Source organism: Pseudophryne corroboree, chromosome 7 (genome assembly GCF_028390025.1).
Source record: "Pseudophryne corroboree isolate aPseCor3 chromosome 7, aPseCor3.hap2, whole genome shotgun sequence".
NCBI lineage: Eukaryota > Metazoa > Chordata > Amphibia > Anura > Myobatrachidae > Pseudophryne > Pseudophryne corroboree.
In genome coordinates, this window is record NC_086450.1 from 425,224,746 (window position 1) to 425,296,834 (window position 72,089).

At 44.7% G+C, this 72,089-nt stretch overlaps 1 protein-coding gene across 1 annotated transcript; it reads left to right on the forward strand.

Moving 5' to 3' along the window:
- The first annotated feature begins 12,232 nt into the window (after positions 1-12,232).
- On the forward strand, positions 12,233-41,165 carry LOC134944241 (uncharacterized). The gene is made up of 8 exons (XM_063932825.1): positions 12,233-12,406; positions 12,619-12,723; positions 12,976-13,143; positions 13,239-13,391; positions 13,496-14,514; positions 29,930-30,024; positions 38,490-38,551; positions 40,741-41,165. The coding sequence occupies exons 1-8, from the start codon at positions 12,310-12,312 to the stop codon at positions 41,163-41,165; spliced, it is 2,124 nt and encodes a 707-aa protein (XP_063788895.1). The 5' UTR covers positions 12,233-12,309.
- Positions 41,166-72,089: the final 30,924 nt, after the last annotated feature.

Consider the following 72,089-nt stretch of genomic DNA (forward strand, 5'->3'; position numbering starts at 1 on the left):
TATTAGATTAATTTAGAATTGCATTTTCATCTGTGTATTTTCACATCTCACCTTCCTGTTTGCCATTTATAATTGATAACATGCTGAGAAAGATTTGTTGCTATTGGTAGTTAAAAGTAAAAATAATACGTTAAGGGGTAAAATTGTAAAACACGCACACGGCTTTGCCTACAGATACAAGGAAAGATCTGTGTGGTGCTCGGTAGATGATTACAGTCAAAGATCATTTACATTGATATAAACGTGTTAGTTGTATTTCTGTGGATATATCTGGCTTGCGTACACGTGTCCCTAACAAAGGGCGGGACTAGCGTACGCGACGCAAGGGCCGACGCACGGAGCGTATATTACGCAACGGAGCATCTGGGTACGTCCACGTAATACAAATCACACGATAGTATTGTTTTAGTAGGCGATAATAGCACAAATTGATTTCAGTTTCCAAGATTTAGTTTAAATACCTTACTTTACTGTAATACCTCTGGGGAGAGCTATCAGATTACGGGAAATGATTTTTCTGATCAGAAAATTATAGAATGATAGTGGGTTGAAAACGGTATGAGTGTATTGAACTCCTCTTGGTGAAGTCTTGGTGAAATCTTGGTGAAGTAAATCTTGGTGAAGTCTTGGTGAATCACGGTCTAGATGAATACGTGATGAGCACGGTCTGGGTGAAAACGTGCTTGGTGAAATCTTGGTGAAGTAAATCTTGGTGAAGTATTGGTGAATCACGGTCTAGGTGAATACGTGATGAGCACGGTCTAGGTGAAAACGTGCGTGCACGGTCTTGGTGAACACGTGCAACGAAGTGTGATAATTTTGTGGTATTACACTCCGGCTGTTCTGGAGCACAGTAGGGAGACTCCAATGATCCTACCATTTATAGGCAACAAGTGTCTATAAGTGGTACGATTGGACCGCACGGTTGTATGTGTGACCAATAACGCAACGTGATATGAGGTCGTATATTCATGCATAAATTGCCCTCATGCGTGTTGTAGGGAACACATGCAAGCGTGATTTGTGTAAAAAAATAAAGGTAAGGAATTTTCGCTGGTAGGGCCTGCAACGATTATGTGCGTCTGCTAAAAGGGGCGGATTCGTTGTACTCGGAGCAGAAGAAGCTGGTGGAAGAGCTTGGAAAACTTCCACCGTAGACTTTTGTGTTTGGTGCATTTTAGGAGGTTTTTTTTCTGTGTTAAAAAGGTCCACAATGGAAGCCAAGTGCACAACACAGGGACGTTTAGCAGTCAGTGTTCAGACTGAAGAGGCTTGCAGACCCCGAGGGTCTACTCGGTTAGTAATGTGGGGGAAGTATGGTCCCCACACTGAGACCTTTTGTGATGAATGGACACGAATGACTGTGGGGGATAAAGCACCATTTCCTGGGATAGGTAGTTTTGACTCAGAGGTGTTGCATAATTTAAGGCGATGGATCTGTCTCATAAAATCCGGGAAGCAACGGATTAGACATTATGATTTTACAGTTATGGCAACAGGAAGGTGAGATACAAAGGGAATTAGCTTACACAGCTGACTCTCACTTTGGTAAGAAAAATATGGCAACGGGAGAGAAGGTGGTTACAGAGAGTGGCACACTGGTGTATGATAAACATGCACTTAGCAACTGTATTATAGATGATAAGAATAATTGTAACAAATGTAACAATGATAAAAGTAAAACTGTTAAATGTACAACTCTTAACCCGTGCAAGTTGCACCCCATGTTAAACTTCCCTCAGGATTACAAACAAGAAAGTGAGCCCAGCACGATGTCGGCACCTTTCCCAGCAGCCATCATACAAGACATCCAGGTGGACGCGACCAAATCGGTAAAGGCAGTAATCAAACCCCCTAACGGAGGGTCAGGTGAGGTCGTGTCCACAGGTACGTATGGTGTTATATATCACGCACAAACAAATGTACCTCATATTGTAGAACCAACTCAGAATGACGTTATTGGACTTAATCCTGTCAGGGTAATTGCAGTACCAAATGGGAAGACTGACACTTCAGGAGTCACTCCTGTCAGGAACATCGCCATGCACTGCCCCTTTTCCCGAACAGAATTAAGATCAATGATGTCTGAATTCCCTGATCCTAGGAAAGATCTGGTTGCAAGCCAGAAATACATTAGAGAGCTAGGTAACTCTGCAGAGCCCACTAACAAAGATTGGCGGACATTGCTTAGGGCATGTTTACCCCCCAATGTCGACCCAGTGAAATTTATCGCTGACTAAACTAGATGAAGAGGTACCCCTTACGGATGAGTACAACCAAGATAATGTAAAAAGAATCAATCTGCAGTTAGGAGAATATTTCCCAGCTGTTGTCAAATTGAACAAAATTTTCTCCATCAAACAAAAAGAGGGAGAAACAGCTGCTGATTATTTCCATCGGGCATTGCAGGACATGGCTAGGTATACAGGGAAAGAAGACATTAAAACAAATGTGAATCATAGAGAAGTAGCTGTGTCCGTATTAATGGACGGCTTAAAAGACACACTAAGAATCAGGGTACAAACCTCTCTACCTCACTGGAGAGGTATCTCGGTGGCTGCATTAAGAGAGTCCGCTATCGAGCATGACCGTAATATCGAAAGAACCAGGGAAGCACAGGGAGAGCGGTTGATGGTGATGAGCATCCAAGCACTAGAGGAGGCATCAAATCGACCGAAACCCCAGGCCACTGGCACATGGAGGAAGCCAAGGGTTTGTTATCTTTGTAAAAGAGAAGGGGATTATGCCAGCAACTGTAACAGCCCACATAAAGTCAGACCCCCTAGACAAGAACACGAGCAGAGTTATGCCACACGAAATTGTAATCAGGGATCATATAGGAAGAAATTTGAGCCGCACCTGTAATATGTAGTCAGGAAAGGTGATCATTAGGACTGACAGTAAGCCTGAGGTTACAGTTAATGAAATTAGGAGGTCAGTTCCTTGTAGACACAGGAACGGCCGGGTACACGTTGTAATTTATCTGTAAATATTTATTTTTCCCCATCTCTGACGTTCATCGGCAGAACTCAAACATCGCATGGCTACTTGGTCTTTGCAGAGGTCTACCTAACCCCAGTGTGAGCTACCGACATCGGTGTGTCCTGGCCAGGCACAAAAGGGTGGAGTGTGGAAATACTGGTGGGGGAGACTGTGCAAAGATACCAATGGACGTGTTAGTGTGACAGCCTGATGGTGAACGGAAGATCTGATAATGTTTTTGTTTTTGTTTATGTAACATATATATGAATTGTTCTCTCTCTCTTTTGTTTTTTTCTTCTCTCTCATGTTCTCATGCTTTACAGATGGTATGCCACACATCAGTTAGACAAATGGTAATGCAAGATTTTTGCTCCTTACAGAAAGATCGCCGATTTGGAAGGAATATTGTATCACCGGAATGTTCGTTTGGAAGACTGAGAGACAGCACCTTTGAGATGACAACAGAGCAAGAAGAACAACAAGACTAGAGGACATAAGACATCGTAACATTTTTCTTTCCCCTCAAAGTATTTTTTTTGTACCCCCATTACAAATTTCTCTTTCTCCGCCTGTAAGATGGACTCGCCCCAAGAGACTGCAGTCCGTGTTTTCCTGTTGACTATGATGTTGACCAGAGCAGTCTGTTTCGGTGAGAGTACCAGTGAGGTCGAGAAAGGATCCAAATGGGTTCTGATGACTGAGACGGAGGCGTGAATTTCCAATAGCAACACAATCACCGAGAAAAGGCGAGTACCGGAAAACGATCTAGCAGCCATGTTATTTATAGACATTGTGAAGGATTGTTAGCTGAAGAGAACTGCATCTGTAGGCATTGCGACAACATAGTTGAGGATGGGTGCATCAAGAGATGTCAGTCCAGTTTTAATATCCACGTGGACCGGCATCCATTGAGTGACTATCACTCATTAGTGGGTAAAGTGTTAGATCAGACAGACTGTTGGGTATGCTCCCAAGTACCTCAAGGTCATAGCAAATCAGGACTAGTACCATTCCCTTTAACGATAGGAGAGGTACTTGAGTTAAGTGGTGGGAGGCCGGTGGACAAGAGGTTTAATATCTCTAGTCCTCCTAGTTTGAAGCTCCACCAATATCATGTGGATAGGTCCTTAGTATGCGTTAACATTTCCAATCCCCGAAAGCCGGGAAATTGGGAAGTGTCATGGAGTAATCAAACCATGACATTCTCACATAGAGCCGATAGAATGCCCATAGACACAGAACTTATACGCCAGATAGCCGACCATGGAAAATATTTCCGGTATAGGTACACTCTAGGAAGTAGGACCATGTGAGTTGGAGAAGTATCACCAGGATACTGTGCACATATCATACAACCAGATGTGTACTAGACAGATGGGAGAATTAGGGTTAGGAGATTTCACATGGAAAGTTTGTAACATGGTTATGTCATACTCAGTCCCATATGTTCTCCCCGATGATGCATATTTCATATGCGGGAGGAAGGCGTATAAGTGGCTTGCCCCAAACTCAGAAGGATTATGTTATATTGGAAAAGTACTGCCTGAAGTAATGACTGTATCCCATAGTAAAATGAAAGATATTCACCGTGGTGCCCAAGCTTCTTATACTCACACTCATTACGAGCATATCGTTAAACGGCACCTGATAGAAAGAACAGAGCATCCGGCCTCTGACCTGATCCATGAATCCACCGGGATTCAAGTCCTACTCGCGTTAGATATCACTCGTACCGCCAGAGGAGTGTTAAACTATAGATGTATATCTGCGCTTGCAAATTTATTAGACAATATCACCGAAATGTATGACGACACATTCAGGTATACTGGGAAAGAGTTACAAGCCTACAAAACAGAACTGGTTCAGCATAGGATGATTCTCAATTACCTCACAGCTGTGACAGGCGGGTATTGTGTTTAACCTAGCAACTCAATATGGAATAAAGTGCTGCACGTACATTACAAACAGCACGGAGGACCCAGCCGAGGTCATAGACCAAAAGATGGATGACATTTTACAATTAAAGTGGGAGTTTCGAAGGAAACACAATCTCACACTCGCTGCTGTGGGTAATGAGCTGACCAGTTGGGTGTCATGGTTGAACCCACGAAATTGGTTCTCTGGTTTAGGAGAATGGACCCAAGGTATTATAATGGATATAGGAAAATTTCTCTTGTGTATTCTGGGAGTCGTCATATTGGTTGGCCTGATATTTAGATGCGTTCGGACTTTAACGAATTGTAAAGGTAGTACTAGAGTGATGAGTCTGAGGAGCGAGGACACTGTAATAACAACAACAAATTTGATTTATGACCCAACGATAGGGACAATGTTGTGATGAAAATGTGATTCCACGGTCCGTTTCTTTCACCCGTTTCTCCTTTGTTTTCCTGCAAGGTACAAAGACATCCACTTGGAAGAAGAATTTGACAACCTCTTTTATACAGACCATTGATGGACCATACCACAGACCCCCAATATCCCTAGTGACTTTAAATTTTTACGAAAGCCCAAATACTTTAGTGACTGTAACTTTCTGGACAATGGAAAAGCTTTTGTCGCCATTTATAGCAAAAGCATCGAGAGACATCAGACAACATGTACATCAAGACAAGACACAAGACAAGACCTCAATCGGCGAATGCATACTAAACTCACATAGTTTATGACTGCATTTATAATAATTGCTTCTTATCTTCACCTCTACAACCTTCAGGTAATGACACACATAGTCGATAGGGAATATAGACACAGATATCAGCACTCACATACCCCCCCATTCATGTATCATCAACTAAATGTGCTCCCCATTTGTTGCAACCAAAAGCCGAAAAGAGCTCGGTAAAGTTTGACAGCCCATCCACAGACCCTTAATACGGGATAAGAAGGATTCAAATGTATACTTCGCAATACCTCGAAGCTTGATTTAAAACACGTACGGCACGATTATACATGACCCCTCAAACATGGATTCATACACACATGCTTCTACTATCTCACTAGGTCATACCTTTTTCCCACCTTCTCCTCTCCTCCCTTTACCCAATCATAAAAAGGTATTTACATTATGACATATATTTTTCTTTTTTGAACTGTTTTAGGAAGTGGCAGTTATTGATGACTGCCAAAGGGTGGACTGTCAAAGTCGGAAAAATATCATGCTACACGTTGCCATATATTCACCCCATGCGCTTGCCCGCTGCACGTACACATTCTCTCCCGTGCGTGCGCATATTCGCAGTTGCGTGACAGCGCCTCCACGGCCATGCGCTCGGGCGCGTGGTATGTGCATTTACGGTAGAGTTTGTGTGCGTCTAGCTGGCGACTCAATCGTTACATAGTAAATCCAAATAGTATGTTTTATAAGTAATGTTCCCCTTAATAATAACTGTAAGTCTGTTTAATGTAACTGGTCACTGGACAGAGGAATTCCTCTTTGCATGATACGAAGGGTCAGACAGGGTTTGAGCAGTGGTGTTTGGTACCTAACTAAAGAACATTTTATTAGAAACAATCCGGTGCTGGTTGGGTAGAGATTAATTGCTCCTGCGTATAGTTATGTCTATAAGTAGTTTCTGGACATTTACTATATTTGCGATTCATTGTCCATGTGTTGGGAATCCTGAGATTCCCTCCCACCTGAGCAGTCTGAAATAGTCACAGCCCACCTGTTCAAACAAACCTATGACCTTTTGTTATAATGTAAAGACAGATTCCTGTGTCCAATGAACAATGAGAGTGTAGGGCCCTTTGTAGTGTACTGTCTGCAGTGTATATAGGGAACAGCCAGACTGGACCAGCTCAGTCTTCTCTCCACAACGGTTTTCATCACTGATTAACTGGGAGCTGGATATCCAGATAGCGCAGGCGATTCATTCCCATGTGTGTAAGTTCTCTCTGTAACCAACTTATTCCCTGTTTGTATTTGCCATATTCTCTCTCTCTCTCTCTGTTATTGTATAGGATTAAGACGCTATTGTATATTTATGTGTAGTTATTCTGCTTAGATATTGATGTTAATCTGTAGTGTATGAACTGTTAACTGTTTTCCCCTTTTTACATAGCTAGATATTGTTAGTAAAGGTGTTGGAACCTCAGCAGGGTGTCTGTGTTTCTCTAGCTAGTACAAAGGGTTTCTGAGTATCTCAATTGCTCAAACAGCTTGCATACTCACAAAGGTTCAGTGTTACACCATTATAGGACCACGGTATTAAGGTTTACAGTGTAAGCAATGCATATTCTTTAAAGTTTATAAAGGTTATTATCTGTGTGTACGCTCGCTGTGTGTATTCCGTACACCCAGCACAGCGTGTGTACTCAATTTGCGTACCACGTGCGAGGTCTTCATACGCAAATAGCGTACGGAGTGCGTAGCACGTGCACGTGGTTTTGCAGCCATTACGGCTACACGGTATTAGTATATAGCTAATGTTAAAAGGTAGATAATAGACTATCATCTCGTTATCTCGTTCATTAATGAACGATCTCGTTCACTAATGAACGAGATAACAATATGGACGATCTCGTTCATATTTGCCTGCATTTCTATGGAGCCGTGTGACCGGGGTAGTGAAGTAACTTCACTCCCCCCGTCACTGCCCCCCCCCCCCCCCGCCGCCGGGTCGCCCATTGGCCGTATCCGCCGTCGGGCAGCTCGGCGGCAGAACGGCCAATGTGTAGGGCCCATTACTTTGCAGAATTTTTCTCTCACCTGCCTAAAACTTTGCACAGTACTGTATGTTCTACAGAGACAAGGAGAAAGTAGTGAGGATAGTGTACCGTTACATTGGGGGATCAATCTAAAATGATAAAAATATTTGAATCTATGGATCTGCTGCTATATAGACTGCTCAGTGAGCCTGATTCAGGATTGTAAGCAAAGCAAAAAAGCACACAACTGGGCAAAATCATGTTGCACTAGATTTGGGTGGGGTGTGTTCAAACTGAAATCTAAATTACAGTGTAAAATTAAAGTAGCCAATATTTACCCTGCACAGAAACAATATAACCCACCCAAATTTAACTCTCTCTACACATGTTACATCTGCCCCACCTGCAGTGCAGCATGTTTTTTTTCACATTAGTGTGCTCTTTTGCCTTGCTTACAAACCTGAATCAGGCCCCATGAATCTTCTGTCACTGTGTCAGTAATCAATGAAAAGAATGTGACAATAAGGTTTACAGTGTTGGCGTTCAGTTCTAACCAGAGCACCACCCGCATTGTATCTCGCTCTCTTCAACTTTGCCATGTCTCCTTCCTTTATCTCTAAATAGAAGTTAAGAATAATAAACATATAACCAAATTAGTCTACACTATTTATATATGCAAACACTTTGGGGTGAATTCAAATGTTTGAAAAGTCGGTTGGGTGTCTGTTTTTTTCCGGTCTATTAGATAGGAAGAAACAGTCACCCAACTGACTTTTCAAACATTTGAATCTCCCCCTTTAAGTGTTGTTTTCTGTAATAGTTGCTAACAATGTTAAGGAAATGTATTATTGTTTTGTTTATTTTTCCACATTACATTTTATTGAGTAGAGACAAAAAAACATTGGGGGTAATTCTGAGTTGATCGCAGCAGCAAGTTTGTTAGCAATTGGGCAAAACCATGGGGGTCATTCCGAGTTGTTCGCTCGCAAGCTGCTTTTAGCAGCATTGCACACGCTAAGCCGCCGCCTACTGGGAGTGAATCTTAGCATCTTAAAATTGCGAACGAAAGAGTCGCAATATTGCGATAAGACATCTCTGTGCAGTTTCTGAGTAGCTCGAGACTTACTCTGCCAGTGCGATCAGTTCAGTGCTTGTCGTTCCTGGTTTGACGTCACAAACACACCCAGCGTTCGCCCAGACACTCCTCCGTTTCTTCAGCCACTCCCGCGTTTTTCCCAGAAACGGTAGCGTTTTTCCCCACACGCCCCTAAAACGGCCTGTTTCCGCCCAGAAACACCCACTTCCTGTCAATCACATTACGATCACCAGAACGATGAAAAAACCGTGAGTAATATTCCTAACTACATAGCAAATTTACTTGGCGCAGTCGCAGTGCGAACATTGCGCATGCGCATTAAGCGGAAAATCGCTGCGATGCGAAGAAAATTACCGAGCGAACAACTCGGAATGATCCCCCATGTGCACTGCAGGGGGGGCAGATATAACATTTGCAGAGAGAGTTAGATTTGGGTGGGTTATTTCGTTTCTGTGCAGGGTAGTAGATAAAGTCAACCTTTCTGTCAAACTTGACAGTTGTTAACGCCCCCTTGCCCTAGGACCCGCCCCCTTTTAATATTAAATGATAGTGTTTTATATCGCTTAATATAAAATTAATATAAATTTATAGTGTTCGATATTAAAACGTATTAAAAATTGTCGCGTAACACCAGTCGCAGAGTGTCAAGCAGCACCAGTCGCAGAATGTCACATATGACACACACTTTAAAATACATCTTTTTTTTTTTTTTTTTTTTTGTAACACAAAATGTTCTTACATTCCAGCAGCTGAAACTTCATGAGTCACACATGTTACAGTTTTAAAAAGGATAATCACTAATGACCGTGTCACAAAGGTCATTTTAAATGCTCAGAAACCCCTCAGAAGCCACGATGTACAATTTAACCATGAACATTCTTAGAAGCAAGGGTTCATCACACATGGCACTAATTTAAAAGGTCATTTTAAAATGTCACAAAGGTCATTTTAAATGCTCAGAAACCCTCAGAAGCCACGATGTACAATTTAACCATGAACATTCTTAGAAGCAAGGGTTCATCACACATGGTACTAATTTAAAAGGTCATTTTAAATGTCACAGAAACCCCTCAGAAGCACGATGTGCAAATTTGACCATGACCATTGCTTATAATTTGACCATGACCATTTTCGATTGTTATCTCTGTAGAGGAACATTAGCACCACCTACAGGTTTATGTGTTGACTCAAATCGGATTTTTCCATCTTTTGGATTAATTACATACCATAATGAGATATCATGGTGATGGTTCCTAATCAAAACCATTTTCGATTGTTATCTCTGTAGAGGAACATTAGCACCACCTACAGGTTTATGTGTTGACTCAAATCGGATTTTTCCATCTTTTGGATTAATTACATACCATAATGAGATATCATGGTGATGGGTCCTAATCAAATCAGTAAGCCCGTGTATATTTATGGAATCATAAAATAATTTTGTATTCATGTACAAAGACAATATTTTTTGTAATTTTAGCTACAAATCAGTAAGCCAGTGTATATTTATGGAATCATAAAATAATTTTGTATTCATGTACATTAGTTCATAAGAACTTCTGTATAATGCTTTTTATAAATTCATTTTATTATTAAATAATTTATGCGCTTTTTATGAGCCTCATATTCTACAGTATAAGATATACCCATTTGGAATGACTTCCATTCAATCTATACAAGTAGTTTAGACCACTCAGGATTTTTATTTTTTATTTATTTATTTATTTTTTTTCTTCTGTATATATAATATAAATGTATTTGGTATGCGTTTGATGCGCTGTGTATGACATTTAAGAAACAGCTAAAAGATTATATCTTTATTGTAACTGAAAATAATTATCACATTTACTAATGTATAAACCAAAGATTATATGTTTAAAAGTCCCGCCCCAAGCATCTTGGAAATGTGGGACGGCGTACCACAGGTTGGTGGGGGCCATATGGCTCACAGCCAGTGTTATAAGAACAGACCACATCACTGAAGTGGGACAGAGCACTGAGAAGAAGAAATTTCAACTGAAGCTGCACAGCTATACACACGTGAAGACATTATGGTAAGTGTTATTATTATTATTATTATTATTATTATTATCATAATTATTATTATTATTATTATATTTATACATATTGCATTTTTTATTTTATTTATTTATTTATTTAATTTTACAAATATGGCTCTGAAGGCTGTTTAAATATGTTGTTTCTATGCCGCGATATACACACTGTTACACGGTTCTGTCCTGTCATTGCATCCTTTGTTTTTAGGCATACATGTATAATATGTTAATATTTCAAACCTATTGGACAGTTGCAAATCGCAGTATGCACTCATATGTGAAATGCATCGCTAAACAGCAACATCAATGCGATGCATTGTAACACATAGAACATATAGTTTTAATAATGTGGCTGTCTGAATGTTATTTAAATATGTGGTAATAGCGACATCTAGTGGTTCATTTTGGGAATGCGCCAACACAATATTTCAACTAATTCGTTTGATAGATATTAACCGTCTCTCATTTTCATTATTGGTTCAGAGACAGACAATGCAGAACATCAACAGCAAAAGATTATTATTATTATTATTATTATCATAATTATTATTATTATTATTATTATTATATTTATACATATTGCATTTTTTATTTTATTTATTTATTTATTTATTTTATTTTACAAATATGGCTCTGAAGGCTGTTTAAATATGTTGTTTCTATGCCGCGATATACACACTGTTACACGATTCTGTCCTGCCATTGCATCCTTTGTTTTTAGGCATACATGTATAATATGTTAATATTTCAAACCTATTGGACAGTTGCAAATCGCAGTATGCACTCATATGTGAAATGCATCGCTAAACAGCAACATCAATGCGATGCATTGTAACACATAGAACATATAGGCCCTCATTCCGAGTTGTTCGCTCGCAAGGCGAATGTAGCAGAGTTACACACGCTAAGCCGCCGCCTACTGGGAGTGAATCTTAGCTTCTTAAAATTGCGACCGACGTACGCGCAATATTGCGATTACAAACGAGTTAGCAGTTTCAGAGTAGCTCCAGACTTACTCTGCCTGTGCGATCATTTCAGTGCTTGTCGTTCCTGGTTGACGTCACAAACACACCCAGCGTTCGCCCAGGCACTCCCACCGTTTCCCCGGCCACTCCTGCGTTTTTTCCGGAAACGGTAGCGTTTTCAGCCACACGCCCCTGAAACGCCGTGTATCCGCCCAGTAACACCCATTTCCTGTCAATCACATTACGATCGCCGGAGCGAAGAAAAAGCCGTGAGTAAAAATACTTTCTTCATAGTAAAGTTACTTGGCGCAGTCGCAGTGCGAACATTGCGCATGCGTACTAAGCGGATTTTCACTGCGATGCGATGAAAAATACCGAGCGAACAACTCGGAATGAGGGCCATAGTTTTAATAATGTGGCTGTCTGAATGTTATTTAAATATGTGGTAATAGCGACATCTAGTGGTTCATTTTGGGAATGCGCCAACACAATATTTCAACTAATTCGTTTGATAGATATTAACCGTCTCTCATTTTCATTATTGGTTCAGAGACAGACAATGCAGAACATCAACAACAAAAACACTTTCATGGTTAGAAACAGATCTTCTTCTTCTGATGATGATGATGCTTTGCCAAGTTATCAAACCTCTCAAAGTAAGCTATGTCTATAAAGGACATTGACGCGTTTTTATTTATATTTCAAGTTTAAATAGTATGAAATTATAGTCAAGGTCTACAATTTGTTCATTTTTAAAAGTTTAAATAGTATGAACGTACAACAGTCTGGATACATTGATAAGTAATTATTAAATAGTAATTATTAAATAATTATTATTTTCTCATTTTTATTTCCCCCGATTTGACAGTAATCACAAATACAGAGAATCTCGATTTGTCTGTTGATAGTCCCTTTGGCTTAGACTTCAGCGCTATACCGGATTTTAATAATATTTTGGAATTGGCGCCAGATTGTGAGTAACATGATATCTTTATTTATTTTTTATTTTATTTTTTATTTTTTATTTTTATTTTTTATTTATTTATTTATTTTTCCACGGCTAAAGAATTAAAAATAAACCTTGTACAGTTGTGCTGATTTGTTGTCAACTGTACACACTTTATATTCTCAGTAATGAATCGCTTTTTCATGTTATTCTAATTTTATACCGTATGTAATATTTTTTATTTTTTTATTTTTATTTTTCATTTTTCACCGGTTAAAGATGCCACAAAAATGGATGATGCGACGGCTGATGTTATTCTACGGGATATATTGAACAAACCTGATTATTGTCACAACACATCTATACAGAACAGCAATGTTGTTGATGAGCAACCGTTTTTCCCACACGCGACAGGGGGTCGTGCTAAAACATTCGAATATAAAGCAGGTGTGTAATCAAGCACTGTTATATGGTATATTGTTATGCGTTGATTTAAATGCTGATTTTCAGGCAGCTTTGTTTATATTTATTTTATAATATAGGTATTACAGATGAGGCTGTAGCAATGCGTTATGCGCCGACGATACCATCAGGATGTGATTCAGTAGCGCAAATACACCGTCTTAGTACAAGCGGGAAAATATCAAAACGCACAACCGCCGCTGAAACGGAAAGCCATCAATTCGCAGCAGCAGGTGTGTAATCAAACGCTGTTATATGGTATATTGTTATGCGGTGATTTAAATACTGATTTACATGCAGAGTCGTTTATATTTATTTTATAATATATGTATTACAGATGACGCTGTAGCAAGACGCTATGCTCCTTTGATACCAACAGTCAGTGATACATGCTCGCAGATACACAGGCCTAGTACAAGCGGGAAAATATCAAAACGCACAACCGCCGCTGAAGCGGAGAACCATCAATTCGTAACGCCGGCAATTGTACATAAGAACGTTGCTAGGTCATCAGTTATGGCTGTGCATAACGGCTGTATCGTACCGAACAAACGAAAGCCGGCTCGACCAAGAACGAATGAGAGAAGTCATAATTCAACATTTACAGATCTGAAAAGAAAATTGTCATATTCCGAAAATGATAAGCCACAACGGAGAAGGATCGCGTTACAAACTGTATCATGCGTAAGTAATGATGTTGCTGTAACATCAAAACACACAGCGTTTAACACTGCAGACCGGGGTGTCGCTGGTAATACAAAGACTGTAAAGGTTAAGAGGGCATCGCGTCTCTCAAGAAGTAATGTTAAGCAATTGTCGCAATCCGCTGTAATCACAATTCCAGATACACAGGTTTGTTCTGAAACAGAAACAAGGCACATAGCAGGCATTGGTTTGTTATCAAATATTGACTCAAGAAGTAATGTTAAGCAATTGTCGCAATCCGATGTCATCACTATTACCGATACACAGGATTGCTCTGAAACAGAAACAAGACACATAGCCGGTAATCCTGTGATATCAGATATTGATGACATAAATGGGCAAGAGCTTATTACAAATTGTGTAGAGTCAACGACACAAGATCCGCAGAATAGCTCTGATGAAGTATTATCAGCCGTTGCAGGAATACCTGGTAATACTACAACGGTTGATTGTGTAACATCAATGCCCAATATTTTTACAACGACAGCCCTGGTACACGCATCGGCTGATGCTTGTGTACCGGCGCGAGGGCTAGCGCCCGACATAGTTGATGAATGTCAAAATTCAGAACAATTAGGCCAAGACGCTGAAATACAATTTTACGCGTTGTTGGGTAAGATACGGGAAGATGTTGAGAACATGGGCGTAAAAGCCGGATATTTGTTAAAACACATTAAAGGTGTGTGCCACGGTAGTAAATGTAAACAAGACATTGTTAAAGAAGTTGTTGAGACGTATATGAATGTCATGTCAAAATACATAGATCGGTCGGTTAAGACAACTGAATTTATTAAAGCCAACATACATCATTTTGCAGAAATAAATGAAACTGATCCGTGACTAGGCATGCTAGGCAATGGTTTGAAACGTGTTTTAAATTTAAATGACTGTAAAAAAAAACCACGAATTAAACCTTGTTTAACATACAAGATCTCACAGTTATTCCGACGCGCAAAGGTGAAACAGGCTGTAACAACATTAATCAGATCGAGAAAGCGCAAGCGGCACAGGGAACATGCGGTAGGTGGTCAATTGAGAAAACGCAAGCGTCACAGGGTACATGTGGTAGGAGGTCAGCACAGTGCGAGGCATGTAGATTTAGATCAATCTCCACCCCATGCATTACCGAATGACGAATCACAGGCTGACAATATTGAGCGCGATGCAAGCCCCATATATGATGATGCAGGCCGTGTTGAGTCACCCGGTAATGACGAAGGTCGGCAACATGTATACTTAGAAGCAATTAACCGCTATGAACGACAACGACCGAATTTCAGAGCCGTTGAGTACCACAATCACTATCGGTTTGTTAATTTGGATAGGGTTACATCATTTGTAGAGGGAGTTCGAGCCATTCATACGGCTATACAGGCCATGCTCGATGATGTCCTTGCGGGCGTGGATCCTGCCGACCGCGTTCAGCTTAGATTGGAGGGGGGTGGGTTACACAATGCCATCTATTCGCATCGTAAGCCGCAAGAAACATTAGACGCTGCCAGTTTTTTGAATCAGATTACAAACACGCTTCAAAGTAACGCTGAATTCTTATTATCCACAGGCTTAAGATTTGTGATCAGTATTTTTATGAACAGATCAGGGTCTGGTTTGACTGGGCGTAGTTTACAACGCCTGCCCCAAAGTTTAATAATAGATAAAAGAAAGAGATATCTCTATGACTTCAGACGCGTAGGTAATAACCTGTGTTTGGCCGCTAGCGTCTGTAAACTTCTGGATAAAGGTAACAATGCCAATGATCATGTAATACAGGAGAGAGCGATACAACTACATAAAGCTTTGAATCTGCCGCTTGATAAAGCGGTCAGCTTTAGCGATGTTGCAATTTTTGAAAATTATTTAAAAGTATCCATCAATCTCCTCTATTACAGTCAAGGGTCTTGGAAATACTACAGTGCAGACAGTCGTTACAAAGACACGATCTTTGTGCTATATCACGATTGTCACTTTTATGGGATACTCGATATCAAAGCGTTTCTTGGTGCCCGATATTACTGCGTCCGTTGTCATAGCGCTTACCATCATAGAAATAATCACGATTGTCTTTTCTTTTGTAAGGCTTGTCACAGGCCGGCTTGTATTGACGACGGTGTGACGGCTTTAAGGTGTTCGGTGTGTAGGGTATTTTGTCGATCAAACGAGTGTTTAGAGCTACACAAAGCTTTAGCTCTTGATCACAAAATATCCTGTCTTGAACATGTATATTGTGACAAGTGTTGTCTCTACAGGCGAACAGATCATAACTGCAGAGGCCTAAAGTGCCCCATTTGTAAGGTGTTCGTTGATGGGTTTTCGAACCATTTGTGCTATATACAAACCATCAAGCCGGAAGAGCCCACAAAGAAATACATCTTTTATGATTTTGAGTGTATGCAGGAGACGGGTGTGCACATACCAAACTACTGTTACGCTTTAACATTAACGGGTGAGAAAGACTGGGAGTTTAAGGGTGTTGCGTGTATCGAAGACTTTGTAAAGACGTTCATGAAACCAAAATTTGAGCATTACACATTCATAGCCCATAATGCAGGTCGCTATGATGCATATTTTGTGCTGCGCCAGCTGATTAAGGAGAAATTAAAGATTGAATTATTATCTAGAGGCGGCAACATAATGTGCATCACGGTAAAAGATTTGAAGATAAGATTTATCGACTCTTTAAATTTTTTACCCATGCGGCTTAGCAAGTTACCAAAGGCGATGGGGTTTGACGGTACCAAAGGTTATTTCCCACATTTTTTTAACACAGCTGATAACCAAAATTACATAGGAACTATGCCGTCAATAGAGTATTTTGGTCCACAATACATGATGCCTGATGAATTATCTGAGTTTACAGCTTGGTATAAACAGTGTGTACACAAACCGTTTAACTTTCAAAAAGAGCTCGTGCGATATTGTAAAGACGATGTGAAAATATTACAAAAAGCTTGTGATGCTTTCAGATCTGCTGTTATAGCCATGACAGAACAGGAGTTTCTAATAACAAAGAAAAAAAAAAAGGTTGTGGTTAAACGTCACATCGAGGCTTTTCAATTAGTCACGTTGGCGAGCGTATGCATGGCCATGTACCGGTGTAAATTTTTACAGGAAAAGACACTGGCGCTTGTACCGGGTGATAACTATCACAAGACGCAGAAGCGTTACTCAACGCCCGCCATACAGTGGTTAATGTACATAGAACACAAAGAAGGGGTGAGTATAAGACACGCTTTACAAGGGGGTGAGAAGAAAGTTGGTAAATACAGCCTGGATGGTTATGCCGTGATTAACGGCACACCAACTGCATTTGAATTCCAAGGTTGTTTTTACCACGGCTGTGGTGCTTGTTACAACGCCGATGATAAAAACAAACTGACTAAAACGACCTACGGTCAATTACACCACAAGACGCAGGTAAAGTTGCACTACCTTAAACGTTGTGGATTTCAGATACGTGAAATCTGGGGTTGTGAATGGAAGTCTATGCTAGATTCTGATGCGGATCTACAGGCTTTTCTGAAGGGTAAAGATTTACCCGAACCCTTGGAGCCACGTGATGCTCTTTATGGCGGGCGCACAAACGCCATAAAGCTGTATCACAAAACAGGCTGTGATGAAAAAATACACTATTTTGATTTCACCAGTCTCTATCCGTATGTTAATAAAACCAAAACGTATCCTATACAGCACCCACGCATTATTTATAAGGACTTTGGTGATGTCACAAAGTATTTCGGTTTTGCCAGGGTTAAAGTTTATCCACCTCGTGGCCTATTCTTTCCGGTTCTGCCAGTTAAAATGGGCGGCAAGTTAATGTTTCCATTATGTCGCACATGCGCTGAGTCTGGACAGACTGAGCCGTGCGTTCATGATTCAGAAAAACGTGCGCTCATCGGTACATGGTGTACCGTGGAACTAAACTTGGCTGTAGAAATGGGGTACAAGGTATGTAAAATCTATGAGGTGTGGCATTTTGATGAGAGATCTGACAAATTGTTTTCAGGCTACATTAAAACGCACCTCAGGGATAAACAAGAGGCCTCTGGTTATCCCGAATGGTGTACAGACGCCGAGAAACGCCAAGAGTATATAGACGCCTATCAAAAGAATGAAGGCTTGTCTTTACGACCCGAACACATAGAAATCAACCCCGCTAAAAGACAAATTTCAAAATTGTTTTTAAATTCCTTATGGGGTAAATTTGGTCAACGTAGCAACATGCCCAATACGTGTCTAGTGACCGACCCCGACAAACTTTTTGAATACGCGTTCTTACCGTACTATGACGTGTCCGCTTTGGATTTTATTGACGATGATACAGTTATGGTAAATTGGAAGTATGCCAAAGACCATTACACCAGGGGTGCAATTTCAAATGTAACTATAGCCATCTTTACAACAGCTTATGCCCGTGTTGAACTGTACAAACTACTGTATAGATTACAAGATAGATGTCTTTATCACGACACCGATTCTGTAATTTTTGTCAGTAGACCCGGTGACTGGAGCCCGCCATTGGGTGATTATTTAGGTGAGTTGACCAGCGAACTGCCCACAGGCACCCATATAACAGAATTTGTCTCAGCCGGTCCCAAGTCATACGGCTATCGACTAAACAACGGAAAGACCTGTTTAAAAGTTAAAGGTATAACGCTCAATGTTGATAATGCGCAGCACGTTAACTTTGACAGCCTGAAAGAACTGGTCTTAGATTATCCTTTAAACCCCGAAGGCGATGACCAGAAAAAGGTTGTGATCCGTCAACCCGGTATAGTACGTGTGAAAAAGTGCTGGCAGATAGAGACGCGTACTTTGCAGAAGACGCAAAGGTGTGTTTATACTAAACGGTCTCTTACGGACAACTTCACAACACTGCCGTTCGGCTATTAAGATGGACACCAGATTTCAACACCCTTTCTCATGTATGTTAGCGGGGCCGTCCAATTCGGGTAAAAGTTATTTTGTCAAAACGCTGTTGCAACACGCTGCAACACATATGACTCATGTACCTGATAATGTTGTTTGGTTTTACACCTGTTGGCAACCTATATACGACCAACTTCTGCGTGATTACCCCTGTACGCGCTTTATAGAGGGGTTACCAGAGTCTTTTAGCGATGATCAACTTTTTCCCCCTGATAAGGTTAATTTAACAGTGATTGATGATTTGATGGACGCTGCAAGTAATAATTCTGAGGTTGAGAAGGCTTTCACAAAGTATGTACATCATCGTAATCTCAGTATCCTGTACCTTGTCCAAAACATATTTTGTCAAGGTAAAAAGAGCAGAACTATACATTTAAACACAAAATATATGGTCCTGTTCAAAAACCCCAGGGATAAAATGCAGGTGGGCATTCTGGCTAGACAAATGTACCCATCGAAACATCGTTTTTTTCTCGAATCCTATGAATCCGCGACGGCTGCCCCTTATGGGTATTTGCTGGTTGATTTAAGAAACAACGCTCTTGACGATTATCGTTTACGAAGCGGCTTATTCCCACCAGACAAGCCTGTCGCTTTTGTCATTAAGAAGCGTGGTTCTATAAAGCTATAACAGTACAACCTTTAGTCATTTGTTGCCATTCTAACAACGGTGAACATGTCGGGGCGGATAAGACGTAATTGGGTGCTTTTAAAAACGTTAATTAAAGCCACACCAATCCAAAGAAATGCTATTTTATCCAACGCTTCAAACGATTTAGTCACGGCCATTTGTGAGATAGCGCTCAACACGCTTAAAGGCAAAATACCGCTGTCTCAACGGCAGCTGAACTACCTTAAAAAGAAGCGTGCGCTTATAAAATCACTTTGTAATAAGAAATGTGCCATTGGAAAAAAGAAGATTCTGGTTAAACAGTCGGGTGGTTTTATCGGCTCGCTGCTTGGTTTTGCTATACCGCTAATTACAGGACTATTGTCTAATCGCTGATGGAGTACGCTGAGAAAATGTATCTGGTGCCTCAGAATCAGATAGAACGTTTACATAATAAAACGAACAGCGACGACATACGTAAAACAGCAACGCACGGTCTAGATGTAGAGATCGTGAAAATACTACAGAATAATGATTTATCAGAATATGAAAAAGCAAAGCGATATACAATGTTGTTGCAGAGATACCTGGTGTTGAGTAAGCAGGCTGATAGTGAAATGTCAACTTTAGCTCTTTTATCACCCGTTGCAAAATCTGTTGATGAATCAAATAATACGACACAGCCTATTGCCCCCGATGCTGTTTATCATGAGCTTTTGAGCGGTGTTAATGACCGGTATAAGAAAAACTGTGAAATACTATTGAGTAAAATGACACGCTCTAAACACATCACAGACTGGAACAGTAAAGGGGAGTTTCTGTACAAAGGCGTCACTGTGCCTGGTTCCAACATGTTAGATTTAATAAGAAGCATCACGCAAAGTAACGGTGTGTCGATCCGTAATATACCGAATGGTTGGCCTGAATTTATGCGGGCTATGTCTGAATTGAATATTCCCTCAACCGTCATAGCCAATGCGGGGAATAGAATGTGTTTAGAACGATTAAAAGCTGAGATGCAGGATGACTCTGATGGCGCTGTGACATCGCCCATGTCGTTACAAACCCTTAACAAAGGGCGAATAAATGTTTTAAGTCCCCCAGGTTTAACAACACCGCATGGTTACTTACTGCCTAGGAAAAGATCCGTAAATCTATTTCAGGATTCACAGTGGCTGAAACTATAACATATAACTAATTTATATTATTTTTATACACTGTATTTTGTGTTGGTATTTTGCGCCACAATGTTTAACTTATGTCAATAATATTTTATGTAATGTTTTAAACTCATCTTTACCGTGTTATATATATATATATATATACATATATCAATAAAATATGCTTATGCTTTATAAAACAACGTTTTGTTCTTTGTTTCTATTGCTGTAAACGGAAGAAATTTCAAGCACACGATATAAAGTTTAATAAACAACGTTGTTTATTAGAAAAACATCATAGGTATGATGCGTTGTACATAAAACGTATCAAACAGAATGTTGATTACAAGTTACACAAACAATACAACGTTGTGCGTAACACGCTTCACACACAGCGTTGTGCGTGAAACGTTTTATGTACAACGTGTCATTGACACGTTGTACATAAAACGTTTCACGCACATGACACGTTGTACATAAAACGTTTCACGCACAACGCTGTGTGTGAAGCGTGTTTCACGCACAACGCTGGTTACAAGTTACGCAATTCTGTATATATCTATATGCATAATGATTCAGACAATGGCTTCTTGGTAGTCGTCTTACAAAATTTGAAACAAAACAATCATTACGTTTTGTGTCATCACTAAAACGGGCCAGTACATCCACATATTTGTATTTTTTACACATGTAAAATATAAAGTATATGCAATATTGACCGCAAACGGTACTGTTAAAATTTTGCAACTGCATATTTTGGTGATAAACACTTTTTGAATTCAAGTTTAAAAAATGTATTATTGCCTTTGGGAATAGGGGGCTGTCAGGGGCTAACCCGTAAGAATCAAAAAAGTAACATTCACGTTGTTCGTTAAAATAAGCTGCCAACCAGTGCTCACCCGGCTGCCCGCTGCTATGCGTATTGATTACAAACGCGCAGGGATATTGCAACAGTTTACTGACCGGTAACATATCGCACGGATACGTTCCTTTAAAAACATGCCTTGTGCTTTGCACGGCGTACAGAATACAGTTTATCTGTAATGTGTTCATTTTTTCAGCAGCGTAGTGTTAGTTTATTTCATTTATAGATAATCGTACAGCACATCGCGCCTTTGATTAATCTCGATGATGTTATCAAATAGTGCGTATATTATCACATTGACTGTCCGGTCCAACGCTTCTGCAAAGCGGAATTCGGCACGTAGATTGCCTGTTCTTATCAGGGAAAGGTGTTCTCCACACTCCTGTTCTGGTGAAAGGTCAAAAGCGAATAGCGTGTAGCCCCTGAGGTACTCTTCGCGGTCAATCAGTATACCATTGTCAGATTTCTGCTTATTTGTGATTTGTATGAGTGACATATACTCTCTTACAGCATTACCGCTTTCAAAGTCGGGTTGAAATGGCTTGGCGGGGTGCGGCGTTCCATCCAGATAAAGGGACGCAAAACTTACATTTTTATGTTCAAAGCACAGGGGGTTCCGGTTATGGATTCCTGAAAATGATTCGTTATCCACGAAACCTGCTATAACTGTTTTCGGTACTTGTCCTAAAAATAAATTTTCTAGATTAAATACTCTACTGCCTGTTGGTACGCTGTAGATTTTCATCCCAACGCGGTCAATCGCGTATTTCGCGTTACCGTTTAACAGAGCCTGCGCGTGCCCAATCCGCACGGCCGGTGAGACCTGAACTCTTTTCACGAACAGGGATGCAGCTGTGATCTGTATTTTAAAGGCATCCGCCTCAGACGTCATTAAGCAGAATGCATCTTTGTTTCTGGTTAGTTTAATCTTCAGATCAACGGCGTTTAAAATTAGTTTATGTTGATGGAAGAGGTCGCAGTGAAGCGGGCCTAGCAGTTCAACAGTGCGACTCTGCGCTGTTGCGCCTGCTCGTTTTTTGAATCCCGTATTCGGGCCGTCCAGCGCCGTGTTGTTAAATTCACCATCCACATCTTTGTAAAATAGTCCTGTTGTGTGTTTTGTTGACAATGCGTCCGAGCTGTAATTTAATATAGTCTCAATGTACGCGCGGTATGCGTAAAGATTGTTGGATTGTGATATGAGCCTGTCGCCCAGAGTTACATCCACTTGGTTGAATAAGGTCGCTATTGGGTAATTAATAAGCGCGACCCGCGCACCTTGCGGTATCGGCGTGTTATCGGTTCGTACGATCTTGCATGTCACGTACAACAGCGTATTGTTCAGATCGTAGTAGTGTTCACCGCTGGCTGCTATATAAAATTCAAGCGGAGCTGTGTCGGATAACGCCGCTAAAGGTTGAACTTCGACGTATAGACTTTTCTCTATGCTAGTTTGTGTCGGGGGCACGTCAAAAAGATCCAGCTCTGTTTTTGCACATTCAACGGATTCGTGGTGTATGAAAGACATGTTTAAAAAATATCACCAACGGCACTCTTCGGCTTTCTCTTCTTCTTTGAGTTGCGTCGTCTCTGTTTTTTATTTAAAAAGGGTATGTCCCAAGGCGGAAGCGCTATCATACGCTTCCGTTTTCTTTTAGACACGCCTTTTCTTGTATATATTAGTCCTGAACCGTCTTGCTTTGCTTGGTTCGCCTCGTGTATCTTATTCACAACGGCCGTTGTGGCTTGCCCGATAACATCTTTCGCTATATTACGAACCGCTGTCTTCATATGCGGTTTAGCCAACTCTAAACCTCTCCGGAAAAGAGGAACAGCTTTTCTGAAAAGACTTCGAAAAATACCGCCTAAACCGCAGCCGTACATGTATGCGCTGCCGTGAAAACCTGGTAATCCATTACCGGCTTGAGATTTATAATATTGCGCATAGAGCCCCGGATCGCCATAATTTTTAACAGCGACCATTCTGCTTAGTTAATAAAATTCAGTTTTGCGGCGTCTGAAGTGTAGCTTCACGATCGCTTTCCCAAACTTAAATGCCATGTTCTCGTTTTGGTCGTTCTTTATCTCTATGGCTATCGTGTCAAAATGTGTTTTGCACAATGGTACGTAATCGGGTTTCTCGTATCGTATTGTGACAACCTCATTGTTATAACCCTTCATTTCAACAGTGCGAAGTAGCGGTACATAACTATCCCCGACCCGTTGGTGTTCGATAATGTCTGTGTACACGTACATCGTATATTGGCCGCCTTTGATGTCGGCGCATGGTTTAGAAATATTAGTTTTAGGCTGTAAACCCAGTATCCATGTCAGCTTAGAACCGGCGTGGATTTGATACAACAGTTTGCTGTCACATGTTACAACGCGTGCAAATGGATCATACGTTAGTCTTAATCCAACGTCCAGTTTCAGTTGTACAATTTCAGCGTTGATTACGTTCAGTAACGCCTCGATTGTTTCATAAAAACCGGGTTTAATGCACAAACTCGCGACTCTCGCCACCGGCTGGTCCGCCGTTCCATCCCATGATAATTGCAGTCTACAATCTTGTAAATCCAATGTATTCCACGTATGCGGGTATTGTATCTCAGTAAGTGCCACTTCCCATTCGCCATTTAAGTCTATCGGTTTAGCCAACTTTGTCGTATAGTTAGAAATCTTATTTTGCGGGAAGGTAACAGCCGATGCGTTGCTGGGTAAGGTTATGTAGAACGATTTGTCATCCATCGCTCGTCTTGTTAGATACTGATGATCTTTATATGTCTTTTATCACCGATGCTGCGACCCAACTGTTAAATTTTGCGGGGTAACCGCGCCACTTGACTAACGCGTATTTACGGCCTCTGACCGTCTTATTTTTTAAAATCTTTTCCACTTTGTAAACTCTGTTATAGTTTTTTGGTATGCTTTGAAGCTCTTCGGGGTAAAAACTACCTGTTATAACTTCACCGTACAGATCTGCCAACTTATAAAGCGGTTTAATCCCTTTAGTGTTCACACTATGTACAACAAAAATCTCCTCAGAAAAGCTCTGTTCGTAACCTTTCTGAAATATGTCCTTATATTTAGAAATACGGACGTGGTCACCGATTCCTAAACAAACTGGGGCTTTCTTACTTCTAAAGTAATCACCGTAGGTCGTTTTGAAGACACTCAACGCGTTAGAGTCATTCACATCGTTTGGAGCGCACTTAATCGTTCTATGGTATGTGTTATTATAGCTGCGTATGAAGTCTTGTAAAACGTCTATATATCTGTAGGTATTCTTTGCCGTGAAATAGCGCCACATGCGTGTTTTTAAAGTCCTATTGAAGCGCTCTATAACAGCCGCTTTCACATCGTTATTGGTCGTGAAATGTTTTATACCGTATTTTTCTAACACCTTTTTTAGGCTTCTGTTTAGAAACTCTTTACCATTATCGGTTTGTAGCTTCATCGGCACATCACCGCGCTGGAATATTTTTTCAAAAGCATTAGCGACTGTTGCTGCATTCTTAGCGGTCAGACTTTCACCCCACACCCTCTTACTGAATATATCGATGATTGTTAATATGTATTTAACGCCATCGTTGTATTTTGACAAATCTATCAGCGAGACCAAATCGCATTGCCACTGTTGGTTTATACCCGATACACAAATCATGTTCCTTTTATAGTTTTTTCTTGCTGGCTTGTGCAGCGTGTAGGCGTCTTGTTCTTGTAACCACTTTCTTACGTCGGATCTTTTAAATTTATTTTTAACCGACTCATAATATTTATCAATACCGCTAAAACTACCTGGTTTTAACACTGTGTAATATGCATCTTTCATCCGCCTGATTTGACGCGCCGCGTTGCGTGACATACTGCGACGGGGTGTTGCGCGACACTCTGCGACTGGTGTTACGCGACAATTTTTAATACGTTTTAATATCGAACACTATAAATTTATATTAATTTTATATTAAGCGATATAAAACACTATCATTTAATATTAAAAGGGGGCGGGTCCTAGGGCAAGGGGGCGTTAACAACTGTCAAGTTTGACAGAAAGGTTGACTTTATCTACTCAGGGTAAATACTGGCTGCTTTATTTTTACACTGCAATTTAGATTTCAGTTTGAACACACCCACCCAAATCTAACTCTCTCTGCACATGTTACATCTGCCTCCCCTGCAGTGCACATGGTTTTGCCCAACTGCTAAAAACTTTCCTGCTGCGATCAACTTGGAATTACCCCCATTATTATGGGGGTACAGAAAAAAGAAGGGGACAACAAGGAGGATAAAAAAAAAGTAGGGAAGACACGTCATCAACAGGCATCAAGTCAACATAACAGAGAAGTTATAGTATTAATAATTCAGACATCAGGGTCCACAGTTTGGGTCTCATTCACATCAGAAGGAGAGGGACTCCGCAAAGTGAGATTTGCAGGAGGGGCACCCTTACCTTCTGTGACATACAGTATAAGTGCCACAGGAACCATTTCATGATAGGAGAAGAGGAGGCTGTGGAGTAAGGGAGTCTTTATTTGAAGGGCCTACTGGGGAACGCAGTAATAGGGGCTTATGCAGAGGGGTGTGGTCAGCCTCCAGAGGGGGTGTGGCCAGCCAACACAGAGGCTTGGCTAACCATTAGAGTGTATGGTCTGGGCCCCTTTATAAATATATTTCATGCATGATAATTTACCACAGTCTGGAACTTGATCCCTAGAGGAGGGCGTGAGCCCTCAGTCAGTTGGGGCCTACCAGGGGTTTCTCCTGTTCCCCTGTGAGCCAGTCTGACCTTGCCTATGTCCCCATAGCATGTTGACTGAATAATTAAGCCCTACTGGGTAATTCAGATTGGCCAAAGGTGAAACCAACAATATGTTCAGCCAGAAATATGTCCTGAAAACATGTTGTGGATTTATTGTGGCTCATTAAACACAGACATTTCTTGGTATACAACTCAACTAGTTGTTTTCAGTTCCCAAATTGTCACCTCCGGCAACTCACCTAGTGACCTCTCTACATGGAAATAACATGGTATAATATGTGTACTCCTTCATTTGTTCACATTTATTCCAGATCCTCAACCGAAAACTTTCCTGATTGTCTACCTAGGATGTCATGTTGTCCTAGCAGAGACAAGTGTAATCTTCCTATTAACCTGAAGAATAACACCGAAACATGTAGGTCGGCGAACAGATCATTAGGTAACAAAGCAGAACCTCTTGAAGAAGAAAAGATTCAAAAGGCACTTAACAGGCCAGGTGTAAAATTGGGCATGAATAGGCCTTGACCTGAATAAATACTATTGAGACAATCAGATTCTAGTTGTCGTTTTATAGAGTGTATTAGATAACTGATAGCTAGAAGATGATTACCCACACTCACATTAAATTAGAAATTAGAGAGCCCTCATTTTTTTTCCATTTAGTATTTGTTGGGAATGATGTGTGTGCAGATGTTGATTTTGCAGAGTTATATAGAAACGGGTGTAGTATGGTATGCCGGCGACCGGGACCCCGGCGGCCAGCATACCGGCGCCGGGATCCCAACCGCCGGCATACCGACAGCTGGGCGAGCGCAAATGAGCCCCTTGTGGGCACGGTGGCGCGCTACACTTGCCACGCTATTTATTCTCCCTCCAGGAGGGTCGTGGACCCCCAAGAGGGAGAATAGTTGTCGGTATGCCGGGTGTACTGAGCGCCGGGATCCCAACAGCCGGCATACTGAATATCCCCCTATAGAAACACCATCAGATGATTAAAACTATGAACAGCCCACTTACTTAACTAATGCTGTTGGTTTACTAATAGATAGGTACAGCTGTACTCACTGTTACATGTACAAATAGAGAAAAGTGAGTGAATTGGACAATGGCGCCCTTCTATCTCCACATATACGTAGATGTAATCTCAGTCCAATTCACTCACTTTTCTCTATTTGTACTATTTTTGGGGGTGGAGGGAACACCCCTGTTGTGTTTTGGATATAGGCTGCTCCTTATTGTTTTGCGCACTTACCTGGGAGCCAGGTCTTCTTGCTTTATCACTGTTACATGTACACTGGTGATGGAGCGAAGCTTGGGCAGAGTGGGGTTTCATTCAGCTCACCAGCCAGTGAGTGTATACTAAAAATGGGTAGCTGGAGAAGTTTTAGAGCTCGTATTAACCAGGTCTCTCATTAGAGCTAAACAGGAGACTTCTGTCTATCACCTGTTATTCTACGCAGTAAAGAGAAGATAGCCTCTGCTCATGCTCAGTAGTGATCTCGACAGCACAGTAGTGCAATCCTCTTTCAGCAATATTTACTACTCTAGAGGCGGGTACCTCCATAAACTAGGCAGCTCTAGCAACACTAACAAACCACGACCCCTTGAAGCTGATACATGATCTGGGCAACTTTTCCACTTGCCCTCTTTAGAAGGTTTTTGATACCGATCCTCCCCAGATTTGTCACCATCTGTATTGGGCCATATCACTAAATGCCTTTCTGCAGTTTCATCTTGGATGTCATCTCCCCACCTCAACCTTAATATTTCCAAAACAGAATTAATTATATTTCCACCAGTGAATAGTAGTTACCATCCTTATATCTTTATCACTGTTGATAACCAATCAATCCTACCCCCACAAGCTCGCTGCATAGGTGTCATCCTTGACTCTGAACTGTCCTTTGTTCCCCACATTCAATTTGTCTCTATATCATGTTACATGCATCTAAAAAACATGTCCAAAATACGACCATATCTTACACAAGACACAGCAAAAACTCTAATCCATGCTCTCATTATCTCCCGCATTGATTATTGCAATAGTCTTCTTACTGGTATTCCCAAATACAGACTCTCACCACTACAATCCATTTTGAGGCTGATTTTCCTCACCAGACTTTCATCATCTGCTGATCTGCTCTGTCAGCCCCTCCATTGGATGTCTGGATTTTACCGTATTCAATATAAAATATTTTTCCTTACCTATAAGGCTCTTAACCAAACTGCACTAACATACATCTCCTCACTAATATCAAAATATCTCCCAACTCGACCTCTCTGCTCTGCACAAGATCTACGTCTCTCATCCACACGCATATCTAGCTCCCATTCAGATTGCAGGACTTCCTTCGTGCTGCACCTACTTTGTGGAATACCCTCCCACGCAAAACAAGACTCTCCTCTATTCTCTTCAAGCGATCCCTGAAAACTCACCTCTTCATGGCAAGCTTAACAAATTCCGAAACCGCAAACATAACCTCCATAAACATTCCTATCTAATTGCACCCCCTCTGTATAGTCCACACATAGCCTCACATAGTTTCTCTTTTTTCACTTTCCCATCCTCCTGACCCCAGGCCAACATTGCTGTGTGACCATATCATATAGCCCACCAAGAAACTCAGCAATCTGGTGGACCATTATGCAATATGTAGCACCTATACTAGTGTATCGATGCCTGTTTCCCCATACATTGTAAACTTGCTAGAAGGGCCTTCCCACCTCTAGGTCTGTTATTACACAGTTTTGTTGTATTACCGTAACGCAACAGATTATGCTCCGCTATATAGGAAACTTTAAAAATGTGTGACTTTTTTTTATGGGGGGGGGGGGGGGGGAGGGGCGGGTTTGCTTCAAAGTGCAGAATATTATTAATCCACCACAGTCACCTCTATTGTCTTACTTTATTGGTTTCATCGGCGTAGGCTCTTTCTGTAACCATTGCTGGTGACAACTGTACATGGACTGCAATGTTTAAACACTTGGTTCAAAACACACCCTCCTGTCACGTACGCACCTTACCCCATTATCCACCTGTTACATAACTTGGAAACTAAAGAAACAAATATAGTTTATGTGTGCTGAACTATAACTACCTTGAGGCTCCTTTACAGTTGGGTGTAAATCAACTTTATAACACACCTCTCTGATTGAGCTGTACATTCAGCGCCATACGTGTTATTTTGCAAACTCTCTGAAATGCTTTGCTAAAAGTAGGCAAGTATGAGATAGCCATTACGTTAACACTATGACTATGAATTATATGTAGCTCTGTAGCTCCCTCTAATCTGAAAATGTGAAGTATTTTACGTAGCCAATGAGAAGACCCATTTGGTTAATAAGCCCTGGAGGATAGTAATCTGTAGTGGAGGTACAGAGACGAGACATATGCAGCAGGAAAACAGCAGATGTATTTATCTGATGTCACAGAGGAACGGGGTTAATTGGAAAACAAACATAACTTCCTGACAATAATTAATATATTTTCCGTGTTGACTCCAGAGAAAATGTCAGATTAAGAGCCAAGGTTAAAATTTATTGCTTTATGCCATCCAAAAACCTGGTCCCAAAGTTTGTATAATATAATCAAGCCTACTGCAATGCCGCAATTCAACGATGTTAAAGGCAGACACGCAGGAGGGGTTATTTGGGTTGTAGCTGGTGACTGAGATAAAGAAGCTAAAATAATCAAGTGCAAATCATGTTGAATATATGACATTCATATTTATATTTTTGTATATCAGAATCTTCCAGCAGCATTTTCACTGGAGCCTCATTACTCTATGTTGTTGGGGGACCCTGCTCCTTCCACTATACAGGGACAAACTGGCCCACAGAGGTACAGAGGAAAGCCCCAGTGGGCCCCATTTCCTGAGGGCCCCACTCCTTCCTCTAATGTTAGGTTCCAAACTGTGCACTCAAATCATACATTGTTACCTTGTTAGACAATTGGGTCCAAATGTATTAATGTATTAAGCCTTAAAAAGTGATAAAGTAGAGACGTATAAAGAGTGATAAATGACCAGCCAATCAGCTTCTAACTGCCATGTAACAAGCTGTGTTTAAAAAAATGACAGGAGCTGGTAGGCTGGTACTTAATCTCTCTTTATCCGTGGCTTCCTACTGTCTCAATTCCTCTACTCACATCATGTCACTGCCCCAACATATGCAGACCTGCTCTCATTGAGACATCACTCATCTCCTGATATACTCTGTGCTGCTAGGGACCCTGCTCCTTCCATTACATAACTCTGTCTGAGGCTTCCTGCTGCCTCCATTCCACTCCTCACATCATGACAGAGCCACTGTCACATGCAGCCCTGTCCTCACTGACACATCACTCATCTCCTGATGATGGTTATAAATTCTGCACTTTCTGCAAAAGAGCTGAAAAATGAGTGCACTACTGCGCAGAATCCGGCATTCCTCTCCTGCATGGAGGCTTCATGTCCTGTCCCAAGATGGCCACCAAGATCTCTATGGGGTATGTGCAGAGGCCATCTTGCCTTTACTATGTACAGTGACATAGTGGGACACAGAAGTCTCCTGCTTAGCTAATATGAGGGTCCTGGTTATTGCCTGCTACCCATTTGCAGCATACACTCATCACGTGGTAAGCTGTATAAAACCCCACTCTGCTCTAGATATTCTCCAACACCAGTGTACATGTAACAGTGAGTACAGCTGTACCTGTTAAGGTACATATAAATAAACCAACACCTCTGATTAAGTAACTGGGCCGCAGGTGTGTGCCTATATACAGGGCCGGTGCAAGGGTTCTTGACACCCTAGGCAAATTTTCTGCCCACTGCCCCCCAACACCATCAATTACTCACTTTCCCAGTCACTAAGGTGAAAGTACATAAGCGGCGTCTTATATGTTTCCCAGCCATCTGACTGCATTGAGTACAACAAGGATGTATCTCTCAAAGACATCCTTAATTAATTGATGGGTACACCTAGTGGCACCCCGTTCCCAGATCCTGGCACCCTACCAAGCTGCCCATCTCTTTCTATTTCATTTGTCTCTCATACATACATACATACATATCCACAGGGGCGGATTGGGATACAAAACCAGCCCTGGAAATTTCTGGAAGCAGCCCTAAATAGGGGGCGGGGGTCAGGGCAGCGGAGAGCGAATATGGATCGACGTACTGGTGAGGTGTGGCATGGCCACCCTCTTAAATTTTTTTTTACTATCCATCTGACCCCCTCTGCAACTAACACGGGCCACTACTGTATGTGCAAGGGGACAGTGCCGTAACTAGGCATTTTAGCGCTGTGTGGAAGAAACGGCATTGGCGCCCCCTTCCGTAAAATACGGGCAGTGCGCGCCGTAGGCACGTGCCAAAAAATTAGGGGCGTGGCTTCATGGGGAAGGGGTGTGGCCACAAAATAATACCCATTCATACTACCGTGCACAGTAGTCTCCATTATTCAAATTACGGCGCACAGTAGCGCCACTACACCAGATAGAGCCCCTTTACACATTACGGCAGCCAGTCCCCCTTTTTACACATTACGGCAGACAGTGTCCCCCTTTTTACACATCACGGCAGCCAGCGTCCCCCTTTTTACACATTACGGCAGACAGCGTCACCCTTTTTACACATTACGGCAGCCAGCGTACCCCTTTTTACACATTACGGCAGCCAGCGTCCCCCTTTTTACACATTACGGCAGCCAGCGTACCCCTTTTTACACATTACGGCAGCCAGCGTCCCCCTTTTTACACATTACGGCAGACAGTGTCCCCTTTTTACACATTACGGCAGCCAGCATCCCCCTTTTTACACATTATGGCAGACAGCGTCCCCCTTTTTACACATTACGGCAGACAGTGTGCCCCTTTTTACACATTATGGCAGACAGCTTCCCCTTTTTACACATTACGGCAGACAGAGTCCCCTTTTTACACATTACGGCAGACAGCGTCCCATTTTTACACATTACGGCAGACAGCATAACCCTTTTTACACATTAAGGCAGACAGTGTCTCCCTTTTTACACATTACGGCAGCCAGCGTCCCCTTATTACACATTACGGCAGACAGCGTCCCCCTTTTTACACATTACGGCAGACAGTGTCCCCCTTTTTACACATTACGGCAGACAGAGTCCCCTTTTTACACATTATGGCAGACAGCGTCCCCCTTTTTACACATTACGGCAGCCAGCGTCCCCTTATTACACATTACGGCAGACAGCGTCCCCCTTTTTACACATTACGGCAGACAGTGTCCCCCTTTTTACACATTACGGCAGACAGAGTCCCCTTTTTACACATTATGGCAGTCAGCGTCCCCCTTTTTACACATTATGGCAGCCAGCGTCCCCTTTTTACACATTACGGCAGGCAGCGTCCCCCTTTTTACACATTACGGCAGGCAGCGTCCCCCTTTGTGTGAGGAGGGTAGGGCTTTGTGTGTGGATCTGAGTGAGGAGCTGTGTATTTACCTTTAGTTGAATGGCGATGCTGGGGGTGGTTCCTCCATGGTGGCCGATTCCTTTTGAAAGTGGCTGCAGGAGATGGCAATTTGGTGGCCTGGCCCTTGTTCAGCGTGGTGGGTGGGCTGAGGCAGACACCGGCCGCGCTTCTCTCCCTGGGGCCCTCCTCTATTTTCCTACACGTAGCGCAGGCAGACACTAAGCCTATATTCATCCATACACTACCTCCATACATACATCCATACACTGCCTCCATACATATATACATCTATACATCCATACACTGCCTCCATAAATATATACATCTATACATCCATACACTGCCTCCATACATATATACATCTATACATCCATACACTGCCTCCATACATATATACATCTATACATCCATACACTGCCTCCATACATATATACATCTATGCATCCATACACTGCCTCCATACATATATACATCTGTACATCCATACACTGCCTCCATACATATATACATCTATACATCCATACACTGCCTCCATACATATATACATCTATACATCCAAACACTGCCTCCATACATACACACATATATACATCCATATACTACCTCCGTACATACACATATATACATCCATACACTACCTTCGTTCATACACATATATACATCCATATACTCCCTCTATACATACACACAGATATACATCCCATATACACTGCCTCTATACATACATCCATATATACACACTGTCTCCATACATACACACATATATACATCCATACATACATGTATATACATACTGTCTCCATACATACACACACACATATATACATCCATACAGTACCTCCATTCATACACACATAAATACAGCCATACACTGCCTCCGTACATACATACTGTCTCCATCCATATACACATCTACCGTGCGGGTAATATGCGGCGGGTGTAGAGTCGTGGGGGGGGCAGGGTTACAAGATGCAGGAGCCGAGTGGGAGCGTGTAGCAGGCAGCGGGAGCAGAGTCGCGGGGTGGTGTGTGTGTGTGTGTGTGGAGAGCGGGTTACAAGTTGCAGGGAGCTGAGTGGGAGCGGGTAACAGGCAGCGGGAGCAGAGTCTGGGGGGGGGGGGGGATGGGGAAGAAGAGCGAGTTACAAGTTGCAGGAGCCGAGTGGGAGCGGGTAACATGCAGCGGGAGCAGAGTCGCGGGGGTGGGGGGGTGGGGGATGTGTGTGACAAGAAGCGGCATGCGGGAGTGCAATTACGGAGGGGGGAGCATGTTACCCGCTCCCCCAGTTGCAGGGGGAGCGGGTGACATATTGGAGTCCAAACGCACCAGGGGGAAGAGGGAAAAATTATGTGGGTGCTCCTGCCATGCGGGAGACTGATCGAGGTGGGGAGCTGGTAACAAGATAAAGGAGGGGGGGGGGGGGGGGGGGGCAACATGTGGGAGCCCAATTGCGGGTGGGGGGAGTCTAGTAACAAGATGCAGGGGGGGGTAACCTGTGGGAGCCCAATTGTGGGGGGGCTTTAGTAACAAGATGCAGGGGGGAGGCAACATGTGGGAGCCGAATTGTGGGTAGGGGAGGGGGCGATCTAGTAACAAGATGCAGGGGGGGTAACCTGTGGGAGCCCAATTGTGGGGGGGCTTTAGTAACAAGATGCAGGGGGGGAGGCAACATGTGGGAGCCGAATTGCGGGAAGTGGGGGGCGATCTAGTAACAAGATGCAGGGGGGGGGGTAACCTGTGGAAGCCCAATTGTGGGGGGGCTTTAGCAACAACATGCAGGGAGGCGAGGCAACATGTGGGAGCCGAATTGCGGGAGGGGGGGGGGGGCGATCTAGTAATAAGATGCAGCGGGGGGCGGGGGGGGGACTTGTGGGAGCCAAATTGTGTGTGGGGGGGGAGTAACAAGATGCAGGGGGGGGGGAGGCAACATGCGGGAGCCGAATTGCGGGGGGGGAAATCTGGTAATAAGATGCAGGGGGGGGGGGGGAGGCAACATGTGGGAGCCGAATTGCGTGGGGGGGGGGATAGTAATAAGATGCAGGAGGGGGGGCAACGAATTGCGGGGGTAGGAGGAACTTCTAGTAACCAGATGCAGGGGGGGGGGGGGGCGAGGGGAGCCGAATAGCCATGGGGGGAGCAGCCAGGTGACGAGATGAAGGCGGGGGGGAAGGCAGCGGGAGCCGGAGCTGAATAGACGTGGGGTGAGCAGGTGACGAGATGCAGGGAGGGGGGGGGGGGGCGGCAGCGGGAGCCGAACCAGCCGGGTGAGCGACGAGATGAGGGGGGGGGGGGCAGCGGGATCTGAAGCCGTACAGCCGTGGGGGGGAGCAGCCGAGTGACGAGATGCAGGGGGGGGGGGCAGCGGGAGCCGGAGCTGAACAGCCGTGTGGGGGAGCTGGAGCAGGTGACAAGATGCAGGAGGGGGGACTCGGGCAGGCAGCAGGCATGATGATCAGATGCGGGGGGAGCGCCAGTGCCAGCTCGTAAGCTGCTCGTTGTCTCTTACTGAATAGGAGGAGTTTGGCTGAGCTGAAGCGTTCTCTCGTTCAGTGTGCGGTGCCGCCCTCCAGTGGTCGCCGCCCATAGGCAGCTGCCTAAAGCTGCCTAGTGGTAGCGCCGGCCCTGCCTATATAACTCTGCAATATCAGCACCGGCACACGCATTATTTCTAACAAAGAGGACGGATCCAGGGAGAAATCCGCTCACCAATGTTAATTTGGTGGCAGTAAGGGACTTTCCATGCTTTACTTTAGAAACAACTTAGGCTGACCAGGCCTTGGAAGGTTTGTGGGATTTACCTTCCTCTGGATCTACCTCCCTCTCCCGTTTTTCTGTTATCACCTGCTATGTCTAGTACAGAGATACATATCCAAGCTATGTTTTCCTTGTATTTGGTGGTTTGTAGTTATAAATGTTATAAACACTCGTATGGTATTATATACAGGTACCCTGGGAACTGTGGACACTGGGTAGTCCTATATTAACTGGGCGGTCCGGGACCTAAGTGTAAGAAGGATAGGTGCTGACTACCTATTCATTAGATCACAGAGGAATGTGATGACAGACCTTCGGATAACTGGTGAAGGACACAGCTAGGGAGTATGGAGTGTGAATTACCTATGCATCACTGATCTTGGGAAGAGGAAATCTGTAGATCTGATGATTTAAAGTATAAAAGTAGTAAATGCAGAAATTTATAGTTTAAAGGGTTCAAGACAATATAGTCTGTTATGTCACCCAGAAAGAGAGGAGTAAAACCAGTAGGTGGGCCAGATCTAGGCAACGCACATGGATGAATTTGGCTGTGGGAGATTCATTGCTTCAGATGGTGGCTCATGGTCATACACAAGCAAGCAGAGTTTCATCATAGTCACCGTTATAGGTCCTGATGGTCTACACTTGACAGAGAGACGTGTTCAGTGCCTAATTGCTAATGACGTTAACCATTTGTGATGGGTCACAGCCGTGTTGGCGGGCAGTAGATGACACAGTAGTTGTGGGAGAGCCCTGCATTGATAGAAAAGCACTGTAGCAAGACACCATGACAAATGATGAACATGAGGACACCCACACCCTTGCACTGACCTGAAGCCCCAGTTACCACCATTATGGGGTTCCTGCTTGAAGCCAGGAAGAGGTGAATGAGAACTTCAAGGCTAATGCACACGGGGTTGGAATGGAGCTACCAGTGTTTATGGTTATAACTGGGGCTGGAATCTTTTGTCAGCTTTCCAAAACCCTATGCCACATTACCAGCCTATCACTGACATAGAGGTTCCGTAGCTGGTAGCAGGACTGAGATCTCTTTCCTCTGTTAGCTCCCCCAAGCTTGCTCCAGTCGGGTGGCATTATTTTTAACCACAAGTAACTAGTAGGGGTAGGCACCTGAGAAGGAGAGGAGCCTAGAACCCTAAAGAGGGATTGTCTCCTCCAGGAGATGACCAGCTTGGCAGTTTATATAGAGTGACCATATTATCTCTTTTACCTGAGATGCTCATGGATTACACAGGTTCTGTAGTTGGCTGACTTCAAGCCTACATTTCAGCTAGTTTTAATCAGCCACAGAACCTGTGTAATCCATGAGCGTCCCAGGTAAAAAGGATAATATGGTCACTCTAGTTTATACACCATCCGCACCCCTGTGCATCCATTGCACAGACTATGCCAAGCACTGGAAGAGTTACTGGCAGCTGAGAGTCCTCTGGGAGGTCTCTGTTCAGGTCTGAGCCAAATGACTGTGTTCAAAAAGGTGTTTTCCCCGTTACCTTCTGGCACCTCCTTTAGTACAGGTTATATAACTGAAGGATGTGTACAGTAAGTAGGAGCCAAAACGCTGCCAAATCCCAGGTGTTACTACTGGCAGGAAGTTTCTCCATTTGTTGTGATAGCAGAGATAAGTGGAGTCTATTTTGCTGAACTTCTCTGGCCACATGAGCGGTGGGAAGGTCAGGTTGGCTATCCATATTTTGGGCAACAGAGATCATGTAACTCACTGCACAGATGAGTAAGAGGGTGAGTTGCTCATCTCTGCGGTAACAGTTGTCACCTGGTGTTTTTGGCAAAAATAAACAAACATGGCAATAGTTTGGGTTATACAATGAACAAGCACAAAGCAAGTATACGGGTCTCCTTTACTGCGCTTGTTCTTAGCCGCATACTGCTGCTTGCATTGCACATATACTGTATGTGCGCTACTACAACGTACTTGAGTCCTGCTTGTGGCAGTCTGGGATAAGAGCATACTTGCCTACCGTCCTGGAATGTTTAGGAGACTCCTGAGTGGCAGGCCTCCCTTTTGAAGTGGTCAGGCAGATGAGGGAGTAGAGAGAGAGAAAGCCTACCTGGGGGAGTAGCCCTGGGGAGGAGGTTATAAAACCCTTGAGACCAGGAAGGAGCAGAACTTTGCCGGAGCTTCCCAGTTATATGACGGCATTATGGGGATTGGCATGCATTATCAGAGGATGTCATTATGTTGAACGTGTCATGCCGACATGGTAGTATTGCAATATAAAGCACTGTAACCTTGTCGGCTTTAGAACTTTAAACATGATGGTAAAGTTCTAAAGCTGACATGGCTACAATGAGTCATATCCATGTCGGCATTCCCAGTTCAACATAACGCTGTTCCAATATAACAATTGTCAACATTCTGAATTGTTGACAACATAACTGCGCCCATTAGTTGAACACATTGCAGAGGAGAACCAGAGAGTGTTGGGGCTGTGGAACTGCACCCAGTAAGGAGAAATACTGCAGAAGGGGGCAGCTGGTGATTGCTAGCACTGAGAAGAGGTTGCAGTTATCAGGGAATCACGCCCCACCCTCTGCTATGGAACCCCGAGAGTGGTGGCACTCTGACACCCCTCCGGCATCTGGGGGAGTAATCCGCACAATAGAGGACAGAGCCATAACAAGGCTCAGATGCGTCATTTGTGTCTCCACCCACTGAGTGCACAGCATCATGGTGTTGAGCACAGGTGGCGGGGTAGGTAGCTCTGGTATGTGCAGCGCTTAATGGGGCGTTAGGCTGCACAGACAGCAGGGTGCCCGTGCAGCAGCAGTGATCCTGGTTGCTGCTAGCATGGAGCGACAACAGTGCTGCCTTTGCGCTCTGTGCGGCGGAACAAGTTGCACACCCCTAGTTACTGCCCTGGTAGAGATATCTGAGCATATACCTTCTAAATGCATAAGGCATAGTGGTAATCCTACATCTGACCTATTATATTAAGCACGAACGAAGAGCTCTAAATTTTCTATTATTATATAGTATACTTCTTGTCTAGAAGTAACCCCCTCCAGCAGCACCTGAGGAATGTTACCAGTTTGATTAGAGCAGTTTGCCATTATATTAAGCAACCTAATGCTCACTTGCAGTAGCGGAATTGCTTTTGGATTGGATAAAGATTTGGCAGAAGTACAGAAGACAGAGAGCTGTAGTGAGTAGTGATGTGCACCGGAAATTTTCGGGTTTTGTGTTTTGGTTTTGGATTCGGTTCCGCGGCCGTGTTTTGGATTCGGACGCGTTTTGGCAAAGCCTCCCTGAAATTATTTTTTCGGATTCGGGTGTGTTTTGGATTCGGGTGTTTTTTTTACAAAAACCCCTCAAAACCAGCTTAAATCATAGAATTTGGGGGTCATTTTGATCCCATAGTATTATTAACCTCAATAACCATAATTTCCACTCATGTCCAGTCTATTCTGAACACCTCACAATATTATTTTTAGTCCTAAAATTTGCACCAAGGTCGCTGGATGGCTAAGCTAAGCGACACAAGTGGCCGACACAAACACCTGGCCCATCTAGGAGTGGCACTGCAGTGTCAGACAGGATGGCAGATTTAAAAAATAGTCCCCAAACAGAACATGATGCAAAGAAAAAAGGTGCAATGAGGTAGCTGTGTGACTAAGCTAAGCAACACAAGTGGCCGACACAAACACCTGGCCCATCTAGGAGTGGCACTGCAGTGTCAGACAGGATGGCAGATTTAAAAAATAGTCCCCAAACAGCACATGATGCAAAGAAAAAAAGAGGTGCACCAAGGTCGCTGGATGGCTAAGCTAAGCGACACAAGTGCAAAATGAAAAAGGGTGTGTGTTCTCTCTACAATGGCGCTGGTCTCTCTTACGGTCACCTATGTATGTGGATAATACCAAGGTGTGAAAGTGTATGTTGAAACACACTGTTATGGTAAATAAAATGGAATTTAATACAATACTAGCATACAATGTCTAAAAACAAGCAATACATAAAAAAATCAAGTGGACTAGGTACAGGCCATGGGGGGAATGTGATCCTACCGATGCAGGTGGAGGAGCCGCAGGTGTCAAATAAAGGCAGGGTACCCCGGGAAATACCCTGCTGGTGGCTCCTCTGATCGAATTCCCTTCCAGGCAATCAGGAAAACAGTCCGCCAAATGTCCAGGGGGTGGGCAGCGCCACAAGGTATCCCCAACGCGTTTCGGAACAGCCTGGTCCCTTCTTCAAGGCAAGATACCTTTGTGGCTTGATGGGGATCCTTTTAAATGTCTTTTAGCCAGTGAAAAATGGCCGAAAATGGCGGGAAAAGGTCACTTCCTGTCCAGACCGGAAGTGGCGTTTGCGGTCCATTCAAAGGATGTTTTGACCGGAAATTATGTCAGAAATGCGTTCCACAGTGTCCATTGCTCTCTCCTGAGAAGATATCAGCTTCTATGAGTGGGAAAAGTGGTGGACAATCGTTCTTGATGGTCATTAGACAGCATTTTGATTGTTTCCAATACAAATAAACAGAAATTATAACCGGAATTAATATTCAAATATGTCCCATGATGTCCTTTATTAGCTTGAAGGAGAGGTAAACTTATATAGATGTCCGGTGAAAGGGATGGATCACAGTTCTTTCGTAGTGGTCGTAGAATGGCATTCTCATGTAGAAACAATGTAGTTCCCCATTGACATGAAAAAAAGGAAATACAACAATAAATAAATAATGGGAATAAATGATTCTAAGTAAGGTATACACCTGAAAAAAGAAGGGCCGTTAAGCATGACTAAGTGGTGATGGATAGAAGATGTGGCTGGTATGATGTTAAAGAAACCATTTGATTTCAAAGTCTTGATTAAGACCATTGGGGGAAAGCGTTTGTAAATTGAATATCATCCTCATTTCTGCTTTTGCTAGGTTGGCTTCTAGATTCCTATCTTTCCATGTGGACCTGATATTCCGGAGACCTACAAAGTAGGCAATTGAATTGGTGGAACACTGATGTTCCTTCCGGAAGTGGTCTGAAAGGTGGTGGGTGGCAAGGCCTTTACGGATGTTGCGCAAATGTTCCCCTATGCGTGTTTTCAAGAACCTTGAAGTTCTACCCACATAGGATTTACTGCATTTGCACATGATGAGGTAGATGACACTGGAAGTATTGCATGTGATGAAGTCATGAATCTTCAATTTATTACCATTAATGATGACTTCTGTGTATTTAGTTTTCTCCGTTTTGATGCTTCTGCACCCTACACATAGACCGCATCTGTGAAAGCCAGCAGTTCTTATCGGATTGGTGTTTTTGGTACGAAGTGCCCTACCTGTGAAAAACACCAATCCGATAAGAACTGCTGGCTTTCACAGATGCGGTCTATGTGTAGGGTGCAGAAGCATCAAAACGGAGAAAACTAAATACACAGAAGTCATCATTAATGGTAATAAATTGAAGATTCATGACTTCATCACATGCAATACTTCCAGTGTCATCTACCTCATCATGTGCAAATGCGGTAAATCCTATGTGGGTAGAACTTCAAGGGCCTTGAAAACACGCATAGGGGAACATTTGCGCAACATCCGTAAAGGCCTTGCCACCCACCACCTCTCAGACCACTACCGGAAGGAACATCAGTGTTCCACCAATTCAATTGCCTACTTTGTAGGTCTCCGGAATATCAGGTCCACATGGAAAGATAGGAATCTAGAAGCCAACCTAGCAAAAGCAGAAATGAGGATGATATTCAATTTACAAACGCTTTCCCCCAATGGTCTTAATCAAGACTTTGAAATCAAATGGTTTCTTTAACATCATACCAGCCACATCTTCTATCCATCACCACTTAGTCATGCTTAACGGCCCTTCTTTTTTCAGGTGTATACCTTACTTAGAATCATTTATTCCTATTATTTATTTATTGTTGTATTTCCTTTTTTTCCACGTCAATGGGGAACTACATTGTTTCTACATGAGAATGCCATTCTACGACCACTACGAAAGAACTGAGATCCATCCCTTTCACCGGACATCTATATAAGTTTACCTCTCCTTCAAGCTAATAAAGGACATCATGGGACATATTTGAATATTAATTCCGGTTATAATTTCTGTTTATTTGTATTGGAAACAATCAAAATGCTGTCTAATGACCATCAAGAACGATTGTCCACCACTTTTCCCACTCATAGAAGCTGATATTTTCTCAGGAGAGAGCAATGGACACTGTGGAACGCATTTCTGACATCATTTCCGGTCAAAACATCCTTTGAATGGACCACAAACGTCACTTCCGGTCTGGACAGGAAGTGATCTTTTCCCGCCATTTCGGCCGTTTTTCACTGTCTAAAAGACATTTAAAAGGATCCCCATCAAGCCACAAAGGTATCTTGCCTTGAAGAAGGGACCAGGCTGTCCCGAAACGCGTTGGGTATACCTTGTGGCGCTGCCCACCCCCTGGACATTTGGCGGACTGTTTTCCTGATTGCCTGGAAGGGAATTCGATCAGAGGAGCCACCAGCAGGGTATTTCCCGGGGTACCCTGCCTTTATTTGACACCTGCGGCTCCTCCACCTGCATCGGTAGGATCACATTCCCCCCATGGCCTGTTCCTAGTCCACTTGATTTTCTATGTATTGCTTGTTTTTAGACATTTTATGCTAGTATTGTATTAAATTCCATTTTATTTACCATACCAGTGTGTTTCAACATACACTTTCACACCTTGGTATTATCCACATACATAGGTGACCGTAAGAGAGACCAGCGCCATTGTAGAGAGAGCACACACCCTTTTTCATTTTGCACTTTTGTACTGAGCCCTTAGGGAGCTCTGGCATTCTCCACACGGCCAGCTGTCTCAGTCCTATACAGCGCAGACTTGCAACTCCCACCCTCCAGTAAGCGACACAAGTGGCCGACACAAACACCTGGCCCATCTAGGAGTGGCACTGCAGTGTCAGACAGGATGGCAGATTTAAAAAATAGTCCCCAAACAGCACATGATGCAAAGAAAAAAAGAGGGGCACCAAGGTCGCTGGATGGCTAAGCTAAGCGACACAAGTGGCCGACACAAACACCTTGCCCATCTAGGAGTGGCACTGCAGTGTCAGACAGGATGGCAAATTTAAAAAATAGTCCCCAAACAGCACATGATGCAAAGAAAAAAAGAGGTGCAATGAGGTAGCTGTGTGACTAAGCTAAGCGACACAAGTGGCCGACACAAACACCTAGCCCATCTAGGAGTGGCACTGCAGTTTTCTAGCGAGAGGATGAGTGCTTCCATCCTCATGTGAATCTTAACCACTAGCCATGAACATAGGCCAGGGCCTCAGCCGTTCCTTGCCACTCCGTGTCGTTAATGGCATATTGGCAAGTTTACGCTTCTCATCAGACGCTTTTAATTTTGATTTTTGGGTCATTTTACTGAACTTTTGTAGTATACTTGACGACACACAGGTAGAGCAGTGGACTACTGTACCGTACTGCTATATATTATATACTGGTGGTCAGCAAAATTCTGCACAGTCCTCCTACTATATATACTGCGCACAGCTAAAATGCACCACAGGTATGGATGGATAGTATACTTGACGACACAGAGGTAGGTAGAGCAGTGGACTACTGTACCGTACTGCTATATATTATATACTGGTGGTCAGCAAAATTATGCACTGTCCTCCTACTATATATACTGCGCACAACTAAAATGCACCACAGGTATGGATGGATAGTATACTTGACGACACAGAGGTAGGTAGAGCAGTGAACTACTGTACCGTACTACTATATATTATATACTGGTGGTCAGCAAAATTATGCACTGTCCTCCTACTATATATACTGCGCACAACTAAAATGCACCACAGGTATGGATGGATAGTATACTTGACGACACAGAGGTAGGTAGAGCAGTGGACTACTGTACCGTACTGATATAATACTGGTCACTGGTCAGAAAAATTCTGCACTGTCCTCCTACTATATACTACAATGCAGCACAGATATGGAGCGTTTTTCAGGCAGAGAACGTAGATATTTTCAGCACACTGAGCACAGATATTTGCAAGCACACTGAGCACAGATATTTACAGCACACTGAGCACAGATATTTGAAGCACACTGAACACAACTGAGAGAACGCTGCACGTCCTCTCCCTATCATCTCCAATGCACGAGTAAAAATGGCGGCGACGCGCGGCTCCTTATATAGAATACGAATCTCGCGAGAATCCGACAGCGGGATGATGACGTTCGGGGCGCGCTCGGGTTAACCGAGCAAGGCGGGAGGATCCGAGTCTGCCTCGGAACCGTGTAAAATGGGTGAAGTTCGGGGGGGTTCAGATTCCGAGGAACCGAACCCGCTCATCACTAGTAGTGAGTAATGTAAGCTCAGATGTAGGGCCACTGATTAGTGTGACATCTCAGAGTCCTATAAATTATACAACTATGTGTAAGAAATTTTGTCCCATTTTAGGACACTGAGAAGACCTCACTAAGGGCTGATTCTGAGCCACCTGCTAAAGTGCACGCAGAAGCGTCTATTGGCCACCACCGTCTGCAAGTTTATGCACATGGCCTACAAACTCCTTCCCTGGTGCACATCCCTGAGGCCGAATGTGCAAGATCTGAGATACCCACTTTTAGCCCCTGTGCCTGTTCCTGGACTTCCAGGCCAGTGGTGGCTTCAGAGGTGGGGCTGCAGTGCATCCAAAATTCAAATAGGGGAGCCTCACCTACTACCAGTGAGTCCAGGACAGTGATGTTTGGCAGTGTTTGGGATGGCAGGTGGTGTGGCTCCCCTATATCAATCTTGGACTGTGCTGCAGCCACACATCTGCAAATGCCACTGGCAAGGAAGTCCTGGAACAGAGCATTTTGCTCAAAATTTATTAAGCCATAAAAAGTGATAAAGTGGAGACTGATAAAAAGTGATAAAGCACCAACCACACAGCTCCTGTCATTTTTCAATGTTTACCAAGTTCCCTCAGATGCAACCCATGCTTGTTTATTGAAACTTCTGCATGCATGTAGTTGCGTTAGCGGCCCATGTGTCAGGTAGAAGGGGTATCACAGTCAGCCCCGTTGGAAGAAAATTCCCTTCCTTGCAATAGTGAAGCAAGGTTTAGGTGGAGACGATGGGCCAGTAGGAAGAATACAAGTGAGTGGCCACATACCTATTTTCAACATTGTGCCGACACTACTTGAGGATTTCTATAATGTGAGGACACACTTTGTAATTGGAGGAATGAATACATTTAGTTTCTAAGAAAATTTATAGAGAAAAGTAGAGATGAGCGGGTTCGGTTCCTCGGAATCCGAACCCGCCCGAACTTCAGGTTTTTTTACACGGGGCCGAGCGACTCGGATCTTCCCGCCTTGCTCGGTTAACCCGAGCGCGCCCGAACGTCATCATCACGCTGTCGGATTCTCGCGAGGCTCGGATTCTATCGCGAGACTCGGATTCTATATAAGGAGCCGCGCGTCGCCGCCATTTTCACACGTGCATTGAGATTGATAGGGAGAGGACGTGGCTGGCGTCCTCTCCGTTTAGAAATAGATAGGAGAGTGAGACACTTCATTTACTGGAGCTTAGGAGGAGTACTCAGAGAGTGCAGAATTTTGCTGATAGTAGTTAGTTAGTTATACTAGTGACTGACCAGTGAGACCACCAGTGCAGTTTTATTATTATTTAATATAATCCGTTCTCTGCCTGAAAAAAACGATACACAGTGACTCAGTCACATACCATATCTGTGCTCAGCCCAGTGTGCTGCATCATCTATGTATAATATCTGACTGTGCTCACACAGCTTAATTGTGGGGGAGACTGGGGAGCAGTTATAGGTTATAGCAGGAGCCAGGAGTACATATTAAACAGTGCACACTTTTGCTGCCAGAGTGCCACTGCCAGTGTGACTGACCAGTGACCTGACCACACTGACCACCAGTATATTGTGATTGTCTGCCTGAAAAAGTTAAACACTCGTCGTGTGACTTGTGTGGTGTTTTTTTATTCTATAAAAAACTCATTCTGTTGACAGACAGTGTCCAGCAGGTCCGTCATTATATAATATATACCTGTCCGGCTGCAGTAGTGATATATATATATTTTTTATATCATTATTTATCATCCAGTCTATACTAGCAGCAGACACAGTACGGTAGTTCACGGCTGTAGCTACCTCTGTGTCGGCACTCGGCAGTCCATCCATAATTGTATACCACCTACCCGTGGTTTTTTTTTCTTTCTTCTTTATACATACTACATCTCATTATCATCCAGTCTATATTAGCAGCAGACACAGTACAGTACGGTAGTCCACGGCTGTAGCTATCTCTGTGTCGGCACTCGGCAGTCCATCCATAATTGTATACCACCTACCCGTGGTTTTTTTTTCTTTCTTCTTTATACATACTACATCTCATTATCAACCAGTCTATATTAGCAGCAGACACAGTACGGTAGTCCACGGCTGTAGCTACCTCTGTGTCGGCACTCGGCAGTCCATCCATAATTGTATACCACCTACCCGTGTTTTTTTTTTCTTTCTTCTTTATACATACTACATCTCATTATCAACCAGTCTATATTAGCAGCAGACACAGTACGGTAGTCCACGGCTGTAGCTACCTCTGTGTCGGCACTCGGCAGTCCATCCATAATTGTATACCACCTACCCGTGGTTTTTTTTTTCTTTCTTCTTTATACATACTACATCTCATTATCAACCAGTCTATATTAGCAGCAGACACAGTATGGTAGTTCACGGCTGTAGCTACCTCTGTGTCGGCACTCGGCAGTCCATCCATAATTGTATACCACCTACCCGTGTTTTTTTTTTCTTTCTTCTTTATACATACTACATCTCATTATCAACCAGTCTATATTAGCAGCAGACACAGTACAGTACGGTAGTCCACGGCTGTAGCTACCTCTGTGTCGGCACTCGGCAGTCCATCCATAATTGTATACCACCTACCCGTGGTTTTTTCTTTCTTTCTTCTTTATACATACTACATCTCATTATCATCCAGTCTATATTAGCAGCAGACACAGTACAGTACGGTAGTCCACGGCTGTAGCTATCTCTGTGTCGGCACTCGGCAGTCCATCCATAATTGTATACCACCTACCCGTGGTTTTTTTTTTCTTTCTTCTTTATACATACTACATCTCATTATCAACCAGTCTATATTAGCAGCAGACACAGTACAGTACGGTAGTCCACGGCTGTAGCTACCTCTGTGTCGGCACTCGGCAGTCCATCCATAATTGTATACCACCTACCCGTGGTTTTTTTTCTTTCTTCTTTATACATACTACATCTTATTATCAACCAGTCTATATTAGCAGCAGACACAGTACAGTACGGTAGTCCACGGCTGTAGCTACCTCTGTGTCGGCACTCGGCAGTCCATCCATAATTGTATACCACCTACCCGTGGTTTTTTTTTTCTTTCTTCTTTATACATACTACATCTCATTATCAACCAGTCTATATTAGCAGCAGACACAGTACAGTACGGTAGTCCACGGCTGTAGCTACCTCTGTGTCGGCACTCGGCAGTCCATCCATAATTGTATACTAGTATCCATCCATCTCCATTGTTTACCTGAGGTGCCTTTTAGTTGTGCCTATTAAAATATGGAGAACAAAAATGTTGAGGTTCCAAAATTAGGGAAAGATCAAGATCCACTTCCACCTCGTGCTGAAGCTGCTGCCACTAGTCATGGCCGAGACGATGAAATGCCAGCAACGTCGTCTGCCAAAGCCGATGCCCAATGTCATAGTACAGAGCATGTCAAATCCAAAACACCAAATATCAGTAAAAAAAGGACTCCAAAACCTAAAATAAAATTGTCGGAGGAGAAGCGTAAACTTGCCAATATGCCATTTACCACACGGAGTGGCAAGGAACGGCTGAGGCCCTGGCCTATGTTCATGGCTAGTGGTTCAGCTTCACATGAGGATGGAAGCACTCAGCCTCTCGCTAGAAAACTGAAAAGACTCAAGCTGGCAAAAGCACCGCAAAGAACTGTGCGTTCTTCGAAATCCCAAATCCACAAGGAGAGTCCAATTGTGTCGGTTGCGATGCCTGACCTTCCCAACACTGGACGTGAAGAGCATGCGCCTTCCACCATTTGCACGCCCCCTGCAAGTGATGGAAGGAGCACCCGCAGTCCAGTTCCTGATAGTCAGATTGAAGATGTCAGTGTTGAAGTACACCAGGATGAGGAGGATATGGGTGTTGCTGGCGCTGGGGAGGAAATTGACCAGGAGGATTCTGATGGTGAGGTGGTTTGTTTAAGTCAGGCACCCGGGGAGACACCTGTTGTCCGTGGGAGGAATATGGCCACTGACATGCCTGGTGAAAATACCAAAAAAATCAGCTCTTCGGTGTGGAAGTATTTCAACAGAAATGCGGACAACAGGTGTCAAGCCGTGTGTTGCCTTTGTCAAGCTGTAATAAGTAGGGGTAAGGACGTTAACCACCTCGGAACATCCTCCCTTATACGTCACCTGCAGCGCATTCATAATAAGTCAGTGACAAGTTCAAAAACTTTGGGCGACAGCGGAAGCAGTCCACTGACCAGTAAATCCCTTCCTCTTGTAACCAAGCTCACGCAAACCACCCCACCAACTCCCTCAGTGTCAATTTCCTCCTTCCCCAGGAATGCCAATAGTCCTGCAGGCCATATCACTGGCAATTCTGACGAGTCCTCTCCTGCCTGGGATTCCTCCGATGCATCCTTGCGTGTAACGCCTACTGCTGCTGGCGCTGCTGTTGTTGCTGCTGGGAGTCGATGGTCATCCCAGAGGGGAAGTCGTAAGCCCACTTGTACTACTTCCAGTATGCAATTGACTGTTCAACAATCCTTTGCGAGGAAGATGAAATATCACAGCAGTCATCCTACTGCAAAGCGGATAACTGAGGCCTTGGCATCCTGGGTGGTGAGAAACGTGGTTCCGGTATCCATCATTACTGCAGAGCCAACTAGAGACTTGTTGGAGGTACTGTGTCCCCGGTACCAAATACCATCTAGGTTCCATTTCTCTAGGCAGGCGATACCGAAAATGTACACAGACCTCAGAAAAAGAGTCACCAGTGTCCTAAAAAATGCAGCTGTACCCAATGTCCACTTAACCACGGACATGTGGACAAGTGGAGCAGGGTAGGGTTAGGACTATATGACTGTGACAGCCCACTGGGTAGATGTATGGACTCCCGCCGCAAGAACAGCAGCGGCGGCACCAGTAGCAGCATCTCGCAAACGCCAACTCTTTCCTAGGCAGGCTACGCTTTGTATCACCGGTTTCCAGAATACGCACACAGCTGAAAACCTCTTACGGCAACTGAGGAAGATCATCGCGGAATGGCTTACCCCAATTGGACTCTCCTGTGGATTTGTGGCATCGGACAACGCCAGCAATATTGTGTGTGCATTAAATATGGGCAAATTCCAGCACGTCCCATGTTTTGCACATACCTTGAATTTGGTGGTGCAGAATTTTTTAAAAAACGACAGGGGCGTGCAAGAGATGCTGTCGGTGGCCAGAAGAATTGTGGGACACTTTCGGCGTACAGGCACCACGTACAGAAGACTGGAGCACCACCAAAAACTACTGAACCTGCCCTGCCATCATCTGAAGCAAGAAGTGGTAACGAGGTGGAATTCAACCCTCTATATGCTTCAGAGGTTGGAGGAGCAGCAAAAGGCCATTCAAGCCTATACAATTGAGCACGATATAGGAGGTGGAATGCACCTGTCTCAAGCGCAGTGGAGAATGATTTCAACGTTGTGCAAGGTTCTGATGCCCTTTGAACTTGCCACACGTGAAGTCAGTTCAGACACTGCCAGCCTGAGTCAGGTCATTCCCCTCATCAGGCTTTTGCAGAAGAAGCTGGAGACATTGAAGGAGGAGCTAACACGGAGCGATTCCGCTAGGCATGTGGGACTTGTGGATGGAGCCCTTAATTCGCTTAACAAGGATTCACGGGTGGTCAATCTGTTGAAATCAGAGCACTACATTTTGGCCACCGTGCTCGATCCTAGATTTAAAGCCTACTTTGGATCTCTCTTTCCGGCAGACACAAGTCTGCTGGGGTTGAAAGACCTGCTGGTGAGAAAATTGTCAAGTCAAGCGGAACGCGACCTGTCAACATCTCCTCCTTCACATTCTCCCGCAACTGGGGGTGCGAGGAAAAGGCTCAGAATTCCGAGCCCACCCGCTGGCGGTGATGCAGGGCAGTCTGGAGCGACTGCTGATGCTGACATCTGGTCCGGACTGAAGGACCTGACAACGATTACGGACATGTCGTCTACTGTCACTGCATATGATTCTCTCAACATTGAAAGAATGGTGGAGGATTATATGAGTGACCGCATCCAAGTAGGCACGTCACACAGTCCGCACTTATACTGGCAGGAAAAAGAGGCAATTTGGAGGCCCTTGCACAAACTGGCTTTATTCTACCTAAGTTGCCCTCCCACAAGTGTGTACTCCGAAAGAGTGTTTAGTGCCGCCGCTCACCTTGTCAGCAATCGGCGTACGAGGTTACATCCAGAAAATGTGGAGAAGATGATGTTCATTAAAATGAATTATAATCAATTCCTCCGCGGAGACATTGACCAGCAGCAATTGCCTCCACAAAGTACACAGGGAGCTGAGATGGTGGATTCCAGTGGGGACGAATTGATAATCTGTGAGGAGGGGGATGTACACGGTGATATATCGGAGGATGATGATGAGGTGGACATCTTGCCTCTGTAGAGCCAGTTTGTGCAAGGAGAGATTAATTGCTTCTTTTTTGGTGGGGGTCCAAACCAACCCGTCATATCAGTCACAGTCGTGTGGCAGACCCTGTCACTGAAATGATGGGTTGGTTAAAGTGTGCATGTCCTGTTTATACAACATAAGGGTGGGTGGGAGGGCCCAAGGACAATTCCATCTTGCACCTCTATTTTCTTTAATTTTTCTTTGCGTCATGTGCTGTTTGGGGAGTGTTTTTTGGAAGGGCCATCCTGCGTGACACTGCAGTGCCACTCCTAGATGGGCCCGGTGTTTGTGTCGGCCACTAGGGTCGCTTATCTTACTCACACAGCTACCTCATTGTGCCTCTTTTTTTCTTTGCGTCATGTGCTGTTTGGGGAGTGTTTTTTGGAAGGGCCATCCTGCGTGACACTGCAGTGCCACTCCTAGATGGGCCCGGTGTTTGTGTCGGCCACTAGGGTCGCTTATCTTACTCACACAGCTACCTCATTGCGCCTCTTTTTTTCTTTGCGTCATGTGCTGTTTGGGGAGGGTTTTTTGGAAGGGACATCCTGCGTGACACTGCAGTGCCACTCCTAGATGGGCCCGGTGTTTGTGTCGGCCACTAGGGTCGCTTATCTTACTCACACAGCTACCTCATTGCGCCTCTTTTTTTCTTTGCGTCATGTGCTGTTTGGGGAGTGTTTTTTGGAAGGGCCATCCTGCGTGACACTGCAGTGCCACTCCTAGATGGGCCCGGTGTTTGTGTCGGCCACTAGGGTCGCTTATCTTACTCACACAGCTACCTCATTGCGCCTCTTTTTTTCTTTGCGTCATGTGCTGTTTGGGGAGGGTTTTTTGGAAGGGACATCCTGCGTGACACTGCAGTGACACTCCTAGATGGGCCCGGTGTTTGTGTCGGCCACTAGGGTCGCTTATCTTACTCACACAGCTACCTCATTGCGCCTCTTTTTTTCTTTGCGTCATGTGCTGTTTGGGGAGGGTTTTTTGGAAGGGACATCCTGCGTGACACTGCAGTGACACTCCTAGATGGGCCCGGTGTTTGTGTCGGCCACTAGGGTCGCTTATCTTACTCACACAGCTACCTCATTGCGCCTCTTTTTTTCTTTGCGTCATGTGCTGTTTGGGGAGGGTTTTTTGGAAGGGACATCCTGCGTGACACTGCAGTGACACTCCTAGATGGGCCCGGTGTTTGTGTCGGCCACTAGGGTCGCTTATCTTACTCACACAGCTACCTCATTGCGCCTCTTTTTTTCTTTGCGTCATGTGCTGTTTGGGGAGGGTTTTTTGGAAGGGACATCCTGCGTGACACTGCAGTGACACTCCTAGATGGGCCCGGTGTTTGTGTTGGCCACTAGGGTCGCTTATCTTACTCACACAGCTACCTCATTGCGCCTCTTTTTTTCTTTGCGTCATGTGCTGTTTGGGGAGGGTTTTTTGGAAGGGACATCCTGCGTGACACTGCAGTGCCACTCCTAGATGGGCCAGGTGTTTGTGTCGGCCACTAGGGTCGCTTAGCTTAGTCATCCAGCGACCTCGGTGCAAATTTTAGGACTAAAAATAATATTGTGAGGTGTGAGGTATTCAGAATAGACTGAAAATTAGTGGAAATGATGGTTTTTGAGGTTAATAATACTTTGGGATCAAAATGACCCCCAAATTCTATGATTTAAGCTGTTTTTTAGGTTTTTTGGAAAAAAACACCCGAATCCAAAACACACCCGAATCCGACAAAAAAAATTCGGTTAGGTTTTGCCAAAACGCGGTCGAACCCAAAACACGGCCGCGGAACCGAACCCAAAACCAAAACACAAAACCCGAAAAATTTCCGGCGCTCATCTCTAGAGAAAAGGCGATAGATCTGTGTCAGTCTCTCAGCAGTTGTGGCAGGGTCTGCTATAATAACAATATAAACATCCACCCTCCTCCCACTTGTAGGTACATTCTGTCATAATCCAGTTGACAGGACACACGTACTTACCTATCAGGTGTCTCTCCAGATTGTCCCTGTGTCTGCGCTGTTTGCGGGGGGTGCGCAGCACAGCATCCCCACAGTCGCTCCTGAGGTCACCCGGTACTGCTGATGCTGCAGCCATGCAGCTTGTCCCTCATGTCTGGGCAGATGTCGTTCTCAGCTCCCCGCGGCCTCCACTGCCGTAGCCATTAATGTAGGCCATAAGCATGCTGTTTCCAAACAGACTTTACCTCCAATATCCAAAGTCACAGTCACATGACCTCCTCCAGCATCCCGACCCCTCACTATCCCGATGGTTGGCATGCCGACCAACAGGGACTATTTCCACTCGTGGGTGTCCACGACACCCATAGAGTGGGAATAGTACCCGTGGCAACCGTAGGTCGCCACCGAGCCCGCAAGGGGCTTGCTGCACTCGCCCCTCCCTGCCGGGATCCCGGCGTCGGTATGCTGCCGGGATCCCGGCGTCGGTAAGCTGACCGGCGGTCAGCAGCCATACTACACCCATCCAAACATGGGTGCAGCCATGTTTGGTAAGATCACATGAGTCTCTACAGCCAATCCTCTACAGTCTGCATCCTAGCTGATTGCTCAACCAGTCACCACTTCCCAGTGGCTATAAGTTTCCTGTGAAAGCACTTCCTGGTTGTCAGTGCTACGGATGTCTAACCCAATGTTGGATGTCCCTGCTGTCTGTGGTTGTTCTCTCTGCTCTGCAGTTCCAGGTTACCAGCTCCTGCGATTCCATCCATATAAAGAGACCTGTACCAATTTCCACCCAGCGGTGCCGCCTGTCTCCATTGATGTTCCGGCATTGTTCCTGATACCATCGCTGACCCATCATCGATTCTGGTTACCTCCGGTGTGCCATCATCGATTCCTGATACCATCGGTATGCCATTATCGATCCCTGATACCATTGGTTTGCAATCATCGATTCCTGATACCATCGGTGTGCCATCATCGATTCCTCACCATCAGTTCAGCATTATCGGTAATTCACCATCAACCCTGCACCACTAGTATCATCTCTCTGGTTAGTATCGGATCAATACCTGCGTATCAGTTATAAGCTACGCAACTTCAATGATTGACTTCTGTACATTACTGACTTTGTGATACCTGTCTTTGTGCTTCCATTGGGGGTTAACCAGTTGCTGATATTTGAGTCTACTACTGCTGTGATTGCTTTACCTGCGTGCTTAATAAAAGACTTTTACACAATCCTCTGTTCAGGGCTGTTTCTAGCCAATTTGGCTCCCAGTGCGCGATTTAAAAATGTGCCCCCCCATGACATAAAAAAATGTGCCCCCCCCCCACACACACACACACCTAGATGAAAAAAAAAAACCTTGCGCGTGCACCCGGCAAGGGGGCGTGGCCTCATCTAAATGGGTGTGGCCTCATTTAAATGGGCATGGCCTCGTCTGAAAAGACTACCTCACAATCCAGTTTTTGACCCTGCTGCAACAGATCACGACCACCACAGGAAAAAAAAATTCTACCATATTAAGCCCCACACAGTAATGCCCCCTGCACCATATTATGCCACACACCGCAATGCCCTTGATACATTAAATCCCCACACTACGGCAGGCAAGAGTCCCCATTTCACACATTACGGCAGGTGTCCCCATTTTACACATTGAGAGAGAGAGAGAGAGAGAATACTTACAGAGGCGATTACCGCTCTTCGGCCTGCCTCACCAGTCGCTCCTCGCGCCGGCCTTTCCCTCTTTTTAACTTGGATCCCCCTCTGTACTCCGCTCGGGGGGGGGGGGGGGGGGGGGGTTTGCGGAGTGACGGGGTTGCGTTGTGACGTAACGACGCAACCGCGTCATTCCCGTGAAACTCCCCCCCCCCCCCCCCGAGCGGGTTACTCAGGGAGAAATAGGAGGGGGAAGCAGGGAGCCACAGTTAGTGCCACGGCGGGCGCCCAGTGCGGTTGCACTGCTCGCCTGCCCCAAGAAACGGCCCTGCCTCTGTTATTCTGGTCACGCCTTCGGGCGCATGCTCCAAGGGTATCTTACATGTCCTAAATACTTTCTATAAAATAAGTGACAAGGGGGTCTATTCTTAAAGCAGTGACAAGTGTGGAGAAGTTGCCCATAGCAACCAATCAGCATTGAAGTAACATTTATAATTTGCCTACTATACAATTGTACGGAGCAGCTAATTGGTTGCCATGGGAAACTTCTCCACAGGCTCACTTCTCCACTCTTTTCACTGCTTCATGAACAGTGCAGGTGCATCTAAAGGACAGTATAATTAACAACTATTATAGGCTAGCCCTACTCACAACAGTAGTTACTAAGGTCACTCTAAAGCCTTATAATTGCACAGATTATAATAATGACAGACAATAATTAATTGAACCAATATAAACGAACTGTTGATCCAACCAATTACTGGCATGCCCTTAGCAACTTCCTTCTTCCTTGCTGGCTAGACAAATATCTGGTAATCGTGGGTCTCTGCACAGTGTGGTTGGCAGTCCTGTAATATCTGTGCCATGGGGTCTACAGTATATACTGTATTGCAACTTCCATTATTCACTATATACAGTAGTAGAGTATCAGGCTGAGGCTGTATTATACTGTATATGGTCTACAGTGTAGGTGCTGATGAGACTGGTGGACCTGACTGAGGTTATACAAAGGGATGCATCATGCAGGGCTCCTAGACATGCCACTGGTCTAGTCAATGGCACCCAGGCATGGGGCAAATGTTTGCCTATCCAGTATGAAACTCCAGGAGCATAAAGGGAATATATATGATCTGTGGCTAGTGAGGTTTTACCTATAGTGTAAACCAGGGATGGGGAACCTTCGGCCCTCCAGCTGTTGTTGAACTACACATCCCAGCATGGCCTGCAACAGTTTTAGCATGGCCAAATAGCAAAACTGTAGCACAGCATGCTGGTATGTGTAGTTCAACAACAGCTGGAGGGTCTGAAGGTTCCCTATCCCTGGTGTAAACTATACTAGACTTGACAAACAAAATACAGTAGGTTTTTATAATATTTGTGGCCATTAATGGTTTATATACTGTACATGTAAACATGAAGTAATAGTTCCATCTTATAAAGGCGCTGGACCGGACTCCGGGTCCGTGTTTTATTATTATTATTATTATTATTATTATTTTTTAGACAATATTTGAATTAACTCAAAATAGCATCTTGATGACATTGGGGGTCATTCCGAGTTGTTCGCTCGTTATTTTTTTCTCGCAACGGAGCGATTAGTCGCTAATGCGCATGCGCAATGTCCGCAGTGTGACTGCGCCAAGTAAATTTGCTATGCAGTTAGGTATTTTACTCACGGCATTACGAGGTTTTTTCTTCGTTCTGGTGATCGTAATGTGATTGACAGGAAGTGGGTGTTTCTGGGCGGAAACTGGCCGTTTTATGGGAGTGTAGGAGAAAACGCTACCGTTTCTGGGAAAAACGCGGGAGTGACTGGAGAAACGGGGGAGTGCCTGGGCGAACGCTGGGTGTGTTTGTGACGTCAAACCAGGAACGACAAGCACTGAACTGATCGCACTGGCAGAGTAAGTCTCGAGCTACTCAGAAACTGCACAGAGAAGTCTTTTCGCAATTTTGAGAACCTTTCGTTCGCAATTTTGATAAGCTAAGATTCACTCCCAGTAGGCGGCGGCTTAGCGTGTGCAAAGCTGCTAAAAGCAGCTTGCGAGTGAACAACTCGGAATGAGGGCCATAATTTGATATCAGGACTAAATAGGGGAATGCTCTTTAATAATAAATAAGACATTTAGGTTTATGCCTGACTTTTTATTAGTCAAAATAAAAGCTACAAAAGTTGATTGTTGGTTTTGTGTTTTTATTTACGTGGGAGAGAAGGACAATGAGGGACGGTGTGTGGTGACCATTAACAATTACTGAGTCTGATTCACAAATAATGCCGCCGCAATTCCGGACACCTACAGGTTCTAAGCGATTATACGCCTGTATTCCAAGCCATACGCATCTTAGAGCAGCCACCACCACTATCAGTGGTCTTCACACCTACCCCATACTAAGTGCAGGAGACACCACTGAAAGTGGCTGTGATATACACAACTAAGGAAAGGTCGCAACTCTGGCTACAATCTCACGGCATGCCAATGCGAACGCTATTGCTGAACGGACGAAAACAGCAATGATGATGTTAAAAACAATGGGCCTAATTCAGCACAGATCGTAGATATGCGAAAGAACCCATACCTACGATCCATTAAACTAACATGACGGGGGACGTCCAGCATAGGGCAAGTCCGCCCGCATGCTGGATCCAGACCCCCCCTCCCCCCGCGTGCAAACATGCGAAAGCATTGCATGGTGGCGATACTTTTGCATGATTAGGGTAGCCCTCTACCTACGCAGCCCGCCATGTTTCGCGTCACAGTGGCTGCGTGTGACATCACGCGTCCGCCGCAGCCCTCCCTGCAAACGGGTCTGGACATGCCGGCGTTGTCTGGACCGCACCCTGAAAACACTCCCGTGATGCCCCCTCCATGCCCCGCGAACGCCACTGTGCACACTTCACAGGGCTTCAGCACGCGGACGCAGCCGCAGAAGCGTTCCATGCTTAATTAGGCCCAAAATACTCTGTGTTTGCTGTTTTCAATTTTGGTTTTGAACACACTGAGAAGCATGACGTTGGTTAGTAAATTTACCTCCAAAGGAGTGTCATAAGGGGCTCTGGGAGTTATTCAGATTTGCTAGCAAACCATAAAACACACTAATGGGCAAAACCATGTTGCACTGCAGGTGGGGCAGATGTAGCATGTGCAGAGAATGGATTTGGGTGTGTTATATTGTTTCTAGTGATGTGCACCGGACATTTTTCGGGTTTTGTGTTTTGGTTTTGAATTCGGTTCCGCGGCCGTGTTTTGGATTCGGACGCGTTTTGGCAAAACCTCACGGAATTTTTTTTGTCGGATTCGGGTGTGTTTTGGATTCGGGTGTTTTTTACAAAAAAAACTAAAAAAAACAGCTTAAATCATAGAATTTGGGGGTCATTTTGATCCCATAGTTTTATTAACCTCAATAACCATAATTTCCACTCATTTCCAGTCTATTCTGAACACCTCACACCTCACAATATTATTTTTAGTCCTAAAATTTGCACCGAGGTCGCTGGATGGCTAAGCTAAGCGACACAAGTGGCCGACACAAACACCTGGCCCATCTAGGAGTGGCACTGCAGTGTCAGGCAGGATGGCACTTCAAAAAAATTGTCCCCAAACAGCACATGATGCAAAGAAAAAAAGAGGCGCACCAAGGTCGCTGTGTGACTAAGCTAAGCGACACAAGTGGCCGACACAAACACCTGGCCCATCTAGAAGTGGCACTGCAGTGTCAGACAGGATGGCACTTGAAAAAAATAGTCCCCAAACAGCACATGATGCAAAGAAAAAAAGAGGCGCACCAAGGTCGCTGTGTGACTAAGCTAAGCGACACAAGTGGCCGACACAAACACCTGGCCCATCTAGGAGTGGCACTGCAGTGTCTGGCAGGATGGCACTTCAAAAAAATTGTCCCCAAACAGCACATGATGCAAAGAAAAATTAAAGAAAAAAGAGGTGCAAGATGGAATTGTCCTTGGGCCCTCCCACCCACCCTTATGTTGTATAAACAGGACATGCACACTTTAACGAACCCATCATTTCAGCGACAGGGTCTGCCACACGACTGTGACTGAAATGACTGGTTGGTTTGGGCCCCCACCAAAAAAAGAAGCAATCAATCTCTCCTTGCACAAACTGGCTCTACAGAGGCAAGATGTCCACCTCATCATCATCCTCCGATTCCTCACCCCTTTCACTGTGTACATCCCCCTCCTCACAGATTATTAATTCGTCCCCACTGGAATCCACCATCTCAGGTCCCTGTGTACTTTGTGGAGGCAATTGCTGCTGGTGAATGTCTCCACGGAGGAATTGATTATAATTCATTTTGATGAACATCATCTTCTCCACATTTTCTGGAAGTAACCTCGTACGCCGATTGCTGACAAGGTGAGCGGCTGCACTAAACACTCTTTCAGAGTACACACTGGAGGGAGGGCAACTTAGGTAGAATAAAGCCAGTTTGTGCAAGGGCCTCCAAATTGCCTCTTTTTCCTGCCAGTATACGTACGGACTGTCTGACGTGCCTACTTGGATGTGGTCACTCATATAATCCTCCACCATTCTTTCAATGGTGAGAGAATCATATGCAGTGACAGTAGACGACATGTCAGTAATCGTTGGCAGGTCCTTCAGTCCGGACCAGATGTCAGCACTCGCTCCAGACTGCCCTGCATCACCGCCAGCGGGTGGGCTCGGAATTCTTAGCCTTTTCCTCGCACCCCCAGTTGCGGGAGAATGTGAAGGAGGAGATGTTGACAGGTCACGTTCCGCTTGACTTGACAATTTTCTCACCAGCAGGTCTTTTTGAACCTCTGCAGACTTGTGTCTGCCGGAAAGAGAGATACAACGTAGATTTTATATCTAGGATCGAGCACGGTGGCCAAAATGTAGTGCTCTGATTTCAACAGATTGACCACCCGTGAATCCTGGTTAAGCGAATTAAGGGCTCCATCCACAAGTCCCACATGCCTAGCGGAATCGCTCTGTTTTAGCTCCTCCTTCAATGTCTCCAGCTTCTTCTGCAAAAGCCTGATGAGGGGAATGACCTGACTCAGGCTGGCAGTGTCTGAACTGACTTCACGTGTGGCAAGTTCAAAGGGTTGCAGAACCTTGCACAACGTTGAAATCATTCTGCACTGCGCTTGAGTCAGGTGCATTCCCCCTCCTTTGCCTATATCGTGGGCAGATGTATAGGCTTGAATGGCCTTTTGCTGCTCCTCCATCCTCTGAAGCATATAGAGGGTTGAATTCCACCTCGTTACCACCTCTTGCTTCAGATGATGGCAGGGCAGGTTCAGGAATGTTTGGTGGTGCTCCAGTCTTCTGTACGCGGTGGCTGAATGCAATTCTTCGGGCCACCGACAGCATCTCTTGCACGCCCCTGTCGTTTTTTAAATAATGCTGCACCACCAAATTCAATGTATGTGCAAAACATGGGACGTGCTGGAGTTTGCGCAGATGTAATGCACGCACAATATTGCTGGTGTTGTCCGATGTCACAAATCCCCAGGAGAGTCCAATTGGGGTAAGCCATTCTGCGATGATCTTCCTCAGTTGCCGTAAGAGGTTGTCAGCTGTGTGCCTATTCTGGAAAGCGGTGATACAAAGCGTAGCCTGCCTAGGAACGAGTTGGCGTTTGCGAGATGCTGCTACTGGTGCCGCCGCTGCTGTTCTTGCTGCGGGAGGCAATACATCTACCCAGTGGGCTGTCACAGTCATATAGTCCTGAGTCTGCCCTGCTCCACTTGTCCACATGTCCGTGGTTAAGTGGACATTGGGTACAACTGCATTTTTTAGGACACTGGTGAGTCTTTTTCTGAGGTCTGTGTACATTTTCGGTATCGCCTGCCTAGAGAAATGGAACATAGATGGTATTTGGTACCGGGGACACAGTACCTCAATCAAGTCTATAGTTGGCTCTGAATTAACGGTGGATACCGGAACCACGTTTCTCACCGCCCAGGCTGCCAAGGCCTGAGTTATCTGCTTTGCAGCAGGATGACTGCTGTGATATTTCATCTTCCTCGCAAAGGACTGTTGGACAGTCAATTGCTTACTGGAAGTAGTACAAGTGGTCTTCCGACTTCCCCTCTGGGATGACGATCGACTCCCAGCAGCAACAACAGCAGCGCCAGCAGCAGTAGGCGTTACACTCAAGGATGCATCGGAGGAATCCCAGGCAGGAGAGGACTCGTCAGACTTGCCAGTGACATGGCCTGCAGGACTATTGGCTTTCCTGGGTAAGGAGGAAATTGACACTGAGGGAGTTGGTGGTGTGGTTTGCAGGAGCTTGGTTACAAGAGGAAGGGATTTAGTGGTCAGTGGACTGCTTCCGCTGTCACCCAAAGTTTTTGAACTTGTCACTGACTTATGATGAATGCGCTGCAGGTGACGTATAAGGGAGGATGTTCCGAGGTGGTTAACATCCTTACCCCTACTTATTACAGCTTGACAAAGGCAACACACGGCTTGACACCTGTTGTCCGCATTTGTGTTGAAATAATTCCACACCGAAGAGGTGATTTTTTTTGTATTTTGACCGGGCATGTCAATGGCCATATTCGTCCCACGGACAACAGGTGTCTCCCCGGGTGCCTGACTTAAACAAACCACCTCACCATCAGAATCCTCCTTGTCAATTTCCTCCCCAGCACCATCAACACCCATATCCTCATCCTGGTGTACTTCAACAGTGACATCTTCAATTTGACTATCAGGAACTGGACTGCGGGTGCTCCTTCCAGCACTTGCAGGGGGCGTGCAAATGGTGGAAGGCGCAAGCTCTTCCCGTCCGGGGTTGGGAAGGTCAGGCATCACAACCGACACAATTGGACTCTCCTTGGGTATTTGTGATTTAGAAGAACGCACAGTTCTTTGCTGTGCTTTTGCCAGCTTAAGTCTTTTCATTTTTCTAGCGAGAGGATGAGTGCTTCCATCCTCATGTGAAGCTGAACCACTAGCCATGAACATAGGCCAGGGCCTCAGCCGTTCCTTGCCACTCCGTGTCGTAAATGGCATATTGGCAAGTTTACGCTTCTCCTCAGACGCTTTTAATTGATTTTTGGGTCATTTTACTGAACTTTTGTTTTTTGGATTTTACATGCTCTCTACTATGACATTGGGCATCGGCCTTGGCAGACGACGTTGATGGCATTTCATCGTCTCGGCCATGACTAGTGGCAACAGCTTCAGCACGAGGTGGAAGTGGATCTTAATCTTTCCCTATTTTAACCTCCACATTTTTGTTCTCCATTTTTTAATGTGTGGAATTATATGCCAGTATCAATAGCAATGGCCTACTATTATATTTACTGCGCACAACTGAAATGCACCACAGGTATGGATGGATAGTATACTTGACGACACAGAGGTAGGAACAGCAGTGGCCTTCCGTACTGCTATATATATAGTATACTGGTGGTCACTGTGTCAGCAAACTGCAAAACTAAAATGCACCACAGGTATAGAATGTAGATGGATAGTATACTTAATGAATGACGACACAGAGGTGGGTACAGCAGTGGCCTTCCGTACTGCTATATATAGTATACTGGTGGTCACTGTGTCAGCAAACTGCAAAACTAAAATGCACCACAGGTATAGAATGTAGATGGATAGTATACTTAATGAATGACGACACAGAGGTAGGTACAGCAGTGGCCTTCCGTACTGCTATATATAGTATACTGGTGGTCACTGTGTCAGCAAACTGCAAAACTAAAATGCACCACAGGTATAGAATGTAGATGGATAGTATACTTAATGAATGACGACACAGAGATAGGTACAGCAGTGGCCTTCCGTACTGCTATATATAGTATACTGGTGGTCACTGTGTCAGCAAACTGCAAAACTAAAATGCACCACAGGTATAGAATGTAGATGGATAGTATACTTAATGAATGACGACACAGAGGTAGGTACAGCAGTGGCCTTCCGTACTGCTATATATAGTATACTGGTGGTCACTGTGTCAGCAAACTGCAAAACTAAAATGCACCACAGGTATAGAATGTAGATGGATAGAATGACGACACAGAGGTAGGTACAGCAGTGGCCTTCTGTACTGCTATATATAGTATACTGGTGGTCACTGTGTCAGCAAACTGCAAAACTAAAATGCACCACAGGTATAGAATGTAGATGGATAGTATACTTAATGAATGATGACACAGAGGTAGGTACAGCAGTGGCCTTCCGTACCGTACTGCTATATATAGTATACTGGTGGTCACTGTGTCAGCAAACTACAAAACTAAAATGCACCACAGGTATAGAATGTAGATGGATAGTATACTTAATGAATGACGACACAGAGGTAGGTACAGCAGTGGCCTTCCGTACTGCTATATATAGTATACTGGTGGTCACTGTGTCAGCAAACTGCAAAACTAAAATGCACCACAGGTATAGAATGTAGATGGATAGTATACTTAATGAATGACGACACAGAGGTAGGTACAGCAGTGGCCTTCCGTACTGCTATATATAGTATACTGGTGGTCACTGTGTCAGCAAACTGCAAAACTAAAATGCACCACAGGTATAGAATGTAGATGGATAGTATACTTAATGAATGACGACACAGAGGTAGGTACAGCAGTGGCCTTCCGTACCGTACTGCTATATATAGTATACTGGTGGTCACTGTCAGCAAACTGCAAAACTAAAATGCACCACAGGTATAGAATGTAGATGGATAGTATACTTAATGAATGACAACACAGAGGTAGGTACAGCAGTGGCCTTCCGTACTGCTATATATAGTATACTGGTGGTCACTGTGTCAGCAAACAGCAAAACTAAAATGCACCACAGGTATAGAATGTAGATGGATAGTATACTTAATGAATGACGACACAGAGGTAGGTACAGCAGTGGCCTTCTGTACTGCTATATATAGTATACTGGTGGTCAATGTGTCAGCAAACTGCAAAACTAAAATGCACCACAGGTATAGAATGTAGATGGATAGTATACTTAATGAATGACGACACAGAGGTAGGCACAGCAGTGGCCTTCCGTACTGCTATATATAGTATACTGGTGGTCACTGTGTCAGCAAACTGCAAAACTAAAATGCACCACAGGTATAGAATGTAGATGGATAGTATACTTAATGAATGACGACACAGAGGTAGGTACAGCAGTGGCCTTCCGTACCGTACTGCTATATATAGTATACTGGTGGTCACTGTGTCAGCAAACTGCAAAACTAAAATTCACCACAGGTATAGAATGTAGATGGATAGTATACTTAATGAATGAAGACACAGAGGTAGGTACAGCAGTGGCCTTCCGTACTGCTATATATAGTATACTGGTGGTCACTGTGTCAGCAAACTGCAAAACTAAAATGCACCACAGGTATAGAATGTAGATGGATAGTATACTTAATGAATGACGACACAGAGGTAGGTACAGCAGTGGCCTTCCGTACTGCTATATATAGTATACTGGTGGTCACTGTGTCAGCAAACTGCAAAACTAAAATGCACCACAGGTATAGAATGTAGATGGATAGTATACTTAATGAATGACGACACAGAGGTAGGTACAGCAGTGGCCTTCCGTACTGCTATATATAGTATACTGGTGGTCACTGTGTCAGCAAACTGCAAAACTAAAATGCACCACAGGTATAGAATGTACATGGATAGTATACTTAATGAATGACGACACAGAGGTAGGTACAGCAGTGGCCTTCCGTACCGTACTGCTATATATAGTATACTGGTGGTCACTGTGTCAGCAAACTGTAAAACTAAAATTCACCACAGGTATAGAATGTAGATGGATAGTATACTTAATGAATGACGACACAGAGGTAGGTACAGCAGTGGCCTTCCGTACTGCTATATATAGTATACTGGTGGTCACTGTGTCAGCAAACTGCAAAACTAAAATGCACCACAGGTATAGAATGTAGATGGATAGTATACTTAATGAATGACGACACAGAGGTAGGTACAGCAGTGGCCTTCCGTACTGCTATATATAGTATACTGGTGGTCACTGTGTCAGCAAACTGCAAAACTAAAATGCACCACAGGTATAGAATGTAGATGGATAGTATACTTAATGAATGACGACACAGAGGTAGGTACAGCAGTGGCCTTCCGTACCGTACTGCTATATATAGTATACCGGTGGTCACTGTGTCAGCAAACTGCAAAACTAAAATGCACCACAGGTATAGAATGTAGATGGATAGTATACTTAATGAATGACGACACAGAGGTAGGTACAGCAGTGGCCTTCCGTACTGCTATATATAGTATACTGGTGGTCACTGTGTCAGCAAACTGCAAAACTAAAATGCACCACAGGTATAGAATGTAGATGGATAGTATACTTAATGACGACACAGAGGTAGGTACAGCAGTGGGCTACTGTACCGTAATGCTATATATTATATACTGGTGGTCACTGGTCAGCAAAACTCTGCACTGTACTCCTCCTATATAATATTATACTGGTGGTCCCCAGTCCCCACAATAAAGCAGCACACTGAGCACAGATATGGAGTGTTTTTCAGGCAGACAACGTATACTGGTGGTCACTGTCAGCAAAACTCTGCACTGTACTCCTGCTATATAATAAGGCTGCTCCCCAGTCCCCACAATTAAGCAGTGTGAGCACAGATATATGCAGCACACTGTGAGCACAGATATGGAGCGTTTTTTTCAGGCAGAGAACGGATAACTGGTGGTCACTGATCAGCAAAACTCTGCACTGTACTCCTCCTGTATACAGCTGCTCCCCAGCCCTCCCCACAATTAAGCAATAGTGCACAGCACAATCAAGTTCAACAATAACGGAGAGGACGCCAGCCACGTCCTCTCCCTAACATTTCCAATGCACGAGTGAAAATGGCGGCGACGCGCGGCTGCTTATATAGAATCCGAATCTCGCGAGAATCCGACAGCGGGATGATGACGTTCGGGCGCGCTCGGGTTACCCGAGCCATACGGGAGAATCCGAGTATGGCTCGGACCCGTGTAAAAAGGGTGAAGTTCGGGGGGGTTCGGTTTCCGAGAAACCGAACCCGCTCATCACTAATTGTTTCTGTTCAGGGTACTCATACCTCCCAACTGTCCCGATTCCAGGGGACAGTCCCGCTGTCCTTCCAGCGGACAGCAGTGTCCCACAGGCGTGGGAGGGGGGGGCAGTTGGGGGATCCTTTGAGCACCCGCTGCTCAGCGAGTGATCTGTGAATAGATCTATACAGTACAGTACATGGAGGTGTGTAAGGGGCTGCCCAGCTGCTCCAAAAATGCCAATGGGTCTGTGCTGTGAGGCCACGCCCATCCCACCTGAGGCCACACCCACTTTCCGGGTGGCACGCGGTATAGCTGCATGAGCGTCCCGAATCCCTGAGCTGAAAAGTTGGGAGGTATGACTACCGTCTGCTTTATTTTTACACTGCAATTTAGAACACACCCCACCCAAATCCAACTCTCTCTGCACGTTACATCCGCCCCACCTGCAGCGCAGCATGGATTCGCCCAGTTGCTTGCTAACAAACCTGAATAAGGTCCTATTATTTTAATGATTTTAGTGTGGCTACAAACTCCGCTGTAGACTTCTGGCTTTAAACAAAATGTAACCAATGGTAAATAAGTGTAGGATGGAGAAAATATTGTGAGTAGGGGAGGAATTAGAGTACAACTTGGAATTAGACTATCACATACTCAAATATTCTAACTTATCAAAAATTTGAAGAAAACTCTGCTCATCATAAGGTGATACCCATCATTGAGAGCACACTTCTAATAGTGATGAGTTCAATGTTGGACTGGCCCACAGGAGTATAAAGGAAACCCCAGTGGGCCACACTGCCAGAGGGGCCATCCCCTCCTCTATGGATCAGGTTCCAGGATATGCATTAAACATTATACATATGCTATATTATACTGCACAGCATACCTCCCAACTGTCCCGATTTTCGCGGGACAGTCACCTTTTTTTTGGGACTGTCCCATTGTGACACCCGCGGGCCGCAGTGTCCTGAAGGGAGGGGGGGGGTGCATAATAGGTGGGAGACTCCCAGCTCCCTGTCACTCGCTGCTCTGTTAGCAGAGCAACGTTGAATAGATGCTGTGCGCATGCGTCTATTCACAGGAGACGGGGGCTGGGGGCACCTGCAGCTCATAGAGCTCTGGGCATGCCCCCACAATGACGAAAACAGGAGGCGTTGCTCGTGGTTGAGTCATTCACTCAAAGCCACACCCCTTTTCATGAGTCCACGCCCCCTTTCTGGGCATAAGCACGCAGGAGTCCCGCACCTGGATCTCCATAAATTGGGAGGTATGCTACAGTGCATTGTTATTTTTAATCTGGTACATTATCTTGCATGTACTAGTGGTATTTACTATATATATTTATCAAGGGGCCCCGACTCCCCCCGATCCCTCCCCACATCCGCCCTTTACTTTACAGTGTTTACGCTTCTTCTTTCTTTTTTCCCCAATTCTGTTTTTTTGCTATTATCTCTTTGTCTCTATTATTTCATTATTGAAAATGTTGATATTGCAAATGAATTATAGATCGTACAGGCTGGCTTCATGTTGATGCATGCCCTTCCTAAGCTGCTCTTATTTTGTACTCTCCTTTCCTTGTTTGTACTGCTGACACTTTAATTATGTGTATCAGTGTGACTGTTATTTTGATATTTTCATGCCAATAAAAAATTGTTCACCAAAAAAATATGTAACGGATGGTAAATAAGTGTAGTATTGATAAAATATTGTGTATAGGGGGGTATTAGCGTATGACGTCAAATTAGACTGTCACATACTCAAATATTCTAATTTAACTCAAATATTAAAGAGTTAGAACATTAATTGTCATTGACAGGCCACATACCAGAAATACAACAACAGACATAGGGGGACATGTACTAAGCAGTGATAAAAGTGGGGAAGTGAGCCAGTGGAGAAGCTGCCCATGGCAACCAATCAGCTACTCTGTATACTTTTACAGTATGCAAATTATAAATGTTACGTCAATGATGATTGGTTGCTATGGGCAACTTCTACACTGGCTCACTTCTCCACTTTTATCACTGCTTAGTACATGTCCCCCATAGATGCAGTTATGGCTTAGCCTTGCATATAATTGCCCCTTTAAAAAAAGTTTGAGTTTGGCCAGCATCCCGCACGGCCCCCGCACTCGGACCAAGAGTTCAGAATGGAAATGAAATCAAAGCATGGGATACAGAAATGTCTATTGTCAAAATCAAGATAGGTATTATAAAATAGAGAAAAAAATCCAAACAACCACCCTACTCCCAGCTGTAGGTACTTTCATGCTGGTAAATGTTATGGTTCTATATCTGCGTGTGTATACAATGCGAAGTGACGTCTTCGGAGCCTGTGGACCAGTGCCTGGCAAATGAACCACTCTGTGTCATACTTGCCTACCTGACCCTCTCCATGAGGGAGAAAATGCTCTGTTCCTGGGCTTTCCTGGTAATGTATGATTGCCATCACCTGTGGTGAGCTAGTTAATTGATAAGAAAGGTGTTTCACCACAGGTGATGGCAATCATACATTACCAGGAAAGTCCAGGAACAGAGCATTTTCTCCCTCATGGAGAGGGTCAGGTAGGCAAGTATGCTCTGTGTCGATAACACACATGGCCGTAATCAGTGGGCTCTGGGACCAGGAGGAGAATCTGAGTTCCCTCATCGACTTCTGGATTCTCCCAGCTGCTCTGTGGCAGCTTTCCGCCAGTACAAGGGGGGATCTATGGTGCCAGCCCCGGGCCCTGAATCCAGGGTGGGGACACCCCTTACCCACCCCTACTTGCAGCCTTGATAACAACGCTCTTGTATATAAAGCAATGGCAGCTACAGTTAAACTATAATACTAAAGGCCAGTACTGACGGGAGAGATGTGTGCTGAGCGATCTTAACACAGACCGCTCAGCACACATCTCTCCACCTACTGAGCACAGCGCAATGGGGCAGATGTATTAACCTGGAGATGGCATAAGGAAGTGATAAACCAGTAATATGTGCAAGGTGATCCCAACTGTTAATTTGCATATTGGAGCTGATTGGCTGGTGTATTTAATTTATTACCTTGCACATATCACTGGTTTATCACTTCCTTATGCCTTCTCCAAGTTAATACATCAGCCCCAGTGTGTGCTGAGCGAGGGAGGCCGCTCACTTAACACAAGCGCGGGGCCGCGCATCGCTATCGCTGGGGGGCATACACACGACAGATCCGTGCTTAAAATCTAAGCAATCTAGTCAGATTGCTCAGATTTTAAACACGGATCTCTCCGTGTGTATCCCCTTGACTGGATCCTTTCCATGTCTGTTCTATACAAGCCATTTATCCTTGAAATGATGCATATTCGGGAAACTTGAAATACAGAATTGCTAAAGCTCTCAGTTTTACTTCCATTAACAATGATGGACGGTGATAGCCGCGACTGGTCTAGAATTGTCCTGTGGAATTTCTACAATAAGTAACTGACAACTACAGATAACCTTTATGGAAGACAAAATTGAGACATTGGGGGAGATTTATCAAAGCTTGGAGAGAGATAAAGTGGGGAGAGATAAAGTACCAGCCAATGAGCTCCCAAGTGCCATGTTACAGGCTGTGTTTGAATATTAATAGTTAGGATCTAATTGGTACTTTATCTCTCTCCAATGCTTGGTAAACAGACCCCATAGCCTGAAAATGACAATCAGGAGTTGATTGGTTGGTACGTCATCTCTTTGCACTTTATCTCTATCCAATGTAAACTGGATGACGATACATTACTTGTGGTAAGTGTTCACCCTTATCGTATCTCTTACATCCCTTTTACATCAAAATTCCGGGTCTGACACAGGATTTGGAACACTGTTCCAAGCCAGGTCAGACCCGGGACAACCCCCTTTTACACAGCAGTGCCGATCCGGGATATTCCCGGATCAGCACCGTTTAAGGCTGTAACACACTGGCCGGTTTCTGCCGGATGGCAAAAAGCCGGACAAACTTTGTCCGGCTTTTTGCCATCCGGGAGAAACCGGCAGAGTCTCGCACACAGGACGGCTTTGAGCCGTGTGTAATGCTGTGCGCATGCGCAGCATCAGACACGGCTTCAGAAAAAAACGTTGTGTGTGAAAGCTCCCCTTCACACACACGGTTCACTGGCTGCAAAGACGGCCCGGCGGCCGCCCGGCCGCCGGACCTTCCAGTGGTGAGACCCGGCTGCAACCCGGCAGCCGGGCCGGGGCCGTGCAGTGTGAAGGGACCCTAGCCCTCACACTATTAACTACAATGCCGGCACGGGAAAAAGCCGTCCGGCTTTTTCCCGGCCGGCAAAAGCCGGGTAGTGTGTTTTAGCCCTTACACTGCACCCGGGTGGGCCGGCGCTTAGAGGTGACGTCATCTCCAAGTGCCGGGAAACTCTGCATACCGGGACTCCGGAGCATCACGCTGGGGGCAAGCCCAGCAATCGGGAAGCTGCTGTGCTGCCACCAGCATTCGGCGCTTCCGGGCACCAGACACGGCACTGCTGTCTGCATAGACAGCATGTGCCGTGTCCCCAGCGTCCGGCGCTGCATGGCAACCACTGTGGCGCTGCTGTCTGCATAGACAGCGTGCACCATGACCTCTAGCCTCCCGACTGTCCGCTGGACACTGCGGTTTGGGAGGTCTGCCTTGCTGTTGCTGGGTACCAGGTCAGATGACCCGGCTTACCCATTTACACCGCCTCCGCTCCTACCCCGGGTTTTACCCGTGTCCAACTCTGCTCGCAAGCCGGGTTGGATTCCTGGGAAAATGGACCTGGGGATTTGGAGAAGGACCCTTTTACACCATCTGCAATCCTGGGATTTTGCACGCTCAGGAGCAAAATCTTGGGATATTTCAGGCGGTGTAAAAGGGGTATAATATGACTAGATGTAAAAGCACCTTTCATAATCCTGTAGACATGGGACTTATGCTGGTGCTTGCTGATTGGATATTTTATGTTCCATGCTCTGTCATTGGCCTGGCATTCCGGTAACTGTTACCTTTTTGCAGAATATTTGTCAAATCAGAGTCGATTCTCATCCCGTCTTTATTAAACCTATGCCTGTCTGCGTTTATGTCACTGCCAGATCCGGTATTCAGAAATCTGGCTACTGCCCAGAGGCGGAACTACCGCCAGTGCAACCAGTGCGTTGCACTGGGGCCCACCTCTGTCCAGGGGCCCAAAGCATGTAATGAGTCAGACTGACTCATTACATGCCGCTGTGTGCTGCGGGCAACCGCTGCCCGCAGCACACAGCCGCCCGAACAGAGAGGAGAGGAGCAGCGGTACGGGGGAGAAGGAGGAGGAGGGAGCCGCAGCAGTGCTTTGTTACTGGTTGAGGCGCTGCTGCTGCTGTCCCTCTGCTTCACTGTAGGCTGTCTTCCGAGAACAGCCTATAGTGAAGCAGAGGGGCAGCAGCAGCAGCGCCTCCACCAATAACACAGCGCTGCTGCGGCTCCCTCCTCCACCTCCCTCCTCCTCCTTCTCTACTGCCCGGGAATCGTCAAGCTGCACCGAGGAGCCTGAGCCAGCGGAGAGGGTAAGTATAATTCTTCTTTCTTTCTTTCTTTCTTTCTTTCTTTCTTTCTTTCTTTCTTTCTTTCTTTCTTTCTTTCTTTCTTTCTTTCTTTCTTGGGACTGCCTGCCGCAATGTGTAAAAATGGGGAATCTGCCTGCCGCAATGTGTAAAAATGGGGAATCTGCCTGCCGCAATGTGTAAAAATGGGGAATCTGCTTGCCGCAATGTGTAAAAAGGGGAATCTGCCTGCCGCAATGTGTAAAAAGGGGGAATCTGCCTGCCGTAATGTGTAAAAAGGGGGAATCTGTCTGCCGTAATGTGTAACAAGGGCACGCTGTCTGCCGTAATGTGTAAAAAGGGGACGCTGTCTGACGTTATGTGTAAAAAGTGTTCGCTGTCTGCCGTAATGTGTAAAAAGGGGACGCTGTCTGCCGTAATGTGTAAAAAGGGGGACGCTGTCTGCCGTTATGTGAAAAAAGTGTACGCTGTCTGCCGCTATGTTTAACAAGGGCACGCTGTCTGCCGTTATGTGTAAAAAGTGTACGCTGTCTGCCGTTATGTGTAAAAAGGGGACGCTGTCTGCCGTTATGTGTAAAAAGTGCACGCTGTCTGCCGTAATGTGTAAAAAGGGGGACACTGTCTGCCATAATGTGTAAAAAGGGAACGCTGTCTGCCGTAATGTGTAAAAAGAGGAATCTGTCCGCTGTAAGGTGTAAAAGGGTCTCTCTCTACCTGGTGTAGTGGTGCTACTGTGCGGCGTAATTTGAATAATGGAGACTACTGTGCACCGTTTTCTGAATTGGTATTATTTTGTGGCCACACCCCTTCCCCACGAAGCCACGCCACTATGTATTTTTGCGGGCGCCTACGGCGCGCACTGCCCCTGTTTTGCATGCAGGGGTGGGGCTCCGATGCCGTTTCTTGCACAGAGTGCAAAAATGTCTAGTTACGGCACTGTTGCTAGGTATCCATTTCTCTGGCCCTGAGCAGGTCCCCCTCACCAGATCCTCTCCAGGGGTGAGGGGGTTGACTTGGAGGGGGGGCCCCAAAGCATTTTGTCGCACCTGGGCCCACCGCTCGCTAGTTCCGCCACTGCTACTGCCGGTAGTAGACTGTTTGCCGTTGCAAATCTAGAAGCATCACAATGGCTAACAGGTCCTTACTGTACAGAGAAAATTACTGTATATGTAATGTTTTCACCATGTGGTAGTCAAAAGCAGGACAACAGAGTCCTGGAGATGTTCATTGTTCATGAGCATCTGCTGCCTGTCAGCAGTAAATACGCTTAGAATGTTACTGGATACCATCATAATGAAATTTTACCTCAGATAAAATGGTTATCTTTAATTAGTACTCTATATCTGTTTTCCCTCATCATTGCTACTGTAAATCTCTAGCTTAAAATTGCAGTTTTTCTAGAATCCAGATTCCTGACATTAGTATAGGTAGGAACAGGTTATAATCATTGGGCTTGCGCATCTGAAATGAACGGTACTGTTTTCAATGAGCTTAAAACTTTCATAGGTCTGAGGTTTGATTTTTCCCAAAATATTACTTCCCTGGGAGCCGTGGCGGATTTAGAGGTGAAGGCGCCCCTAGGTACAACAGTAATGGCCGCCTGCCTAAATGTATTATTTTTATTGATTGGTTATAAGCCCTCATTTGATGATAGCCAATTTAATAGAATAATAATAATAAAAACACTAACCATGACTACCTGTAACACTGTGCAGAAACCAGACGCTGAGAATTGCATCTCTGCTCCCTGAAAACAGATCATAATGTTTTTGAAGGAAACATAAGTAAAC

Bases quoted from the DNA above. Each gene is read 5' to 3' on its own strand.
- LOC134944241 (XM_063932825.1), top strand. From the start codon at position 12,310: ATGCAGAACATCAACAACAAAAACACTTTCATGGTTAGAAACAGATCT. The intron at 13,144-13,238 runs GTGTGTAATCAA...TTTATAATATAG, and splicing joins AACATTCGAATATAAAGCAG to GTATTACAGATGAGGCTGTA. The intron at 13,392-13,495 runs GTGTGTAATCAA...TATGTATTACAG, and splicing joins CCATCAATTCGCAGCAGCAG to ATGACGCTGTAGCAAGACGC.